This window comes from Coptis chinensis, chromosome 9 (assembly GCF_015680905.1).
Source record: "Coptis chinensis isolate HL-2020 chromosome 9, ASM1568090v1, whole genome shotgun sequence".
Lineage (NCBI taxonomy): Eukaryota > Viridiplantae > Streptophyta > Magnoliopsida > Ranunculales > Ranunculaceae > Coptis > Coptis chinensis.
In genome coordinates this window covers 26,706,067-26,778,155 of record NC_141464.1, presented here as the reverse complement: position 1 = coordinate 26,778,155, position 72,089 = coordinate 26,706,067, and the positions used below count along the sequence as shown (strand labels likewise).

The 72,089-nt window shown below is 37.7% G+C and overlaps 1 long non-coding RNA gene across 1 annotated transcript; it reads left to right on the top strand.

The window, feature by feature from the left end:
- Window positions 1-70,057: 70,057 nt before the first annotated feature.
- LOC147475366 (uncharacterized) lies at window positions 70,058-70,767 on the top strand. Its single transcript, XR_015207376.1, has 3 exons — window positions 70,058-70,116; window positions 70,291-70,382; window positions 70,599-70,767. It is a non-coding gene; the product is annotated as an uncharacterized LOC147475366 (long non-coding RNA).
- The last annotated feature ends 1,322 nt before the right edge of the window (window positions 70,768-72,089 follow it).

Below are 72,089 nucleotides of genomic sequence, written 5' to 3'. Positions count from 1 at the left end.
GCTTAGATTTTATTTTTTAATTAGTGGCTTACTTGTTTTTAATTTAGTTTATTGAATCATTGATAATTCTTCATTAGATTAATAAAAGTAGTTAGTTATTCATAAATTTAGTTTTGGTTTATTAAATTATTTAGATCTAAATTCAGTTATTAGTTGTTAATCATTTCTTAATTGTTAATTCAGTTGTGAATCCTTGATTAGATCAAATTAGTAAATTTATAATTTGTATATCATGTCTTGCTTAAATTCATATAGAAATGATAGTTTAATGATTCAAGGCTAAGACCTCAATTAGAGGGGTTTGAGGAAGCCTTGATGAAAATTTAATTGTGTTAGCTTAGAAATTGTTGTGATAATCTATTCAATTCTATAAAGTAATTAGTTTACCATGAGAATGGGTTTGATTGCTTCACATGCTAGTTATTATTTGGTAGAGATTGCCATGAATAATTAGGGATTAGAAATACCAATTTGTTATCTTGAAAAGCATTGCAATGGGATGGGATTACTTAAATCTTCGCTAGTTAATTAAGTCGAGTTAAGGTGGAATCAAATCCCCCTAATTCCTCCTTATATAGTCAAATTAGCAATTCCGTAGTTTGAATTATCGTATCCTGATTAGTAGTTTCCCATCGTAGTAGAATCCTATCGTTACTCTCATTAACTTTGATAGATTGATAATCATAGTTAACTTAGAATTCTAAAGAACTAGGAGTGGAACGAATTTTCTATTCCAACTATATTGCAATAGCATCAAGAGTAGAAAACTTTGATAATATAAAGCTAGTAAATCAGTTTTAGTTTTACTTACGTTGAGTTTCGTTGCTTATTCCTAGGTAAAACTATTCATTTTGCATTTTATCAGTTTCTAATAAATTATCTAAGCAATCTTGTTTCAATATATTTAGGATGAAAAAGGGAGTAGAAGGGAAGGGGAAGCAGACTCTTGTAGAGGAGGAAGATTCTAGATCAGAAGGTGGACTGGAGATTGACATCACAACGCGTTGTAGTCCGAAAAAGCTGCATGCACAGTTTTTTGAAGCATTCGATGCAGATGAATTAAATGACTTCAAAACTTGTCCATTTGGTTTCTTTCTTCGCACCACAGAGGAAAAAGATCTAGAAGACGACAAGGTGTACTCGTTGGTAACCCACAACAACTTAATTGTTGCGATTTTGATTCGGAGAGTTTGTAGGCCTACTTACAGAATTAGAGATGTTCATTTGAATTTCAAGAAGTCCGATGTTGCGATACTGACTGGACTGTCCACCATAGAACCTCCCGATGAATACTAGAATATGGAGGATACAAAGACCACACCTTTTAGCGTTAAATATTTTCTCCCGAATAAAAATGCCAAAAATAACAAGATGGTTAAAGGAGTGGTTCTTCTAGACCTGATATTGGAAGCCAGGGAGATGGTGAAGAAAAAAGCCGAGTCACATCCAGAAGCACTCTCGGATGTCTATCGACTGAACCGGTTGTATGTCCTTGGTGCCTTCTTGATTCCATCGGGGAGTAAGGGTGTTAATGTAAAACATATTGACCTTGCTAATAGTCTTAATAGCTTTGATTCTTTCCCTTGGGGTTACCTTGTCTATGAAGGAATCAAGGATGGGGTAGAGACGCTCTATGGTCAACTTGTAAGTCACTTCGAAAATGCTCCTCAAGAAAAATTTACAGCCTGCTTTCATGGTTGTGCAATTTTGTTCACTCTTTGGGTTTTCCTCCACGCTCCATCTTTGGGGCCTCGCCGACTAGATCCTAACAGTTTCCCTTGGGTGCTTGGGTGGGTGAAAATTCATGGGAAAAGCACCCATGGAAGTACCTGGGAGGCTAGGTTGGCGAATGCAAATTTCAGAGTGAAGAAACTATTGGAACTTCCAAACTCGGTGAAATTTGAGGATGTCGTAAGGCTTGCGCTAAAGGTTTGCTTGTTTGTTTATTAGTCATTGCACAAGTTAGTGTCCGTACCATGTCAATAGTTGACAATATAGTATTGTCAATGGCGCAGATTAAATATTTTGAAAATTCTTATACAGTGGCCTGCCCAGCCTATATAGAGTCTTCCGGTTGTATAAAAGTTATGTACTCATACATAGTCCAGAGTTCTACAACACAATGAAATTGATCACATTACCCCTCTTATATTGTATTTCCTATAAGTAGTGTGTATAAAAAATTTCATAGTTTTAATTTGTTGTTCTTCTACAGGAGGAAAAGGGCGATCGATCGTGGTTGTACGATGTCATAGATGCGATTGTGGACAACTCCCCAACTTTTGTAAGTGGTTGTTGTAACTCATTATGTTTAAATATTAGAAGCTCTTACTAAGTACATTGACAACAATTTAACTATTTGGTTTTCAAATTCAGATAAAGAGACAAGAGATGAGGGAGTACGCAGAGAATGAAGAAGAGGTGAAGTTGGAGGGAGTTAAGACACGGCAGAAAAAGGTGCCTCCAGTGGGGAAGAGTACGGTGGTGTTAAAAGGAGTTAGTACACGGCAAAAAAAGGTGCCAGCAGTGGGGAAGAGTACTTCAAATAAAGGAGTCGGTGTTACCCAGACTCGTAAGAGGAGGGCAACTGAGGATGGTAGCAGTAAGAGTGTTAAAGAGGGTAACCACACTGAAGTGCCTTTGAAGAAGAAAGCATGTCTTGCGACTGGCGGGAGAGAGGTCATAGAGGGTGACCAAGACCCTTTGAAGAAGAAACCAACATCTGGAAGGAAAAAGTTGCATGTTACCCGTGTTGGCACTCAGTTGAGGAGGAACACTAGATTGATGGGTTCGGATGACGTTGTGCTTCTTCAACCAACTACTGATGAAGATGTTGACATGTCTGTTGGTCAAAATGATGTTGGCCTTGTTGAACCCGGCACATCAAGTGATGAAGGAGATGACACGTCATTTTCAAAACTTCATGGATGGTCAAACTACAAAACTTCATCAGTTTGGACTGACATTAATTAGGCTCTCAATGAAATGGCACCACTGCATGGATGGAACGTCGATAATGGTGATGCTATTAACATTTGGAGGGAGAACTAGCTCCTGCAGAAGCCCATATGCAACTTTTTTCAGGAGGAAAGAAAAGATATTCCTAAATTCCAAGCTAGACTCAGTGAATACATTCACGAGGATAGATGGTTCTTCTCCAACGAAATGACGCAAGTACTTTATCAACTGGGCATATATATCTCTAAGTTACCTCAGCTAGATAGCGCTAAAGAGGACTCAAGAGTTTGGATAGCTTCTACCAATGGGCAATTTACAGTGGCAGCGGCACACGAAGCTATCAGAAAAAAAAGCTCCGAAGCCAGCATGGAGTAAGTTCATTTGGAGCGCTAAAATTCTTCCGAGAACACAGGGCATTCCTTGGAAACTAGCGCATGGTGCTGCTAGAACGGATGATCAGTTGTAGAAAAGGAAGTTTCACCTTGCATCTCGATGTTGTATTTGCCGAAATCAAGAGGAAACTCTGGATCACGTCATGTTCCATTGCGCCTTTGCCAAGAATATTTGGAAGTTTGCACAACAAATCTTTCAAATTCAGCGGTAACTGGAGTCATTCTCTGATGTGAGGCAGTAGAGCAAGCACTACAGTTCACTCATCTTGGACTTGTGGAATGCTTCCTCACTGACGGTCATGGTAAGTCTATGGAAAACCAGGAACAAAGTAATCTATGACAACAAAGCTCCAAGCTACCCACAAGTTTGTTTCTTGGTCAGGAGAGCGATTATAAGAGCGCACCATAAGTCCTCGGGGAATATGGAGAACTCGATGCATGATCTCAAGATTCTTAAACACTTCAACCTACAACACAAAATTTGCAGGTCCCCAAAAATCTTTGAATGCTTCTAGCTACTACCTCCTCCGCGTATACTCAAGATAAACACTCACGGATGTTCGAAAGGAAATCCGAGAAGGTCAGGATCGGGATATGTATTCAGAAATTACAAAGGAGAATTTCTGGGAGCTACTGCTAGCGGAATGGGTATCTCCACAAACTACATGGCAGAAATAATGGCAATTGTACAGGCCATTAAGCAGGCGATTGAATTGGGATGGCGCTATATTTGGGTGGAATGCGATTCTTCTTTAGTTGTTCATGCTTTCCAGAACAACACAACGCATTGGAGAGTTAAAGAAATATGGTAACCTTTGAAGGAAAAAGCGGCATGGATAAATGTCACTCCAACATGGAGAGAGACTAATTTAGGAGCTGACAGTTGTGCCAGATAGGGGGCTGCTTTAACACAGGGAGACAATATATGGTGGATTTCTCGACCCTCTTTCATGATTCATCTGGAGAACCACCATACTACCTATTTTCGATTTGTTAACTAGATAATCATATTCTAGTGCAGCCATGTATTTATATTTCTTTCTCTATTCTGCTCCTTTTGGTACCATGTAACTCTTATTCTTTTATAATGAATCAATTACCTTTAGCAAAAAAAAATAAAAAAGACACGTCATTTTCTGAGGATAAGGTGTTGGGTTTTGAATTTGGCATAGCTACTGAACCAGAGTTGGGTGCCATGTCATATGTTGAGGATAATGTTGTGGAAGTTGAACCTGGTAAAGCTATAGATACTGATGAAGTTGATAGTAAAGTAAGTTGTTGTCTATTAATTGTTAAATATTGTATTGTACTTGTGTACTTGAGTTGCATAATAGGAGACTGTATATATGCTTTAAGTTATCATTTTGGTTTCAGGAAAGTGAGTCTGTCAGTGAAATTGAGTCTGACGTAGAAAAAAGAAAGTTGCTCCACAAGCTAGTGCTCAGACTACCTCTGCCAAGAAAGCATGCTTGCAACTGGCGGGAGAGAGCTCATAGCGACTAGTGGGAAAGAGGTCATAGAGGGTGACCAAGACCCTTTGAAGAAGGAACCTATATCTAGAAGGAAAAAGTTGCAAGTTACCCATGTTGGCACTCAGTTGAGGAGGAGCAGTAGATTGATGGGTTCGGATGATGCTGTGCTTCTTCAACCAGTTACTAATGAGGATGTTGACATGTCTGTTGGTTAGAATGATGTTGGCCTTGTTCAGGATAAAATGGTGGGTTTTGAACCTGGCACAGGTACTGAACCCTCATTGGCTGCCATGTCATATGCTGAGGATATTGCTAATGAAGTTGATAGTGAAGTAAGTTGTTGCCTATTAATTGTTAAATATTATATTGTACTAGTGTACTTGAGTTGCATAATAGGAGACTGTATAGATGCTTTAAGTTATCATTTTAGTTTCAGGAAAGTGAGTCTGTCTATAAAACTGAGTCTGAAGTAGAAAAGAAGAAAGCTGCTTCGCAAGCTAGAGCTTAGACTGCCTTTGCCAAGAAAGAATGTCTTGCGACTGGCGGGAGAGAGGTCATAGTGACTAGCGGGAAAGAGGTCATAGAGGGTGGCGAAGACCCTTTAAAGAAGGAACCTATATCTAGAAGGAAAAAGTTGCATGTTACCCGTGTTGGCACTCAGTTGAGGCGTACTAGATTGATGGGTTCGGATGATGTTGTGCTTCTTCAACCTGTTACTGATGAGGATGTTGACATGTCTGTTGGTCAAAATGATGTTGGCCTTCTTCAGGATAATATGGTGGGTTTTGAACCTGGCACAGGTACTAAACCCTCATTGGCTGCCATGTTATATGCTGAGGATATTGCTGATGAAGTTGATAGTGAAGTAAGTTGTTGTCTATTAATTGTTAAATATTGTATTGTACTAGTGTACTTGAGATGCTTTAAGTTATCATTTTGGTTTTAGGAAAGTGAGTCTGTCAGTAAATGTGAGTCTGACGTAGAAAAGAAGAAAGCTGCTCCGCAAGCTAGTGCTCAGACTGCCTCTGCCAAGGAAGTAAGCTATAAGGATGGTCATGAGGATAGTCCTATTGATTCTTAGGCAGAGAATAAAATAGTTGGTAGTGAAGGTACTCCTGATACTGAACAAAAGAAGGCCGGTATTAGTCATGGTAGTGGTCTAAATGACTTTGTCAGTGATATTAAGTCTGAGCCAGAAAAGAAGACGGCTGCAACTGAAGCTAGTGATGACGAGAGTGATGAAGATATTACGTACGATAGTCCTCCTCCTAGGGTGGGTATCATAGGGGGGCTGATAAGAGCCCAAAACTGTAGTTTAACCCCTAACAATAATACTTTTAGACCAATTATGCGAGTAATAAATAAGAGTTAATGCTGATTATGTGTTTTTATGTATTCCAGGCATTGGAGTCGATTATATGTAGAAATGTGTCACTTTTGTGAGATAAAGGAGCAAAGGTTGATTGCTAAGAAGTTTTGTGATTAAAGGCCAAGATTCAAGGAGAAAAAGCCTTTTTAAAACTCGGTTTAAAGCTGAAAAGTCAAAGTCAACGCGGGCAGAAACATCGCACAAAAGTCAGTAGAACTTCTGAAGGCCATATCTTTGGACTCAGACCTCGGAATTGGGCCTACATTATGTCAAAAGGACCGACTTGGAAAGAGGTTTCCAATGGTTTAAGCCTTGATCCAATTAGAGGAGTAGAAGTGGATGAAATATCTATTGAAGTCAAATCCAACTGGAAAGGCCTATGTGGACTAAAGAAATTGGGCTTTGGGCTCGATTTTCCGGCCCAAAAGATGGCTCCTCAGCTCGTGCATGAAAAAGTGGATCTTGTCTCCTCCATTTCAAGAGACAAGACTTAGCTCTTAAGCATCTAGTTTTTTAGTAGCCATTAGCTAATAATATTTTGATCTAGTAGTTTTACATTCAATTAATTAGTTAAAACAAGTAAATTATTACTTGGAATCAGATTTTAGTTTTACAATAAATAGTAGTTCTTCATTCAATTTAGATTATTGATTCAATTCTTATTTAGATTTAGTTGTCTTAAATTCATAATTAGTTTGTCTCCATTGATAATTAGTATTCATAATCTTAGTGCTAATTTAGTTTTAAATCTTGTTTTAATTCAATTGAAATCGTTATTATTATTGTTCAAATTAGATTTATAAGTTAATCATTTATTCAATAATGGGTTGCTCTATGAGTTCTTGTTTGAGAAATGATAGCATAATGATTCTAGGCTAAAACCTCCATTAGAGGGGGTTGAAGAAGCCTTAATGAAGCTTGATTTCGATTAGCGTATAATAGTTCGTAATATCCATTCTATTCTAGAAAACAATTAGTTCACCATGAGAATGGGTTTGATTGTTTCACATACTAGTTGTTAGTTGGTAAAGATTACCATGAACAACTAGGGATTAGGAAGACCCAATTGTTATGCGAAAGCATTTCAATTCAGATTACAACGATTCTTCGTTAGTAAATTAAGTCGAATTAAGGTGGACTCAATCCTCCCTAGTTCCTTATCATAGTATCAATTTAGTATTCCGTAGTTGAATTATCGTATCTTGTTAGTATAATTATTGTGTTACTCTCATTGACCTTGGATAGACTGATAATCGTAGTCAACGCTAATTCTAAAGAACTAGGAGTGGAACAAATCTTCTACTCCACTTAGTACAATAACATCGAGAGTGTAGAAAACTTTGATAACCAAGCATAAAATAGTTCTAGTTTTATTTACGTTTGAGTTTAATCGCTTGTTCGTAGGTAAAACTATATTTTTACTATTATCAGGGGCACACAAAAGAATAAGCTAGGTGGGTGCCGAAGGTGAAAAGTAGTGTTGAATCCGATAGTGAGGAAGATGAGGACAGTAATGAAGACTAAGATTAGGGTAAACAAGCAAGGGTAGTCACTCTGTCATATTAGATTGTTCTTAACATTTATTTATTTATTTTCGCAACTACTAGACAAGTTTCCCTATAATTTAAGATGGCTGTGTGAGACATTATAAAGGTTAAAGAAGACATTATACTGGACACTACAAGAGGAGTAGCCTGAACCCTTGGTGATAAAAAAGGTAGCCAAGGTATTCTTCAGGTAGCCAGTTACAGGTATTTGTGGTAAATGATATTTTGTCAGAATGGCTAACAGGGTATATAGCCATCCTTGCTGAAAATCCTTTAACAGAAGTACCTGTGACAAGTACTCTTCAAAAGTTACTAGTAAAATGTATTATTCAGAAGTTACTTGTAACAAGTATTCTTCAGAAGTTACCAGTAACAGGTATTTGTGGGAGAGGATATTTCTTTAGGATGGTTAACATGGTATATAGTCATTGTGAATGAAATATCCTTTCCCAGAAATACTATGACAGGTACTCTTCAGAAGTTACCAGTGACATGTATTTTTCAGAAGTTACTAGTAACAGGTATTTGTGGGAGAGGATATTTCCTTAGGGTGGTTAACAGGGTATATAGTCATCCTGAGTGAAGTATCCTTTCCTAGAAATACCTGTGACAGGTACACTTCAGAAGTTACTAGTAAAAGGTACTCCTCAGAAGTTACTAGTAAAAGGTACTCTTCAAAAGTTACCAGTAAGAAGTATTTGTGGGAGGGGATATTTCTTCAGGATGGTTAACAGGGTATATAGTCATTGTGAATGAAATATCCTTTCCCAGAAATAACTGTGACAGGTACTCTTCAGAAGTTACCAGTGACATGTATTATTCAGAAGTTACCAGTAACAGGTATTTGTGGGAGAGGATATTTCCTCAGGATGGTTAACAAGGTATATAGTCATCCTGATTGAAGTATCCTTTCCCAGAAATACCTGTGATAGGTACTCTTCAGAAGTTACTAGTAAAAGGTACTCTTCAGAAGTTACTAGTAACAGGTATCTGTGGGAGAGGATATTTCTTCAGGATGGTTAACAGGGTATATAGTCATTCTGATTGAAGTATCCTTTCCCAGAAATACCTGTGACAGGTACTCTTCAGAAGTTACCACTGACATGTATTCTTCAGAAGTTACCAGTAACAGGTATTTGTGGTAAATGATATTTTCTCAGAGCAATAGAGAGAGTCTTTTCTCAGTATTCTTATATAGTGTCGTTCAAAACTTGTATCGTGCCTCAAACAACTTGTATCGTGTCTGGAACAACTTTGTGGTAAAGGAGTTTTCTCATAATTTATTCTTGAAGATCTAATTTTCTCAGGTGGATCACAAGTATGAATAATTTATTTAGAATGGTTCCAGTTATTTCCAATAATCTGTGTTTTTTCTGAAATCCAATTCGATATTTTGCCGAATTTGACAAGGATATTTGTATTTTGATTATCAAAAATTTTATATCCGATTTTTCCCAAAAATAATCGGCGGCAGTATTGGCACCCCATAAAATAGGACTAGCACCCCTCTGGATGATATAGGTGTAGGAACCGTTATGGTTGCACCGAATGATTTACGAATCGCGACAACCCATGCGCAGCGGAATAAGGGGTTCTCACGATTTTGGTTTGAAATTCATACCTTTAGATCGGCTAAGATAACTCTGAGAATCCAAGATCTACAAAATCAACAACCTTTTGATCTTCTGTTGTATTCCTATCAATGGAATGGACGTTGTGTGGGCAAGGATCTACCACCCTCTTCTTTCTCTCTTGGTCTCTATCACTCTCAAAGTTAGAACCAATTTTGGATCTATCTTTTCTTGAGCAAAACCTGAGTTTTTCATGTGTAAAAAATGGCCAGAGAAAGAGGTTTCTATTTATAGACTATAACAGGGACCATGAGGAGAAATTAGGGTTGGGCCTCTTGACGGGCTTGGGATTCCCATGTTCGCCCAGAACACACAGCCCAAGTCCGTCAACAAATGGCTTATTCCACTAAAGGCCATTGTTGCACTTTCTACCGCTAATCCCAAATTACGGTTACGCGTTTATGGGCTCCATATTATATGCTTGTTGATCTCCCCGTGTTTAAGATATCGAATGCCTGTTGATTAAGTCAAGTTACTGACAACTACATTAATCAACTTCTTATGTCCTTGAGTAGTACCACTCAACCTCATTGTCATATCGGATTAAATCCACCTGTAGGGTTTACATGACAATCCTTGTGAGCTCCTCAAGGGGACATCATCAACCCGACTTCTTGCGGGTCACGGATTCCTTCAATAATCAACAATGCACCTTACATACAATGTCATTACCCAATCAATCGAGTTTGTTGATTCACAAATAAATCTCACTCATTGATGATTTAAAGCAATGTACAATGCACGTAAGTGCCCGTTATTATATCCGGATTAAGAGGACAAACATCCATAATAACAGAGGTGTTTGTTCTCTTATATAGTCAGTATAAAGAGAAACAACCTCACTTGATCCTGTTCAATACACACAAAGTGTACTAGTGTAATCATGTAATCAAGATAAACTAATACCAGATTATACTACAACCGTACCAATGGTTTGTCCAAATCCATCTAGGTTGTGAACGTTTACTTATACTTTATAAGGTACTGATGATATGATCTTCTGTGTGTCACCACACACCGTATCATGTACAACATAAAGAATTAGATGCATGAATATAACTAATAACATATATAATATGCATAACATTTGCCCATATGATTCTCATTCAAAATATAAAGAATTAGAGTTAATACAAAAGTAATGCTTTTAGTATATAACCCTATCAATAGGTCACCAAATAAGTTGTTCAAGACACTAAATTAGCTGCATCAAGACACTATATAACATCTATAAAATAGGACTAGCACCCCTTTTTGATGTTATATAGTGTCTTGATGCATTTTAGTTAGTAGGGGGGTGCTAGTCCCATTTTATGGGTGTCAATACCGCCCCCCAAAATAATTGGATAGGAATTGGATGTGTTTTCAAAATACGATCTAATTATTTTCAGAATTTTAAACATATATTACATGCCAATTTCATTTATAGTCACTAAATCATAGACATAATGAACCTAACCACAAATTATATTCGAATATTTATGATTTTTGCTGATTTTCCAAAATTTCCTAATTCAGAACAAAAATTGTTCCATCCGAAAAAAAAAATAAAAAATAAAAAAAAAGGATCATAATCGGATATTGTGATCCGAAATAAATTTGATATTTTTCCAAAAGCCCTTCTTTCAAGTTTCCCTAAGCGAGACACATAGAAACCGCATAGAAAATGTAGATCACGCTAAATTCAAACTATAAAAATGTTATTCAAATAGTACTATAAAAAAGGTTATTCAAGTAAGATCAGTCCTATAAAGTTGTTTCGAAACATGTCCATTTGTAGTGTTTGATAGGAGCTGTGGCCAATGCAAACTACACACAAATTTTCCACAAACTATTTGTTATCATGTAATCAAACAACAACAAATCTAGATTTGTCACAAACTATTTGCAATTGCCACTTTGATTACCATGATAAATTTTCCATTGGCAAATGGTGACAAAATTTGTCTTCACCATAGCTCCTATCAAACACAGTAAATTCAGTATAGTGGTGGTAGATTGTCTTGGTTAGGGGTGCAAACGGAGAGGTACTGGAATTCGGATATGCCTGTATCTGAATCCGAATTCGAAAATTTATCCCGGTATCCAAATCCGACGGATGCGATTATAAATCCTATCTGAATCGGATATCGGATAAATATACGATCGGAAAATGAATATTAATTAAAATTTTATTTGCTTTGAATAATTCATTTAACAACTATAAAAACTAGTATAAATATATATTTTTGTTATTTATTATTATTATTTTGTTATTATAGTTTTATATTATTAATTTATGATTTTATATAATATGTTATACAATAATAATTGAATAAATTAATTATATATATAATAAATTAATAACTATTAGTTTTTTAAATGGGATGGAATATTATGGGATGCAACTTACCATGTGACGAATGTTTTTTGGGGGAAAAATAAGCCGAACGAAATATCTAAACCACTTTTATATTTGAATATTTAAGCCGATATTTAAATTATATTTTGATCGGTCTATTAATCTATCATACCTATCATATCTCATCTGATTCATCTCTGTTCAAAGCTAATCTCAACCCAATCTCAAAACCAAAACTCGAATTCGAAATAACGACCGACCATTCTCAAATAATTTCCGTTCTATTTAAAGAGGAGGGGTACCATTTATCAAAAAGGTATGTTTTTTATCTGGCCATTTTTATCTCTACTTGCATAGTCTACTTGCATACTCTTTATTTATTTGTTCGACAAAGATGATATAGTCTAAACCATGTATATATATATATATTGTTTACTCTATATTGTTTGTCCTCAAAAATGGTTTAAAGCTTTAGAATTTAAATTGATTTTTTCCTTGAGCAGACATTGTAGTCAACACATATCTGTATTGTTTCCTTGAACAAACAGTAAAGCCTGAAAATGAAACTATATTAGAGTTATTTGTTGAGTTATTTGAGTTATTTGTTGTTTGTTGAGTTATTTGTTGAACACAACTGTTTGTTGGCAAACTCTATATAAGTTATCCGGGACACTAATTTGCTTTTCCAATAAAGTATATTAGGGTCAGAAAACATTTTAAGTTGGGCTTTTTGCTATTTCTGATAAATAATATAAGCAATCTTGTTTCAATATTTTTAGGATGAAGAAGAAGATTACAGAGAGGAAGGGGATTACAGAGAATAAGGTCAAAGCGGTGTCAACAATTGGGAAGGCGAAGGGGGGCCAGAACAGTGACACTGTGTAACGTAAAAGAAATGCGAAGCCAAAGATCAATGTAAAGATAACAACACGCAGTTGTACAAAAAGTCTGCAGTCGCTGTTCTTAGATTTCAGTCAGGAGGAGGTAGAAGATTTTAGGCAGTCGCCATTTGGTTTTCTGCTAGATATAGAAGAAGATATGGTTACGCAAGATAATCTCATTATGTCTGTTTTTTCAAGGAGGGTCGCTAAGTTGACTTACAGGTTAAAAGGAGAATATTTGACATTTAAAAAATCAGATCTCACCCTACTTGCGGGCCTCTCTACAGCTTATCCTCCCGAAGAATATTTTGAAATGGATGAGTTGGATCCATCCAAATTTCGCCAAAAGTATTTCCCCTGCTTGGAGAAAATGCGGAAGATGTTCAAAGGTGTGGTTAAATTGCAGGAGATTTTGGCTGCAAGGAAGGAAGCCAAGGCATACCCTAGCTTACTAGAGGTCGTCTATTGGCTGAATAGGTTGTATGTGCTTGGACCGTTTCTGATCCCGGTTGGACACAAAGGAGTGAGTGTCATACATACTGATCTTGCAAGCAATGTGGTTGTGCTATGGCTTTTACACTTCAGATTTACCTACACTTGCCCAAGTTAGGCCTGCGAAGGGCGGATGATAAGAACTTCCCATGGTTTCTTGGGTGGTCAGAATTCCCTTGGAAAAACACGAGGGGGAATACATGGGAGTCGAAGTTGGTCAACAAGAAACTGTTTCTCAGGAATGTGTTGAAGGTACCAAAAGATGTGAAAGCTCGTCCCGCCCTTAGAGCTACATTGGAGGTCAGTTTTAAAGTGTTCTCAGTAGTACACGATGTCTTGTCACTCTTATATTATGATGCCTACCTCTGATTGTATGTCTAACTCTTCTTTGATGGGTTGTAACTCTTATTTGATTTAGTCTCCCTCCTATTTGTTGTCTTCTCACTCCTATTGAATGTCTCTTCACTCTTATTTGATCATATGTAACTGTATTGCTCTTTTACAGGAAGAAAAGGGAGAAATAAAGTAGAAACTTAACTTTAAAATCATGGATGTCCTCTTTGAAAGCTGCCAAAAGCTTCGGTTCGACCAGATTATGGTGGAGCCTTCTGTGAAAAGAAAATGTTCCATTGGAATAGGGGACATTGGGCAGGATAGTGGTGAGGAAAACTTTGAAATAGGGGATAGTAGTGAGGATGACTTCGGAAAATAGCCGACTTCTAAGAGAGCTAGAGGTGCTCTTAAGAAAGACAAAAAACCAACTATTGCTGAGGCGTCCTTGAAGAAGAACTCAGAAGCAGTGAAAGTAGTACCCCCCTCAAAGAAGAAGGTAGAAGCAGTAAAAGTCGTTCCCCCTCAAAGAAGAAGGCAGAAGCAATAAAAGTCGTCCCCCCCTCTAAGAAGAAAACTGAAGCAGTAAAAGTTGTCCCCCCTACCGAAAAGAAAGCAGTAGCACTAAAAGTTGTGCCCCCTTCGAAGAAGTCAGCCTTGAAGAAGGTAGAAGGAGTAAAAGTCATCCCCTCCCCCTATGAGAAGAAAGCAGAAGCTATCAAAGTTGTGCCCCCTTCAAAGAAGTTGCCCTCGAAGGAGAAGGTAGAAGGAGGAAAAGTCGTCCCCCCCCTCCAAGAAGAAAGCAGAAGCTGTAAAGGTTGTGACCTCTTCAAAGAAGTCGCCCTCGAAGGAGAAGGCAGAAGGAGTAAAAGCTATCTCCCCCTCTGAGAAGAAAGCAGAAGCTATAAAAGTTGTGTCCCCTTCAAAGAAGTTTCCCTCGAAGAAGAAGAAGGCCGTAGGAGTAAAAGTCGTGGGCAAGCGACATAAACTTTTGAGGAAAGTCTTCCCGATGATAGCCCCATTGCTAATGTCACTGAAGAAGAGTCTCTATCGAGTCCTTTATGTCGTTTGTGTGACTTGCCCGAAGATGAAGCTAATATTAGTTGGGGCCAGACATAGATGTTACATGTTGTTCTAGATAACACCATTCCTTATTCAGACCAAGCTGGTGTTGTTGGAGGGACCATCAATGGACGGGTATGATTTATGTTGTTTCATTTACAGGCTTAATTTGATATATAAGTGGTGATACTGTACGTAATAAATGTCACTAAAAATTTGTTTATTTTCAAACCGTAGACGAAAATGATGTTGAAGCCCAGAAAAGTGTTAAGGACACTTTGGAAGACATTAACACTACCATAGTGGAGAAGCTGAGATCTCCATGCAAAGTAGCTGATCTCCAGTCAATGTCCTCGTCATATAGCAATAGTGACATACTGAATGGTAGCCAACCCAACCCCAAAGAAGGTGTTGGACTGCAGTTGTCCGATTCTGAACACCTAGATTGCTTTCTTAATCGAAGTCAGCCTGAACTGGAGAGAAGAGCAGGGGATCACTTAACAAAAGGCATATCTAACACTGACATCCGCAATGATTTTTTGCAAAAAAATCAGTCCGAGCAAGGGAGAGTGGAAATAGGTGAAGGTGTTAAGGACATGAACATTAGTGATTGATAAACGATAAAAAGATAGTCTTACTCACAAATAAAGCGATGAAACTCTAAACGCAAGTAAAACTATAAACTGAACTGTTACTTATCAAAGATATTTGTTTTCTACTCTCGAATCTATTGACGTAGAGTTGGAATAGAAGATTCGTTCAACTCCTAGTCCTTTAACATTCAAGTTTTCTATAATTGATGGTCTATCCAAAGTCAATGAGAGATTTACGAGAGAATTTATACTACGATATAAATTCAAATGACAAGATACGAATAACGAAATGACAGGATGCTAGGGGTTTGAATCTAGATAAAGAATTAAAGGGAATTGAATCCACCTTAACTCGACTTAATCAACTAACAAAGACTTGTCGTGATCCAAATTGCAATGCTTCGCATATCAAAATGGTAATTCTAATCCCTAATTATACAGGGCATCTCTACCAATTAATAACTAGCATGTGAGGTCGTCCACCCATTCTCATGGTGAATCAACGACCTTCTAGAGTGGAATAAACTCTCACGACGATTTCTAAGTTAACAAAGATCAAGTTTTATCAAGGCTTCTTCAACCCTTCTAATGGAGGTTTAGCCTTGATTCATCAAGCTATCATTTCCCATTGAATTAACACTAGACATAATATAAAGATTTGAACTTTACTAATTTTGATTAAACAATACTTCAAATCTAATTAATAACTAAGAATTGAATAACAACAAGAATTGAAATTAGATTTACAAATTTAAATGACAAAATCAAAATGAACAAGAATAAACTATTTTATTTATCTAATCAATGAAGAACAATGATTCTAAGAATTAATCTAAAACAAGGAATGAAACTAATTAATTTAACTAATTGAATTCAAAAACTAGATCTACAAGCTATTTTAATGGCTACTTCCTATTCTAAGCTATCTAACTATATCTTTCTTTAGAGCTAAGTCTTGTTTTGTGTAAAGGAGGAGACCAGATCTACAATTTCGTGCATGGGCTGAGGAGCCATGTTTTGGGCCGGAAAATTGAGCCCAAAGCCCAATTTCTTCAGTCCACAGAGCCTGTTGTAGTAGGCTTTGACTTTAGCAGACTTTTTGTCCACTTTTGCTCCTCTGATTGGGTTAAGGCTTAGACCATTGGAAAGCTCTTTCTGAGCCAGTCGTTTTGACGTAAGGTAGGCCCAAATCCGAGGCCAGAGTCCAAAGATATGGTCTTCAAAAGTTTTGCTGACTTGTGCACTGTTTCTGCCCATGTTGACTTTTCAGCTTTTGACCGGGCTTCATAAAGGCTTGTCTCCTTGAATCTTGGCCTTTATCACAGAACTTCTTAGCAACCAACCCTTTGCTCCTTTATATTGCCAAAGTGTCACATTTCTGCACATAATTGAGTTCCATGCCTGAAATATATAAAAGCACGTAATTAGCATTAACTCTTATTTATTACTCGTATAATTGGTCTAAAAGTAGTATTATTAAGGGATTAAAACTACAGTTTTGGGCTCTTATCAAACTACCCCCAGACAGCATTTTGCTTGTCCTTAAGCAAATATGAGAAATTAGCATAAGTGACCAAAAATGGAGTTCTAACTAATCTCGTTTCGCCGAGTGCGATTACATTGACCATATACAACAAGGCCTTAAACCACTAGGAATTCCCTAGTAGACGAGTTATAGCCTGCGGAGAGTTTTCCAAATGAAGGTACCGACAAACTTCATCTATACTACAACGACTTCGAGAAATAAAACTATTGTTTCCTTATCTATGTCTCAATTATCTATACATCTCACTTAGCAAATGAATACAGAATAATCAAGTTGAAACCTAAGCTAATATATGCATAATAATCTATCATCTACGAATAAACATATTTACAATGAGTAATACTATGAGATGAACTAGCAGGTCCGTTTCTGAAAACTTGGAATAGCGTCCTTAAGTAGGTCCTTACATAATGTCAAGACAAAAACCACTCTAATTTTTTCAATCAAGTTTTGCTACTCCAGTGTGTAGTGGGCACACTTTACCGTACAAACTCAATAGCACACAAGGAAACCGGAGTCGATCAAACACATCTGCCACTTACTATCACACTAACCTATTCCTAATTGAACTAGAGGTCTTTATTAGGTGTTGTGGGGATTAGGAGATGGTTTAAGCAGGAAGGAAATGGATATTCAAAGAGAACAAGTCTGAGATAATAGAGTCTTCATATTATGTAACTAGAGAAAACCTTATTCTTTACCTTTTGCTTCTACACTTTGTTTCCATCCTTAGCCATATTTTTCTTTTCTTTGGCTTTTGACTCCTTCGATTCTATTTTTTTTTTGGAGTTCTAACTCTTTATTTTATTTTATTTATTTATTATTATTATTTAATTTGGATGGAAACTTCTTTTTCTTATATGAAGCGACTAACGAATTCTTGATTTCAAAAGTTCTTCTCTTTTCTATTCTTCATTTCTTAATAAATAGAGTTATCCTTCTGCCACATTTCATGAGCTGTTGGGTTGGACTTTCCAGAAATGCGGTCAAACTTCAATACTAATTCTTGGGGTGTATATAGCCGGTTCGGTTCGGTTTAAATGGTTGACCGAGAGCATAAACCGAAGACCGGACCGAAATGATTCGGTTTACAAAATAAGAACTGTTAACCGAACCGAACTGTGAATAAACCATTAGAACCGGCCGGTTCGGAGCGGTTCGGTTCGGTTTTTCGGTTCGGTTTTTCGGTTTTAGTGAACAGCCCTAATTGAAATGCGTGAAATTCCAGAACATCTGTAAAACAAGGTTATAACATACTAATATAGAAAAGAAAACTGACGCAACTCTATAAGAGTTCCACCCGTAATAGGGTTAATGAGAAACAAATTTGCTTGAGACATAAGCAGACACTAACTGAAACTAACACTGACCTGCACTCCCGTTTAAACATTGTCCTCCTAATTTCCTTTTTCAAAGAGATGAGGTTCCTTCGTATCCTGCCATGCCATGATAACTTGCCAAGCCCGTCGCCATGTGTCGTCAACTTGTGCTAACCTGTATAGTGTTACTATGTCTGATGGGGTATAAGGAGCAACCAAATGAGGTTGCACTTGCCATCTCGGCCAATTCATTACTCGAAATGAGCAAACCACCCAATTGGTGGGTCTCATGACTTCAACCTTTTTCCAATCCGTGAACTGGGTACATAATTTAGGTAGACAATTGAGCATGATGCGGCAAACCAAAATAGGCATAAGAAGATACTTATGTCGCATGCTTTGGGCTATCTTAAGACTAGCCACTAATACTCGGGGAATGTCATATCGGTGACGTCCCTCAGCTAAAGTAAGGAAAACGTCACCAAAGGGTACTATTTGCGTATAAACCGCCACTCCTAGAATATTCATCGGGATGAATAACATGGTAGTGCCTACATTTAGGGACAGGCTACCAAGGGCTATGTTGTAACGCCCTTGGTCCATTATACGAAATACCCCTCCCCCATAATACTCATGGAAATATGTATAGTCATAGAGGTCTGAATTATCGGTCATATATCCCCACATGTGAATAGGATCAGGTATTGGTATTCTCGAAACTAATGCTACCACATACTTATTGAATTCTAAGGGTGTGTCATCAACAGTGACGGAGAATTCTTGTTCTCCATCTTGGTTACAATAGAACTTAACATTATTGTAGAAAAATTCAGTAAGCTTAGGTGAATACGAGTCGTCTTCACTTACCAGAAGATGCCTCCATCCGAACTGCATGATCCTCTCGCGGAACCAATGTCCATAAGACTCGCTCCCCAACAAGTGTTCGAAAGATTGCTTCGGTATTACTATAGGAGAAGTCATCACCAAACTACTCTATAGAATAGCTGCAACTATCCTGGAACAACCCTCGGAAAACTGGAAATTTTTGGTGCCCATTAGGTTAGGCGCAGGCGCCAAGGTATGCTCGATGGGCTGGTGCGCCTGTTGAATTTTGAATTCCAGGCACTTCAAGCAGGTAGCCACTTTTAGCTTTAGCTGGGATGGGCGCCGCGGATGATGAAAACTGGAATTCCAGTGTTTTGGGCGCCTGTTCGAGAGGGCTGGAGGTCGCAGGGTAGAATTTCTCCGACAGTTCTAAAAGTGGCGGGCCTCCATCCAAGAAAAGCGCCGGGGGAGGCTGTTAGGGCTGAAGTCTTGAAGGAAAAATAAGGTAAAGTGGGAATGAAACGTGAGAGATGAATGTGAGATGTAGTTGGGGTTGTGAGTGTAGAATGAATGAAGTTTTTATAGGATTTAAGTTGCTAAAATGAATCGAGAAGTTACCAAAAAGTTTAAAGGCAATTGCCGGAAATAATAAAATTCCCAAAACCGAAAATGGAAACAACCCATATTCTCTATTCCAAAACAAACCTAATATCTTTTAGGTTGAATTTAGGTTAGATACTGCCTAAGTTATCGAGATTTCATCCTAACACAATATCTATTTATAGCGATGCCCATATTGGCAATATTCTCAACCCTTACTCCAAAACAACTTCTTAAAATAGATAATCATATAACGAATTATGCTAGGCAAAATAATACCACCCCCAAACAATTCGGGAAGGTGGGATTAATGATAAAACAACGTATAATTCAAACTTAACAAACTTATATTAAGATTGAATTCAAATAACATACGACAACCAAACTCAATTTTAATTACTAAACTAATATTTTTACATCCATACTAAATAAAAACAAATACAATAAAACAAATCAACTCATTAGATCCCTAAACCACTCGCTGCTAGTAGTGGAATGCGCTCGAGAAGTAGATGGCCCTTGGGCTTCCGATGGGCCAGAGCCATCCGTCTTGTGGCGACGACGCTCGTGCCTCACAGATTGCTCCTCTGAAGAAGAACCCCCTAGGGTGGGAAGCGTGCAAGCATGTCATCTAGAAACTGTCTCTGAGCTTCCATCTCGGCCCTCGTCTGTTCCCACCGCTCATCCTCGCGGCGGGCACGAGTCTCAAAGTTATGATGCATGGTAGCCTGCCGAGTTCGGAGGTCTTCACAAATAGTATTGAGAGAACGCATGCCACGGTGAATCACATCCATGCGTTCTACATCCGACCTACACCTCTCCAAGGCATCGGCATCAAAACATGCCGTGTCATCCTCATCCTCCGAGTCAGTCTGCTCGACTACCCTCTCTTCAGGCAACCTCCATACTCTCTGGATACACTCCATATAAATATGATGATTTTGGTGCTCCTTCAGGCAAATCCTATCAGACCTCGGAGTCGCTCTCAAGGTTATCATGATCTTCGTTATCAAAACAGGGAGAGGTGCAATACTCTTTCCAACTCCCATAATCATGTTACGCAAAAAATCCAAAATACAGAACTCATACTTCTACTCCTGGAGTATCCATAGAACGTGAAAGCAGTTCAGACTGATATCGCTGACTTTCTCCTTCCCTATGACATTCCTACCAATCCACTGAGCTACAACTAGTTGGTTGGTTCGGAGAGACGACTGGCGAACACAATGCGAGCTCACATTGTAGTTCCCTTCCGCAACAGTCGCGTTCATCAAAGGTTCTACAGCAGTAAACTGGGAATCCTGTAATGTGGCATCGAGATGGTGTCTAGGTGGAATGCCTAAAATCTCAGCCAACAACCCAGTAGTAACCTCTCTCATCCTCCCAGCCACCTTAACAAAAATTCAATTCCCATTCAACTCCCTCGTCCTATAAAACTCTCGGACTAAATCTTCGTGGTAAAAATCGTCTGTTGAGTACCACAAACCACTCCAGTCTCTTCTAACCATTTTGTCACCGTAAAACGGCGCGAAGTGGTCGGCAGTAAAAGCGTGCTCCGGCAAGATCCGATGTCTTTGAGCCATTGTTGTTTTTATAAGATGTGTGGGTTTGAATAAGGTAGGGGGACTTGTTTTGAAACACCCTAACTAAAAATAATGGCAGGAGGCGCGGTGGTGGTGGTGGCAGTCGAAATTTTTGAATTTTCGGTGGTTTTTGGTTGTTTAAGTTGGTGGTGGTTGTAGTTAGGAGGAGATTTGGGTGGGTTTTAACTTTGGGCGTGGGCGAAGTATGTGCATGACGTAAGTTATGCGAACGAATAAAATCTAATTTCATAGATAATGACAACCCGAATCGGAATACGATTAAACGGCCTAAACAACACAATTGGACAGTTGAACAATCCAGGATGGAAATCGGACATCCCACCCCCAAACAAATTTTAGACAACTTGTTTTAGAAAATTTGTTTTAAAAAGTGGGTCTTTTAAAGTCAAATTCCCGAGACTTCTTAACTTACTATGTTTGTGATTTTAACAATTTTTTATTTTTTAGTTTTTATTTATTTATTTTTTATGAATAAAATTTAATATAAGAAAAATAAGAAGGCAATAAATGCATAATTCACATCATAGAGGAACATGACTCAAACATCGAGAAAACATGCAAGAGTGGAAAAGGTGAATTATGTTAACCGTGGACTTAGGATCCGGTACTTACAGCCACACACTTCATAGGGAGGGCCCGGTTACCTGAGTGGTGCACTTACCAATATATGGAAATGCAAAGAAGTACACCAATAAAAAGGTCAGTCCTCATAGACAGGGTCCTGTAAAAAGACTTCCTTTACATCAGGGGACAATAGCTCGTGAAAATGTTTCAACTGTTAGCCATTAACTTGAAAGGTACTGTTATCCTTGGGATTTACCAAGGTGATTGCCCCGTAAGGGGTGACTTCAGTAACCAGAAAAGGACCAGACCAACGGGTTTTTAATTTCCCTAGAAAAATATGTAGACGGGAATTATATAGTAAGACCTTTTGACCTACCACAAACTCTTTGCGTAAGATTTGCTTATCATGAACACGTTTCATGTTAGCTTTATAATCCTTTGCGAGATCATAAGAGTCGCTACGGATTTCTTCAAGCTCATTCAATCAACTTCAAGCTTTGACACCCGCCTCATCAAAATTAAAGTTAAGGCTTTTTATAGCCCACATAGCACGGTGCTCCAATTCAACGGGCAAATAACAAGGCTTCCCAAATACAAGTCTAAAGGGAGACACACCTGTAGGAGTTTTGAAAGCAGATACGCCCATAAGGCATCAGATAGACACTTCGACCAGTCTTTCCTATCAGGATTTATAGTTGTTTCTAAGATCTTTTTGATTTCCCTATTAGAAACTTCTACTTGTCCGCTAGTTTGTGGATGATACAGAGTTGCTACCTTATGTGTAACTCCATACTTCTTTACTTGTGATGCAACACTCTGTTGCAAAAATGTGTTCCTCCATCACTAATGATGGCCTTGGGAATGCCAAATCGACAGAAAATATACTCTTTTATGAAAAACACAATTGTCTTATGGTCATTGCTATGGCAAGCCATGGCCTATATCCATTTAGACACGTAGTCCACGGCAACTAGAATATAAATGAAACCGTTGAAAACTGGGACCTATGAAAGCAATGCCCCATATGTCAAACATTTCTACCACCATGATTGGATTCAATGGCATCATATTACGCTTCGTGATTCACCCAAATTGTTGGCAACAAATGCACGCCTTGCAATGCACTTGGGTATCTTTAAAGAGAGTAGGCCAATAAAACCCACATTGTAAAATTTTAGCAGCTATTTTCATATCACTGAAATGGCCACCACACTCTTTTTCATGGCAGAATGAGAGTACCTCATTATATTCCCACTGGGGAATACAACGACGAATAATCTGATCCGCACAATACTTAAAAAGGTAGGGCTCATCCCAGTAGTATAGCTTAACTCTGGCCAAAAACTTCATACGTTCATTTCTTGACTAGTCATAAGGAATAATATCAGACTCTAAATAATTCACGATGTCAGCATACCATGGTGCAGAAAATATAGCATACAGATGCTCATTTGGAAAAGAGTCCGGTATGGAGTCAGAATCATAATCATCGTCGTTTGTAAGTCTAGATAAGTGGTCGGCAACTACGTTTTCGACCCCTCGTTTGTCCTTTATTTCTAATGTGAATTCTTGTAGGAGAAGAATCCATCGGATCAACCTCTGCTTAGCATCCTTCTTTGCGAGAAGGTACCTAAGGGCTGCATGGTCCGTGTAAACTAGAGTCTTAGAACCAACCAAATAAGGACGAAACTTATCTAAAGAATAAATGACAGCTAAAAATTCTTTTTCAGTAGTTGTATAATTCCTTTGAGCATCGTTTAGAGTTTTACTAGCATAATAAATAACGGTGGATTTATTATCTAGTTTCTGTCCCAAGACAACACCAACTGCATAATCACTAGCATCACACATGAGTTCGAAAGGTTTAGACCAATCGGGAGGTTGTATAATGGATGCAGAAGTTAAAGGCGGCTTTCAAAGTTTCAAAAGCCCGCTTACGCTTAAAATTAAAATCAAAGATGGCCTCCTTTAAAAGCAGATTAGTTAAGTGGTCTAGCTATTTTCAAAAATCTTTGATAAAACGCCTATAAAACCCTGCATGGCCTAAAAGGCTCTAATATCACGGACGACAAATTGTGGTATAGGTAGAGTCGCTATCTTATCTAGTTTGGCCTTATCTACTTCGATGCCATCACTAGATACGATGTGACCTAGTACTATGCCTTTTTTCACCATGAAGTGACATTTTTCCCAGTTTAAAACGAGACTCTTCTCTTCACATCACGTTAAAACTTTAGACAGGTTAGACATGCATTCATTGAAAGAGTCTCCATAGATAGAAAAATCGTCCATGAACACTTCCATGAAACGCTCTACCATGTCACTAAATATATGAAGCATACACCGCCTGAAGGTATAAGGAGCATTACAAAGGCCAAAAGGCATTCGTTTATAAGCGTATGTTCCAAAGGGACATGTGAAGATAGTCTTTTCTTGGTCATCAATATCAATAATAATTTGAAAATAGCCAGAGTAACCATCTAAAAAGCAATAAAAAGCATGACCAGCTAGACGTTCTAGCATTTGATCTATAAAGGGTAAAGGAAAATGATCCTTTCGTGTCATGGCATTTAAGCGTCTGTAATCAATACAGATCCTCCATTTCATAGGACCATGTGTGGCAACATATTCGCCCTTGGCATTACGTACCATGGTAATCCCTGATTTCTTTGGAACTACATGAATGGGACTGACCCATTCGCTATCAGAGATTGGGTATATGATACCCGCATCAAGTAAATCGTAAGACTTCTTCCCGCACCACTTCTTTCATGGCGGGGTTTAAACGACCGAGGTTCAAGGGAAGTCTTTATGCTATCCTCTAAATGGTTACGATGAGTGCACACATTAGGGTCAATTCCCTTTATGTCGGCTAGGGACCAACCAATCGTAGAAACGATGTTCCCTAATCACCCTGATCAATCGTGTCTCTTCCTCCTTAGATAACAGAGAAGATATAATTACTGGATGACTACCATCCGGATCAGGTTGAATATACTTTAACTCAGGAGGAAGAGGTTTTAGCACCGGGGTGGGAGGAATATCGATAAATGCTTCTAGAGGGTCCTCATCTTGAGTAATGAATACTTGCTTAGGCAGCAGGTCTTCAAACTATGTATATGGAGCAACCGAAGGGTCTACGATTTGTGTAGACTTGAAGATGGTGTTGACTTCCTCTATGTAGGAGTCATCGATAAAATCTGAACTTCTAAAAGAAAGGAATTTATGCATATGGTTTTCTAGAAATGTGTTATTAAAGTAATCTTGAGCTAAGCTCTCAATCATGCTATCCTCTCCATCTATAGACGAATCTGGTAACTGTTTCATTTGTTTAAAAAGATTTACCTCAACCGAAAGATGGCCAAAAGACAAGGACATCGACCCATCGCGGGAGTTTATAAGCGTATTGGCAGTCGCCAAGAAGGGGTGCCCTAAAATGATCGGAACAGAGTCGTTAGCGACTTCTATATCAAGGATAACAAAATCAGTAGGATAGTAAAAATCCTGGACCTTAACAAGCACATTTTCAACCACACCCTTAGGGTACTTAATTGATCGATCCGCTAATTGCAACGTCATTTTAGTAGGTTGCATATCTTGTAGACCTATTTCTTTGTATAGATAATACGGGAGTAAGTTAACACTCGCCCCTAGGTCTAGTAAATCGGTCGTCGTTGTGGGAATCTCCTAAGGTGCATTATACAGTAGGACGACCAGGGTCTTTGTACTTAATGATTTTATTATGTTCCGTTAAAGTTGGAAATTGTTCAGTTAAAAAGGCGTCTTTAGGAATATTTGTCTTACGCCTAGTAGTGTACAACTTTTTAAGAAACTTAGCATGGTGAGGGAATTTTTTTTATCGCTTTAAGAAAAGGAAGGTTTATCGTTAGATTTTTGAAAACTTCCCTAATCTCATCGAAATTCGTATCCTTAGTTAACATTGCTAATCTCTGGGGATACGGTGGTTTCTCTTTATATTTAGCATAATGATCAACAGGATGTTTAACCTTGGCTTTTTGTTTCTTAGGTAGTGGTTTAACTGGTACCTCTACAGGGGTAGGCTTTTCAGTTTCTATTATGATATCTAGTACAATTTGCGGTGTAGGGACAACTGGTGGGGTAACTATAGGCATAGTTACTTTGTTATCAACCACTCTCCCAGAATGGAGAGTGGAGATGGCATTTAGCTCACCTACGTTTTCATTTCCCGTACTAGTATTACCATTTTCCTCAAAGGCGGTGTTTGTTGTTTTAAGATTAACTATTGCTTGTCCTGGAAACACACCTTTGGGTTGCACTTTTTCTTGAGCTAACTGCTGTAAGGAAAGTTGGATGGCTTGTAAAATCTGTTGTTAAGATTGCATAAAGGTATCAAACCGATCCAGTTGTGGAAGAGTATTAGCTTTAGGTTGTGTGACAGGAACTATGTCACGTTGATTATTAATGGGTAGATTTTGGTAGTTATTATTTACCGGAATGATACCTCTATTAGCATTATAATTATTGTTATAATTATTATAATTACCCTGACCTTGTGCTTGACCTTGTCGTGGTTGCGCTTGGTTGTTATAATTATAATTACCCTGACCTTGTCCTTGTCGTGGTTGAGCTTGGTTATAATTGTTTGCTTGCCTAAGATTTTGATTATTAAACCCTGGAGGTGTTACTTGTTGATTATTTCTCCAACTGAAGTTGGGATGTTGTTTCCAAAGGGCGTTAGGAATAGGAAAACTATTAATCGAGCAAACATTATCTTGTTGTGATCTGGCCGTTGTTCATAGGCTTAAAGGACAATAGAGTCGATGCTCTAGACTCAAACATAAATTACATGGATTGGAGTTGACATTCATGACGGGGATAGGCGTTTGTTGAACATAAATAGCCTATACCTTTATAGTTAGAGATTGGATTAAAATTTTAAGTTCCGGATCGGGTTTCATCTCAAACATACCGGCGACCTTTACTATTGTAGAAGAACTAGCGTTGCGGGAGATATCGTCACTACCCCCCAAGTTATTATTACACTTAGTCTGATCTTCCAAAAATTTATAAGCCTCTGAGGCTCATTTACTTAAGAAACTACCCCCATTCATTATGTCAAGGACTTCTTTATGGTGGTGTAGAAGTCCCTTGAAAAAGGGATGAACTAACGTGTTTTTCGCGAGGTTATGATGTGGACACTCTATAAGTAGATCGGTGAAACGATTCCAAGCCTCTGAAAATGATTCATGAGGATTCTGTCGAAAGAAATGAATCTTGGAAAGCATTTCATCGGTCTTCAGTGGTGGGTAAAAATGTTCCATGAATAGTTGAACAAGTTTAGCCCACGAGTCCACAGAATTAGGCGCTTGGGCAGTTAACCAAGACGCCTCCTTATCGGCTAAAGTGAAGGGAAATACCCTCAATTTAATTTGTTCAGCATCTACCGTAAGATGGTAGAATGTAGTAAGGACTTGGTCAATCCTATGCATGTGCTGATAGGGCTTTTCATGGTTTAACCCATGAAAAACGGGTAACAAATTAAATATATTTGGGGGGATTCGAAAATCCCCCACTGGGTCTGATAGAACGATGCAAGATTTAGGGCTATCGTTCAAGGCTTTGTAAAAGTCAGAGAGAGGAGACTCTCTTTCTTCAGCCATTACTTCAGGTGATGTATGTGGTATGCTAGCTAGAGGTATGTAGTGAGTGGTATACTGGAAAGACTTGTTTGTTGCCGTTGTCGGTTAATTACGTTAGGTGTATTTCTTCGGCCTGACTTTAATCTCATGCTAGGCTAAGACCAATCTTAATGAAGCACAACAACACTCCAAACAATCCTGATATGCTAGTATGAACCTCTAACAGAAGATGCGAGGTGTGGAAGAAAAGAGTACCTGAAAGCCTCCTTGCTTCGCTTATGAATAGCGTCTTGTTTATGCTTGCTCAGTGTATATAATAAGTTAGAACACTGAAAACTTTGAAGAAATGGAAGTTTGAAACAAACCTGTGGAAATCGGGCAGTTTCAGCAGAGGGCGCAGGTGCGCTTAGAATAGGCATAGGCATAGGTAGGGCGCAGGTCACGCTCAGGCAAAAGTTAGGATTCCAGGCATGTGGGCGCGGGTGGCACTCCAAGTTGGCCTTGGTAGGCGCAGTCGCTTTTAGCAAAAGTTGGAATTCCAGCGCAGGAGCGCTGGTGGCGCCCAAGTTGGCCTTGGTGGTAGGGTGGGTGGCCACCCAAAAGATGGAATTCCAGCGGTTGGTTGTGGTGCCCAATTTGGCTTGCCCAGCAGCCGCGCTCGAAAGTAATTTTTTCCGAGGAAAATTTAAGTGCTTTAAACGCACAACCACAAAAGAGAATCAAACAAGGGTGAGTGGGTTATGGGACTTTGAAAAACTATCAATTCTAAAGAAAACAATACTAAAGAGTACTAAGATGGCTGCAGCGCCATTTGATAAACGATAAAAAGATAGTCTTACTCACAAATAAAGCGATGAAACTCTAAACGCAAGTAAAACTATAAACTGAACTGTTACTTATCAAAGATATTTGTTTTCTACTCTCGAATCTATTGACGTAGAGTTGGAATAGAAGATTCGTTCCACTCCTAGTCCTTTAGCATTCAAGTTTTCTACAATTGATGGTCTATCCAAAGTCAATGAGAGATTTACGAGGGAATTTATACTACGATATGAATTCAAATGACAAGATACGAATAACGAAATGACAAGATGCTAAGGCTTTGAATCTAGATAAAGAATTAAAGGGAATTGAATCCATCTTAACTCGACTTAATCAACTAACAAAGACTCGTCGTGATCCAAATTGCAATGCTTCGCATATCAAAATGGTAATTCTAATCCCTAATTATACATGGCATCTCTACCTATTAATAACTAGCATGTGTGGTCGTCCACCCATTCTCATGGCGAATCAACGACCTTCTAGAGTGGAATAAACTCTCACGACGATTTCTAAGTTAACAAAGATCAGGTTTTATCAAGGCTTCTTCAACCCCTCTAATAGAGGTTTAGCCTTGATTCATCAAGCTATCATTTCCCATTGAATTAACACTAGACATAATATAAAGATTTGAACTTTACTAATTTTCATTAAACAATACTTCAAATCTAATTAATAACTAAGAATTGAATAACAACAAGAATTGAAATTAGATCTACAAATTTAAATGACAAAATCGAAATGAACAAGAATAAACTATTTTATTTATCTAATCAATGAAGAACAATGATTCTAAGAATTAATCTAAAACAAGAAATGAAACTAATTAATTTAACTAATTGAATTCAAAAACTAGATTTACAAGCTATTTTAATGGCTACTTCCTATTCTAAGCTATCTAACTATATCTTTCTTTAGAGCTAAGTCTTGTTTTATGTAAAGGAGGAGACCAGATCCACAATTTCGTGCATGGGTTGAGGAGCCATTATTGGACCTGAAAATCGAGCCCAAAGTCCAATTTCTTCAGTCCACAGAGCCCTTTTCAGTTAGCATTGACTTCAACAAACTTTTCGTCCACTTCTGCTCCTCTGATTGGATCAAAGCTTGGACCATTAGAAAGCTCTTTACGAGCCGGTCGTTTTGACGTAAGGTAGGCCCAAATCCGAGGCCTGAGTTCAAAGATATAGTCTTCGGAAGTTCTACTGACTTGTGCACTATTTCTGCCCGTGTTGACTTTTTAGCTTTGGACCGGGCTTCATAAAGGCTTGTCTCCTTGAATCTTGGCCTTTATCACAGAACTTCTTAACAACCAACCCTTTGCTCCTTTATATCGCCAAAGTGGCACATTTTTGCACATAAATGAGATCCATGTCTGTAATACATAAAAGCACGTAATTAGCATACGCATTAACTCTTATTTATTACTCGCATAATTGTTCCAAAAGTAGTATTATTAAGGGTTTTATACTACAGTTTAGGTCTTTTATCAGTGATCACAATGCTCTGAACACTCTAAACAATGGTGATGTAGACATTGTTGTTGGGGATGGTGCGGACATTGAGAAATCTGTTCCTGCGGACATTGAGGTATCTGTTCCTGCTGTTGAAGTGGTTAACGCGGCAAAGACAGATGATGGGAATCTAAAAGAAACTTCTACTGAATCAAAGGTTAAAATTTAAATAGAATTTCCTTGTGCTGTTAAATCGGCCCCTGTTAAATATCATTTTTTATATTTTATTTGCAATTTGGACGAGTTCTATGACTGAACATTTTTACACTGGTATTGGTGAGTGGTGAACAGGACAAGAATGTGGATGATGGTGAGCAGTCCAGTAATGATGAGGATGACGGACGAAACTCTGTGTCTCCTTCTACAGCGTAGGCCAACATGGTGAGAAGGCGACATCGCAAATTTTACACAGTGAACTGTCTAGAACTTGAAAAGGAAGTTGCCCATTTCTACTAACCCTTGATTCGGAGCATTTTCAACAAAGGCCCATTACTGGATAGGCCACCGGGGATTGCATTACGGAGAAGGCTCCCCAATGACTATTCAAAGTTGACTACTACTACTCAACGGGTAACGTATTACTAGAAATTACACGATCTTCCTGGTACAAACCCAACACAGGTTATTAGATGGTACGGCTATCGAGATGAGATAGATTTGTCTGTCTTCTACACCTTGTATAAGAATGATTGGCTCAATGATATCGTATGTCTCTCTCACTGATCTTCTACTTACGCGGTTGTTTGGAAATATATTGCCTAAATAATTGTACTAATTTTGTGTAGGCTGTCGATATGTACATGGAATTGTTGCGGCGTTGGTACATGGACATGGTACATGAACAAAAGTACCACATTATATCTGCGTTATTCTTTTCGGTAATCTTCACAACTTATAGTATTGTGTTTACAGAAATGTTATATAGGGTATTAAGAATCATATCTACTGTCTTCCATTAGGTGTATGGTGTCATATAAAAGATTTCCAAAGCAAGTTAACAAGTTAAAATTGTTAAGGACATATAAAAGCTGACTGATAACCCGTAAAAACTCAATTAGATTACTCTAACCTTATTCTTACAGTATCAATATTTTATTTCCTACTCTCACATATAGATTCATGCAATATATATAGAGTCAGGATTCGTTCCACTCTTAACTCTCAAGACTTAAACAAATTCAATTGAACAAACACAAAGAACAATGGTGAGAGTAATGTGTTACGTGAAATTTCTATTCTATGATTATACTACGGATTCAATTTATACTAACAAGATACGATAATTCAACTACAGAAATACTACGTTGATTCTATGATAAGGAATTAGGGGGATTTGATTCCACCATAACTCAACTTAACTTGCTAACGACCATTTAATCGTCAGAATCCTAATTGAACTGCTTTTAAGAACAATTGGTTCTTCCTAATCCCTAATTACACATGGCATTTCTACCAATTATAACTAGCATGTGAACGATTAAACCCATTCTCATGGTAACTAATCATTTCTAGAGTGGAAAGGAATTACTTAACTATTCTACGCTAACACAAATCAAGCTTTCATCAAGGCTTCAAAACCCCTCTAATGGAGGTTTAGCCAAGAATCATTCCAATCATTTCCATATGAATCTAAACTAAACATAATATCAAGATTCCAACTTTACTAATTTAACAAACAATAATTGAAATCTAATTAATAATTAAGAAATGATATCAACAAGAATTTAAACTAGATCTATAAATATAATGACAAAAAACGAATTGAATAATAATAAACTATTTTATTAATCTAATCAAATGAATAACAATAATGTAATACTGAAATTGAACAAGAATTAACTAATGAATTAATGTAAAACTAAATCTAGATCTAAATTATTCTAATCTAACCCTAGCTACCATTACAAGGAACTAGTTTTCTAAATAAAACTAGATAACTTAAGAGCTAAGCTTTTCTTTGTTTTTATATGTTTCAGATCCAAAATCGTGCATGGGCTTGGAGCCATGTTTTGGGCCAGAGAATCAGGCCCAAAACCCAATTCTTTCAGTCCAAAAAGGCCTCTTCAGTTAGAGTTAGCTTTGACAAACTTTTTGTCCACTTCGACTCCTCTGATTGGTTCAAGGCTTAGACCATTGGAAAGCTCTTTCTGAGCCGGTCGTTTTGACGTAAGGTAGGCCTAATTCCTAGGTTTGAGTCCAAAGATATGGTCTTCGGAAGTTCTGCTAACTTTGTGCATTGTTTCTGCCCGCGTGGACTTTGACTTTTCATCTTTTGACTGGGCTTTACAGAGGCTTTGTCTTCTTGAAAATTGGCCTTTAATCACAGAACTCCTTAGCAACCGACCTTTGCTCCTTTATCTCGCTAAAGTGGCACATTTCTGCACATAATGGACTTTGAAGCCTGAAATGCATAAAAACACGTAATCAGTATTAACTCTTACTTATTATTCACATAATTGGTCTAAAAGTACGATTGTTAAGGGGTTAAAACTACAGTTTTGGGCTCTTATCACTGACCCACCATGAAGTCCGTTTATGAGAAAGCCTGCATGATGCCCTTAACTAATAAATTTTCCTTTCCATGACTACATCGCTGTATGTACTTTTCCCATAATAGTTTGGCAGCGACCCTTGACGATGACAAAATTGATTTGGAAACCAAGATTGAAGAAGTCAAAAATTCTATATTGGGAGGCTCTTTACACATAGGCAACATGACAAGGGTTTTCCTTTCATTTGTTAACGATATAGCGAACAAGCCGTGTTTGATGATGATGGTTAATATTGGCAACATCCATTTGATTCTCATTGTAGTGAACTTCAGAGACTGGTCTGTTCAGATCTTTGATTCTTTGGAAACAGGGGATAGTGGTGAGGAGTGGGAGCTTGACCCCAGGCCAACTTTGGAGAAGGTACTCTCCGTATTGCCTTACGGGATGTTGGCTTTCAAGAATGACTCTATTGATCACTCCAAATTGGGTACCAAGTGGAAGTTTGTGTTCACTGATTGCTACAAACAAAATGATGATAACAATTGTGGGGCCTATGCATTGACCTTTGCTGACTGTCTTCTAAGGAATAGGTCACCAAATTTTGACCCTAAACGCAAAGTATACATCAGACAGACAATTACAAAGGATTTATTAGAGTGTGGAATTACTACTGCAGAGTATGTTAAGATGGCTGCTGGTTGTCGTCAAGTGGACTTCAATGACGACAAAGAAGGTACTGTAAAGGATGGTGGTGACGGTACTGAAAAGGAAGTGGATGAAACCCAGACTAATGATAAGGTGTAAACCAAGAGTATGACACATATTCAAAACGGCATATCAAAGATAATTTTATTTTCTTTTTCACTTAAACACTTAGCTTAAACATGATTGTGGGAGCAGCTTATATAATCTCTTCCAACACCTTATCTAGTTTTGTTAACAACTTTTTAATGTACAGTTACTAACGTTTTAATTTAGGCTTATATATAACACTATATAAGTTGTACAATACCATATATAACTTCAAACGCATACCGAAGTATATAAAGCCTCCCCGAACAAGTTCTTAAGAGGAAATTTAAAAGTTATTGAAGAAATATAACTGCTCAAAGAGACTATATAACCCGCACGCTTCACCCACGCCCGATAAAATCGCCTTATATAGTGTCTAGTCACAACTAATTTAGTGTCATATGTAAGCTTACCAGGAACAAGTTGATAAGTAGAATTTCAAAGTTATGGAAGCCACTATATAAGTTATTGAAGACACTATATAATCTGTTCAAGATTCTATATACGTTCCCTTGTGAACGTGTCTCTTCACGGAAATGTCCGATGAAGAGAAAGCTTTAAGTTGTGAATTGTCTTCAGTATGTATACAACTTTATTGTGAAGTCCATTGCATTGTACTAACGGCCTATTCCACTAATCTGGATTTGTCAGAATGTATTTGAGGGTACTGTCCTCAAACAATATTGTCGACGACCAGTTCACAAAACGAATGCACATAAGGAGTCCCAATGGAACAAAGTTAGTGTACTAGAAGAAGTGGAAAAACTATGCCAAAAAAAGATTCATCATACTTTTCAGAAGAATGCGCTAATTGCCAGAAACTCTACTGTATGCACTCGAGGTGAACTTACGGATGATCCAGTGAAAAGGACCACTACCACCTATGTCACAGCACAGTACTGGTGGCAGCATGATCAACCAAACATGGAAGTTGTTGCACCACTTATTAAAGTCAGATGTTTTGGCCGAGGCTTACACATTAATCTAAGGAGCTTCTACTTGCTTTATGACAAACAATGGCTGAATGATGAGGTTTGAAAACAAATTATTACCCTATAGTAATCCATCAACGCCAGTATGTACACACAATGGCAAACTTCTTTTGCTTTATTTATTTATTATTGTTATATTTTTTTTCCCGCATGTTCTTTCTGTTTACATGGAACTTTTGAATAGGTGGAATAATGAAACGGTGGATCCAGATTTCCAGACACATTATGCCAGATACACTATCATCCCTGACACGCTTATCCCAGTAATTTATTAGACATTCCCATCCATCGTCCTTCTTCATTTTTTCTGATACAGTGACACAAACTACTTCTGTGTCTATTAACTTAGGTTTCGATGGAGACGTTATATAGAACCCTGCAAGGCACCCTCAGTGATGGGAGTCTAACCACAACAGAAAAGCTTACATAAACTGGTTCGATAATATCGTGGAGCCTAAGCATGACCTTCAAAGACTTGGTTCAAGAAAATAGTCACATCCCTCACGCGGCAAAATCGAAGGGATTGATGATGGCTTTGAACGTGGGAAACAACCAACACTAGATCCTTGTTGTCTTCAACTTTCAAAATTAGACGTGTTTTGTGTACGATTCATTGGTTTCCAATGTGATCGACTCATCGCCAACTATAGATAAGCTCTGTGCTTTGCTCCCGTATGGACTCCTATTGCACGACCCAAATTGTATACACCCTACATTCTTGTAGCGGAAATGGCAAATAGAACATGTTGATTGTATAAAACAAACTGATGGGTGGAATTGAAGAGTGTTTGTACTTGCATATGCAGACCAATTAATCAGAGGTGATCACCTCCAATTCAGAAGACCTGCAGATTGCATCCGCAATACCGTAGCAAAAGACCTAGTTGACTGTGGTATTACTAAACATGAGTTCCTCAACATCGACAAAAATATGAAATACTCTGTATAACTTTTATTCGTGGGGACTTCCTTCTTTTTCATAGATGATAGTAAATGAATAGTTTACCTACGAAATGAACGATGAATTCAAAACGTAAGTAAACTAAAACTGATCTTTTAATCTCAATTATCAAAGCTTCTACTCTCGATGCGAATTGCACTAAGTGGAGTAGGAAGTTCGTTCCACTCCTAGTTCCCTAGCATGGATTGTTTTCTAAGTCTAAGAAATCAAACTTAGGTCTAATGAGAGCTTTACGAAATGTTATGCTAACAAGACGCGTTAATTTAAATAACAAGATATAATAAATAACAAGATAAAATATAAACTAAAGTTAATCTACGAAAGCTACGGAAATACGATTGTTTGAATCTAGATAAAGAAATAGAGGGGAATTAAATCCACCTCGAATCCAACTTAATAACCTAGTATAGATCGTCGTATCTCGATTCTTACGTTTTTTCGGCAAGAATTTCGAGTCTAATCCCTAGTGTTCATGGCATTTCTACCAAGTAATCGACTAGCATATGAAGTCGCCCACCCATTCTCATGGCTAAACACCTAACCTTCTAGAGTGGAATAGATTCTACAACGATTCTATACTAAACAACTAAGTTTTCATCAAGGCTTCATTAACCCCTCTAATGGAGGTTTTAGCCTTGAGTCATCAAAACATCATTTCCCATATTATTATAACTAAACATAATATCAAGATTCGAAATTTACTTAATCTAAACTAAACAATGATTAAATTCTAACTAACAACTAAGAAATGGTAACCAACAATAATTAAAACTAGATCTATAAATTGAAATACCACAATTCGAAATTGCTAAAATAACTATTTTTATTTATCTAATCAATCAAGAATAATGATTCAAAGACTTAATCTAAAACAAGAATTGAAAATGGAACTAAAACTTAATTTAATTAATGAAAACAGATCTAGATTTATCTATATTATTTTAGGTCTAACTAGCTACCCTTAACAAAGAGTGAAGCTTTGGTTTTTATACATTCAGATCCAAAAATTGTGCATGGGCTTGGAGCCATGTTTTGGGCCAGAGAATCAGGCCCAAAACCCAATTCTTTCAGTCCAAAAAGGCCTCTTCAGCTGCAGTTCGCTTCAACAGACTTTTCGTCCACTTCTGCTCCTCTGATTGGGTCAAGGCTTGGACCATTGGAAAGCTCTTTCCGAGCCGGTCGTTTTGACATAAGGTAGGCCCAATTCCGAGGTCTAAGTCTAAAGATATGGTCTTCGGAAGTTCTGTTGACTTTGTGCACCTTTGTTTACCATGCGTGGACTTTGACTTTTCATCTTTTGACCAGGCTTTACAAAGGCTTTGTCTTCTTGAATCTTGGCCTTTAATCACCGAACTCCTTAGTAACCAACCATTGCTCCTTTATCTCATCAAAGTGGCACATTCCTCACATTAAATTGACTTTGAAGCCCTGAATACATAAAAACACGTAATCAGTATTAACTCTTACTTATTACTCACATAATTGGTCTAAAAGTATGACTGCTAAGGGGTTAAAACTACAGTTTTGGGCTCTTATCAATAGACTTGTTTGTTATAATGTAATTTTGGTCAATTGTCTACTAATCAGCCTACTGTTATGTGCCCTATAATGTTAATCTTAATATTTGTTAGTGATAAAACATAGAAACATTGTATGATATAAATATATCATCGTCTTAATATTTACCTGAATCATTATACCTACCTACCAACATAATCTCAAATATCTCAAAAATGTAATAATATTCGAAGCATTACAAATATACTATAAAAACATATTTCCTCGAGTATGTATATACTGTCGTCGAAAGCTTATATAGTGTCCTATCTGAACAAGTTAATAAACAATATAAAAGTTGTTAAGGACACTATATAAGCTGTCCGTGACACAATATACGATTTACACGAACATGCTTCATGGACATGCCTTATCTTAGGAAGCTTATCAGGAACTTGTCCAGTGCTATAAGTAAAAATATAGTTTTACCTACGAATAAGTTACGGAACTCAAACGCAAGTAAAACTAAAACTACTTCCGATTGTGTTATCAAAGTTTTCTACTTTCGATGCTATTGCAATAGAGTTGGAGTAGAAGATTTGTTCTACTCCTAGTTCTTTAGTATTCAATGTTTTCTAAGATTATCGGTTTATCCAAAGTTAATGAGAGTATGATGGAAATTATACTACGATGTGATTTATACTAACAAGATACGAATAATGAAATGATGGAATTCAAATACTAACTTGACAATAGAGAATAAATTAGGGGAATTCGATTCCACCATGATTCGACTTAATCAACTAACAAAGAAATGCCATAATCTAAATGTCAATGCTTTCGCATAACAAATGGTATTCTAATTCCTAATTATTCATGGCAATTTCTACTAAATAATAACTAGCATGTGAAGTAATCAAACTCATTCTCATGGTGAACTAATTACTTTCTAGAATTGAATAGATTATCACGACGATTTTTAAGCTAGCAAAAATCAAGTTTTCATCAAGACTTCCTCAAACCCCTCTGATGGAGGTTTAGCCTAGAGTTATTAAACTATCATTTCTATATGAATTTAAGTAAGACATGATATAAAGATTGTAAATTTACTAATTTGAACTATAATCATGATTTAACTAATTATCAAATGAAGACAAACTAATTCTAAATAAGAATTAAATCAATAACTAAATGGAAATGAAAACTAATACTTTATTATAAAACTAAATATTGATTCTCAAATAATAATCTACTTGTTCTAACTAATCTATTCCAAAGTAAAAACTAGATCTAAAACAAGCTATTGAAAACTAATTAATGGAATATAAAAACTAGATCTAGAAGTATATGCTGATGGCTACCTAAAAACTACTTGCTTAAGAGTTTTTTTCTTGTGTGTTGAAATGGAGGAGACAAGATCCACATTTTCGTGCATGGGCTGAGGAGCCATGTTTTGGGTCGGAAAATCGAGCCCAAAACCCAATTTCTTTAGTCCACAGAGGCCTTTTCAGCTAGATTTTTCTTCAATAGACTTTTCATCCACCTCTTCTCCTCTGATTGGATAAAGGTTTAGACCATTAGAAAGCTCTTTCCGATCCGGTCGTTTTGACATAAGGTAGGCTCTATTCTGAGGTTTAAGTCCAAAGATATAGCCTTTGGAAGTTCTGTAGACTTTTGTGCGTTGTTTCTGCCCGCATTGACTTTGACTTTTCAGCTTTGGCCGGGCTTTAAAAAGGCTTTTTCTCCTTGAATCCTGGCCTTTAATCACAGAACTTCTTAGTAACCAACCCTTGCTCCTTTATCTCGCAAAAGTGATACATTTCTGCACATAACTAACTCCAATTCCTGAAATACATAAAAACACGTAATCAGCATTAACTCTTATTTATTACTCGCATAATTGGTCTAAAAGTATTATTGTTAAAGAGTTAAAACTACAGTGTTGGGCTCTTATCAAACCACCCCCAAACAGTATTTTGCTTGTCCTCAAGCAAATATGAGAAATTAGAATAAGTGACAAAAAATGGAGTTATAACTAATCTCGTTTTGCCTAGTGCGATTGCATTAACCATGTGCAACAAGGCCTTAAACCACTAGGAATTCCCTAGTGGACGAGTTATAGCCTCACGAGAGTTTTCCAGGGAAGGTACTCACAAACTTCATCTATACTACAACGACTAAGAAATAAACTATTGTTTCCTTATTTATATCTCAATTATCTATACATCTCACTAGCAATTTATACAGAATAATCAAGTCGAAACCTAAGTTAATATACGCATAATAATCAATCATCTACGAATAAACATATATACAATGAGTAATACTAAGAAATGCACTAGCAGGTCCATTTCTGAAAACTTGGAATAGCGTCCTTAAGTAGGTCCTCACATAAATGTCAAGACAAAACCACTCGATTTTTTTGCTCAAGTTTATTTACTCCAAAGGTCTTGTGGGCACACTTTACCTTACAATCTCAATGACACACAAGGAAGCCGGAGTCGATCAAATACATCTTCCACTTCCTATCACACTAACCTATTCCTAATTGAGCTAGAGGTCTTTATTAGGTGTTGCGGGGATTAGGAGATGGTTTAAGAAGGACGAAAATGGATATTCAAAGAGGACAAGTCTGAGATAATAGGGTTTTCATATTACGTACATAGAGAAACCCTTGTTCTTTTGCTTCTACACTTTGTTTCCATCCTTAGCCTTTTTATTTTGGCTTTTTGACTCATTTTATTTTTTTGGAGTTCTAACTCTTTATTTTTCTTTTCTTTTATTTATTTTTATATTTGGATAGAAACTTTCTTTTCTTATTCTTTTCTGAAGCAACTAACTAATTTTTATTTACAAAGGTTTATCTCTTCCCTTTTCTTCACTCATCCTATTCTCAGACTCATTCTATGAATGGGTAGGCTGATTTTTTTATTTTTATTTTGTTTTGTAAAAGGTTAAAGGATTTGTGGTTTATGAAAGGCTAAAGAAAAGCTCAGAGGGGTGATTAGCGAAAAATAATTTCATAAGGTTTGAATTTCTGGCTATATCAATCCAAAGAGGGCCTAAATTCTCGCTTAGGATATGGTATAGTGATCAAGCAAGTGGACGTGTGATTTCTCTATCCGGATTTTACTTCTCCCTTGTGTCATTTCTCAAATGTTTCACTCATATAAAGCTTTAGGCTATATTCTCACAGGATTTGTAGAATAAGTAGTCTAGCCTAGATTTTAGAAACTTACTGCCAAACAATCATAGATACTCATGTAATATATTTATAGATAGATGCAAAGATTATTACCTACATATTAACCTAAGTCTCTAAAAACTATTCTAATGCGAAAGCTACGTGAGACTTCTAAATTATTAAGAGCATAGAGAAAGAAAACAATACCAATATTCCTAAGTGTATAGCATAACTTTTTATTTATATTTTTAAATTTTTGTAATTTTTACTAGAAAACAAGTGCATATTATATATATCTATATCCTAACAGATGCCTTAATTACAAGTGTTTCTATGGCCCCCAACAAGAAGCATGCTTTGTCCTCAAAGTATTTAAATAAAAAAGGTAGAAAAATACCATGAAAACCCGTGAAATTCTGGAATATATGCAAAACAAGGTTAAAACATACTAATATAGAAAAAGAAAAATAGACGTAACTCTATATGAGTTCCACCCGTTATGGGATTAACAAGAATCAAATTGCTTGGGACATAAGCAGACACTAACTGAAACTAAAACTTACCTTATCTCCCGTTTAATCATCCTCCTCATCTTCCTCTTCAAAGAGATGAGGTTCCTTCGCATCCTGCCGTCGGGCGTCATCAACTCGTGCTAACCTGTCGAGTGTTACTATGTCTGATGGGATGTAAGGGGCAACCAAATGAAGCTGCACTTGCCATCCCGGCCAAGTTATAACTTGAAATGAACGTACCACCCAATTGGTGGGTCTCATGACTTCAACCCTTTTCCAATCCATGAACTGGGCATATAATACAGGTAAACAACCACACATGATGCGGCAAACCAAAATAGGCATAAGAAGATACTTATGCCTCATGCTTTGGGCTCTCTTAGGACTAGCAACTAATACTCGGGGAATGTCATATTGGTGATGTCCCTCAGCTAAAGCAAGGAAAACATCACAACCTGTACTATTTGCAGAAGTAAACTGCCACTCCCCCAAAATATTCATCATGATGAATAACATGGTGCTTCCTACATTCAGGGACAGGCTACCAAGGGCTATATTATAACGCCCTTGGTCCATTATACGAAACACCCCTCCCCCATAATATTCTTGGAAATATGTATAGTCATAAAGGTATGCATTATCTATCATATATCCCCACGTGTGCATTGGATCAGGCAATGGCAATCCCAAAACTAACGCTACCAAAGACTTACTGAATTCCATTATTGTGTCTTCAATTGCAAGGGAAATTTTTTGTTCTCCATCTTGGTTATAATAGAAAGTAATATTATTGTAGAAAAATGTAGTAAGCTGAGGTGAATACGAGTCGTCATTACTTACCAGTAGACGCCGCCATCCTAAGTGCAAGATCCTGTTGTGGAACCAACCTCCATAAGTCTCGCTGCCCAACAAGTCTTCGAAAGACTGCTCCGGTATGACTGTAGGAGATGTCATCACGAAATTATTCTCTAGAACAGCTGCAAACAATCCTGGAACAACCCACAAAAAATCAGAATTTTTCATGCCTATGGATGTCAGGCGCGGGGTGCGCTCTGACTATGCCTTGTTTGGGCGCGGGGTGCGCTTTGACTATGAACGAGTTCTAGGCACTTAGCGCGGGCCCTCACTTTTTGCCTGGGAAGGGCGTAGGGTGCTCTCAAGTGAATTTCGAGTTACAGTGTTTTGGGCGTGGGGCCCGCTCAGATTTGGTCTGGGTAGGGAGCAGGTCGCGCTCAGGTGAATTTTGAGTTACAAGTGGTTCAAGCGCAAGTGGCACCAACTGAGGCGCAGGCGCGCTCCGTGCAGCTTAAATGCTGAAGTGAAAAAGAAAAGCGGGAAACTTGGGAGTGAAAGGTGAGAGATGAAAGTGAGCTGTAGTATGGGTTGTGAGTGTAGAATGAAGAAAGTTTATATAGGTTGCGAGTTTCCAAAATAAATCGGCAAGTTGCCAAAAAGTTTTAAGGCAATTGCCAGAAACAAAATATTTTTCCAAAATTGAAAACGGAAACAACCCATATTCTCTATTCCAAAACAAACCCAATATCTTTTAGGTTGAATTTAGGATAGTAACTGCCTAACTCATTGAGATTTCATCCTACCACAATATCTACTCATAGCCATGCTAATATCGGCAACATTCCCAACAATCATCGCAAAATTACATAATAAATTTTGGATCATATAAAAAACCATGCTAAAAGAATTAATACCACCCCCAAACAATTCGGGAAGGTGGGATTAACACTAAAATCAACGCATAATTTGAAAAGAACCAAATTATATTAAAATTCATATTCAAATACAATTAACTATTGAATTCAAATTTAACTACTGAATTCAAAATTAACATCCGAACTAATAAAAACAATAAAAACACATCAATCAATCAACTCCCTAAACCACTCGCTAATGGTTGAAGATGGAGCATGAGATGAGGATGGGCCCTGAGCTCTTGATGGGCCTGATCCATCCGTCCTTCGGCGACGACACTCGTGCCTCACAGATGCCTCCTCCTCAGAAGAACCCCCGTGGGGTAGGAAGCATTCAAGCATATCTTCTCGGAACTTGCGCTATGCATCCATCTCTGTCTTCATCTGTTCCCAACGCTCATCCTCGCGTTGGGCACGAGTCTCATAGTTATGATGTATGACAGTCTGGCGAGTCCGAAGGTCTTCACAAATTGTATTACGAGAACGCATGCCACAATGAAGCACCGCCATGCGTTCTGCATCAGACATACACCTATCCAAGGCATCGACATCAAAACATGCCATATCCTCCTCATCATCATCCGAATCAGTCTCTTCCACTACCCTCTCTCCAGGCAACCTCCAAACCTTCTTAACACAGTCCGTATACGCTATGACATTCGTATGCAACTTAATCATAGTGAGTTCAGTTTTTGGAGTTGCTCTCAGACTCATCATGATCTTTGTTATCAAAACAGGGAGAGGTGCCATACTCTTCCTAACTCCCCTAATCATATTAATCAGAAACTCAAGAATACAAAATTCATACTTCTGCTCCTAGAGTATCTATAGAACGTGAAGACAGTTCAGACTATTGTCACTGACCTTCTCTTTTCCAGTGACATTCCTACCAATCCACTGAGCTACAGCCAGCTGGTTGGTTCGCAGAGACGACTGGCGAACACAATGCGAGCTCGCATTGTAGTTTTCTTCCAAAACCATCGCGTTCATCAAAGGCTTGATCCCACCAAATTGGGATTCCTGCTATGTGGCATCGAGATGGCGTCTAGGCGGAATGCCTAAAATCTCAGCCAGCACCCCCCTAGATACTTCTCTCCTTGTCCTAGCCACCTTAACAAAAATTCTATTCCCACCCAACTCCGTCTTCTTATAGAATTGTTCCACCAAATCAGAGTGGTAGAAATCATCTGTCGAATACCACAACCTATTCCAATCCCTCCTAATCATCTCGTCACTATAAAATGGCGCGAAGCGGTTAGCCATAAAAGCTTGTTCCGGCAAAATTCACCGTCTTTGCGCCATTGAAGTTTTGAAACGATTTGAGGATTTAAATGCAATGTGGGGATGGAGTTTAAATCAAACTCACTTAAAGTTTGGGCGGTGGCGTGGTGGTTTGAGTTTTTTCGAAATTTTTACTGTTTTGGTGGTTGAAATTGATGGAGATGGTCGTGGGGAAGGTTTTGGAGTGGGGGTTAAACTTTGGCGCGGTGGTATTTAGGTTTTCTTTTTTTTTTAATATATTTTCTAGGGTTTGAAATTTGGTAATGGAGGAATAGGGAGTGAGGAAGAAGAAGAACGCGATGCGTTCTTGGTTCGTACTGTTGACTTGGGCCCAAGCCCAATCAAATTCGGAAATGCCCATTTTGTCTTCACGCGCAAAAATTAAAATTGGAATTCTCGACTCGTTACCGGTCCGATTTTTGCGAATGAGATATGAAAACGATCAGGGGAGAATTTCCAATCCAATGATCCATACCACATTCTATTCTTACTGCGGATAACATATAGAAAGGTGGTAAATGCCTCGAAATGTGTGAATGATGTAAGTTATGCGTACGAATGAAATCTAAATTCATAGATAATGTCAATCCGAATCAAAATACGACTATATGGCATAAGCAACACAAATGGAAAGTTGAACAATTAATGACGGAAAACACAACACCCCACCCCCAAATAAATTTTTGGCAACGAAGATTAGGAAATTTGTTTTAAACGTGGGTCTTTTAAATTTAGATTCCCGAGACTTCCTAGGTTACTATTTTTATGATATTAAATTTTTTATTTTTTATGATTAAAGTTTAATATAAGAAAAAGGAAAAGTCATAAAGACATATTTCACACCATAGAGGAACATGACTAAAAAATCGAGAAAACATGCAAGAGTGGAATACGTGAATTATGTTAACTGTGGACTTAGGATCCGGTACTTACAGCCACACACTACATAGGGAGGGCCCGGTTACCTGAATGGTGCACTAACCAATATATGGAATTGTAAGAAAGTACACCAAACAACAAAATGAGTCGTTTATAGTTAGATACTCGAGACTTTAACAAATAACTGGATATATATATATATATATATATATATATAAATATATATATATATATATATATATATATATATATATATATACCCTACAGTTTTCCATATATCAACAACCTAAAGAGTTGTGGATCTTTCCATAAATAAATAATATGGAATGCACCCCCAAATAGAATCAAGCACCAAGATTTTCTACGATGCAACTTAATGAAATAAAAGTGAGGTCTGATAGATCTAGAACATATAACTGCTCATGCACCTTCTTTTTCATCTTTAAACGAGAGGGTGTCCAAGTGAATGATCATGAGAAAATGGATGTTTGTGGAAGATGTGGTGGATATGGATGAATTTTAGACGTAAGGAATGGAAGAAATGAGAATGTGGGTTTAGCACAAAACTCATTCATGGTGTAGGTGGGAACTGTCTCAATTATGAAAATGAAGGTGTCAAGTGTCTTTCCCTTGGGAATTATTTCCGTATTAGGAGGATTTAGAAAATCATTAAGCACAGAAAAAGCAAGAGAGTCAAGTGCAAACTCCAGGTTCCTTTTGAAAAGGTGGAGGGTGGGGAAAATTGGTGATGGAAGATGAATGAGTGTCAGCTAGAGCTCTCAAGTCTAGATCATCAAAAGCCTTGAGATATGCAAGACATTCCTCAATAGGTGGGTCAAAAGAATCACTGGAATAGAGGGTGAAAAATTCATCTTCCATCATAGTATCAAGGGATGAAGGGTGGGACTCGCGAGGTGGCAAGGAAGAGTTGCAAAAGAGACGAAGGAAATCTTCCTCGACTTCCAGGGAGTTCTTGTCGAAGTTGGAACTTCCAAAGGAAAGGAATTTGTGCATCTGATCATCTGGAAACGTGGTTTCGAAATAATCATGAGCTAAGCTCTCGATCATGCTAACCTCTCCATCGATATTCGTATCAGGAAACTATTTCATCATTTTAAAAACATTGACCTCAATAGAAAGATGGCCAAAGGACAAGGACATAGAACCATCGCGGCAGTTTATAAGCGCGTTGGCAATTGCCAAGAAAGGACGCCCTAAAATGATCGGAATAGAGTTGTTGGCGACTTTTGTATCGAGGATAACAAAATCTGCAGGATAGTAGAAATCCTTAACCTTAACAAGCACATTTTCCACTACACCCTTAGGATACTTGATAGACCTATCAGCTAATTGTAATGTCATTTTTGTAGGTTGCATATCCTGTAGACCTATTTGTTTATATAAATAATAAGGGAGTAAGTTAATACTCGTCCCCAGGTCTAATAAAGCAGTAGTCATGTGAGTATCCCTTAGGGTGCATTGTACAGTAGGACGACCAGGGTCCTTGCACTTAACGATTCCATTATGTTCTGTTAAAGTTGGAAACTGTTCAGTTAAAAAGGCGTCTTTAGAAATCTTTGTCTTACGCCTAGTAGTGCACAACTCTTTGAGAAACTTAGCATGGTGAGGTAACTTTTTAATTGCTTCTAGAAAATGTAAGTTTATCGTTAGATTTTTAAAAACTTCCCTAATCTCGTCAAAATTTGTATCCTTATTTAACATAGCTAATCTCTGAGGAAATGGTGGTTTCTCTCTATATTTAGCATATGGATCAACAGGATGTTTAACCCTGGCTTTCTGTTTCTTAGGTTGTGGTTTAACTAGTACCTCTACAGGGGTAGGCTTTTCAGTTATCATTTCGGTATCTAGTTCGATATCCGGTGTAGGGACTACTGGTGGGGTAACTATAGGCATAGTTACGGTGTTATCAACCACTCTACCAGAATGGAGAGTGGTGATGGCATTTAGCTCCCTTACGTTTGCATTGTCCGTACTAGTATTACCGTTTACCTTAAAGGATGTGTTTGTTGATTTAGGATTATGTATTGCTTGACCTGGAAATACACCTTTTGTTTGTACCTTCTCTTGTGCTATCTGCTGTAAGGAAAGTTGGATAGCTTGTAAGATCTGTTGTTGTGTTTGCATAAAGGCGTCGAAACGATCTGGTTGTGGAGGAGTGTTAGCTATAGGTTGTGTGACAGGAACTATGTCACGTTAATTATTAATGGGTGGATTTTGATAGTTATTATTTATAAAAATGATACCTCTATTAGCATTATAATTATTATTGTTATAATTATTATAATTACCCTGACCTTGTCCTTGCCTCGGTAGAGCTTGGTTGTAATTGTTTGTTGGCCTAACATTTTGGTTATTAAACCTTGGAGGTTGTTGATTATTTCGCCAACCGAAGTTGGGGTTTTGTTGCCAAGGTGCGTTAGGTTCGCTATTAATGGAACAAACATTATCTTGTTGTGATTGTTGTTGTTCATAGGCGAGAGGACAATAGGAGTTGGGATGCTCTGGACTCAAACAGAAATTACATGGATTAGAGTTGACATTCATGACAGGGATATGCTTTTGTTGAACAGAGATAGCCTCTACCTTTTTAGTAAGAGATTCGATTAAAGTTTTTAATTCAGGATCAGGTTTCATCTCAAACATACCGGCGATCTTAACTGTTGTAGAAGAACTAGCGGAACGAGAGATATCGTCACTAGCCCTCCAATTATTATTACGCTTTGTTTGATCTTCTAAAAATTTATAAGCCTTTGAGGCTCCTTTACTGAGGAAATTACCCCCATTCATTATGTCAAGCACCTTTTTGTGGTGGTGTAACAGTCCCTTGAAAAAGGCACGAACTAACGTGTCTTTCACGAGGTTATGGTGTGGACACTCTATAAGAAGATCGGTGAAATGATTCCAAGCCTTTGAAAATGATTCATGAGGATTCTGTCGAAAGAAATGAATCTTGGAAAGCATTTCATCTGTCTTCAGTGGTGGGTAAAAATGTTCCATAAATAGTTGAACAAGTTTGGCCCACGAGTCCACAAAATTAGGCGCTTGGGCAGTTAACCAAGACCCGCCTTATCGGCTAAGGTGAAAGGAAACACCCTCAGTTTAATTTGTTCAACACCAACCGTAGGATGGTGGAATGTAATAAGGACTTGTTCAATCCTACGCATGTGCTGATAAAGTTTTTCATGGTCTAACCCATGAAAAACGGGTAACAAATTAAATATATTTGGGGGGATTCGGAAATCCCCCACTGGGTCTGCAAGAACGATGCAAGATTTTGGGCTATCGTTCAAGGATTTATAAAGGTTAGAGAGAGGTGACTCTCTTTCTTCAGCCATTGTATCAGGTGTAGTGTGTGGTATGCTAGCTAGAGGTGTAGTGAGTGGTATACTAGAAAGGCGTGTTTGTTGACATTGCTGGTTTATTACGTTATGCGTTTTTCTTCTGCCTGACCTTGATCTCATGCAAGGCTAAGACCAATCTTAACTAAACACGACAATACTCAAAACAATCCTGATATGCTAGTATAAACCTCTAACAGGAGATGTGAGGTGTGGAAGAAAGAAGTACCTGAATGCCTCTTTGCTTCGCTTATGAATATCGTCTTGTATACGCGTGCTCAGTGTGTATAACGAGTTAGAAGCACTAAATAACTTGAAGTAATGGAAGTTTGTACTAACTGGTGATAATCGGCCGGTTGAAGAAGAGGGGCAGTCGCTTCCAGTCCAACTGAGCTACTGAGCACTTCGGTAGGGGCTCGAACTTTGCCTTGGTAGGGTTCGGCCGGTGAAACTCAACTTCCAGCCTTTGTGCTCGAAGTTTTTCCTTGGTAAAGCGTGGTCGCCTTGAAACTTCCAGCAATTAAAGCCAGCTCTAATTTAGCCTTGTATGGGCACGGGGCGTGCTCAGGCTTCTTCTTTGAAATTTTTTTAGTTTATGAACCAAACAATCACTGTTAGAAACAAACAAGGGTGGGTGGGTTTAATAGGACTTTGGGAAGACAAACAATACTAAAGAAAACAATACTAAAGGGAACTAAAATTGCAGCGGCGCCATTTGCTATAAGTAAAAGTATAGTTTTACTTACGAATAAGTTATGAAACTCAAACGCAAGTAAAACTAAAACTACTTCAAATCAAATTTTTTTCAAATGGATTTGGGGAGTGATTAGAGATGAAACAAGTGAAACATTCACGAGCAGTTCTACTAAGAAGTCGAAACAAACCATTGAAATTGGTATGAAGGTGGGTTTTGGAGCTACAAGAGTAACTTTGGGACTCACGAGACAAACAATACTAAAGAGGAACCCCTTGGTACAATATACTAAAGGGAAAGATCTAAAATGTTTATAGGGAGACCAATTTGCTTTTTTTGGCAAAGCTATAATGTTTTACATGACTCATTGCTGTTTTTCTAACCTTTGGATGGTGATCTAGCTAAACTTGTAAAGGACTAAAAATGTATATGAGATTATGATTAATACAGGTTGGGGTAAAAAAGTTTTCTACTCTAGATGCTATCGCAATAGAGTTGGAGTAGAAGATTCGTTCCACTCCTAGTTCTTTAGTATTCAATGTTTCCTGAGATTATCGGTCTATTCAAAGTTAATGAGAGTATGATGGAAATTATACTATGATCTGATTTATACTAACAAGATACGAATAACGAAATAATGGAATTCAAATACTAACTTGACAATAGAGAATGAATTAGGGGAATTCGATTCCACCTTGATTCAACTTAATCAACTAACAAAGAAATGTCGTAATCTAAATGTCAATGCTTTCGCATAACAAATGGTATTCTAATCCCTAATTATTCATGGCAATCTCTACCAAATAATAACTAGAATGTGAAGTAATCAAACCCATTCTCATGGTGAACTAATTACTTTCTAGAATTGGATAGATTATCACGACGATTTCTAAGCTAGCAAAAATCAAGTTTTCATCAAGGCTTCCTCAAACCCCTCTAATGATGGTTTAGCCTAGCGTCATTAAACTATCATTTCTATATGAATTTAAGCAAGACATGATATAAAGATTGTAAATTTACTAATTTGAACTATAATTATGATTTAACTAATTATCAAATGAAGACAAACTAATTCTAAATAAGAATTAAATCAATAACTAAATGGAAATGAAAACTAATACTTTATTATAAAACTAAATATTGATTCTCAAATAATAATCTACTTGTTCTAACTAATCTATTGCAAAGTAAAAATCAGATCTAAAACAAGCTATTGAAAACTAATTAATGGAATGTAAAAAGTAGATCTAGAAGTATATGCTAATGGCTACCTAAAAACTACTTGCTTAAGAGTTTTTTCTTGTGTGTTGAAATGGAAGAGACAAGATCCATATTTTCGTGCATAGGCAGAGGAGCCATGTTTTGGGCTGGAAAATCGAGCCTAAAACCCAATTTCTTCAGTCCACAGAGGTCTTTCCAATTGAATTTTTCTTCAATAGACTTTTCATATACTTCTGCTCCTCTGATTGGGTCAAGGTTTGGACCATTGGAAAGATATTTCCGAGCCGGTCATTTTGACATAAGGTAGGCCCAATTCTGAGGTCTTAGTCCAAAGATATGGCCTTTGGAAATTCTACTGACTTTTGTGCGCTGTTTCTACCCGCGTTGACTTTGACTTTTCAGTTTTGACCGGGCTTTAAAAAGGCTTTTTCTCCTTGAATCTTGGCCTTTAATCACATAACTTCTTAGCAGCCAACCCTTGCTCCTTTATCTCGCAAAAGTGACACATTTCTGCACATAATTGACTCCAATGCCTGAAATACATAAAAGCACGTAATCAGTATTAACTCTTATTTATTACTCGCATAATTGGTCTAAAAGTATTATTATTAAAGGGTTAAAACTACAGTTTTGGGCTCTTATCATCCAGCAACCAACTATAAGAATGCAGATTTGATACCGGGATAGAACAATCTCTTACTGCATCTTCAGAATGGCTTCATAAATTCTTGTCCAGAAACTTCTTCCATCCACCCCAACTCGACTCCCAACCAGACCTTGACATACTCATAAGGCGTTCATTTGGCACAAAATCTGACATTAGTTTATGAACGTGGTTCCTGCCAATCTTTGGGATTTCTTTGATTATCAAATCCTCGGTTTTTGTTAAATTATACCACACCATTTGCCTTCTACAGTTAAAAACTGCAACACCATTATCTACTAGGTCCACAAAATGAGGTCGACAGATGCCTTCAACATACAAATTGTCCAATTTAAACCTCCGACCTTCATCCCAACAGTTGTCAATTACAAGTCGAAGCTCCAATTCATGTGTACGATACCCAACCCCCATAAAGGAGAACATAACTGCAATTGTTCCCTGAAATTGGAAAAGCTTGAAACTCTTCCAGCGGCAGCCTGTCAACGGTAGTGCAATCTTACTCCATCTCTCGGTGACAATATTGAATCGCAAAATCCCCCCCTCACGAATAGGCCAATGAAAACATCCTTTGGCCACAATACCTGGATTCATTTCAATGTGCTCACTATTAAAGGACAACTTCAAATCTTTCAGCCTTCTCCATTTGTGTATGTGGGAGTTGAACTTTTCAACCACATGGCAAATGACTACCCTGCAGTTGTTGACTTCGGACTGTCTTATAGTGTTTCTGTAGTCTTCTGACAAACGCAGTATCATAAATTCCAACGGTTCCACATACAAACCCATACACTGTGTCTGAAATCTAGTTTTAGGACTGGGCAACATAAGCATTTGCTGCGTCGTGGGTTTGCAAAGGTAGTACACATTCTTCATTTCAACTTCCTTGTGACCTAAAAGGATACCTTGCATTGAAGAAACCAAGATTTTGAAACCGTATCCACAGAAGTCTATAGTAGGAGTAGGAAGTGGTGGAATGTGATCAACATTTGAAGCGAAAGATGTATACGTTTCCCAACCGTGTGCAGTCTAAATTATGTAACCTAGAAGAGTTCTCGTCTTCAAAGCATAATCGTTAAGGAATGAGGGGTCAATCTTACTCTTTTCCCACTCACGACAAACAAGCTTTGATTTGTTGAACAATGGGAATGGAGCACAGAGAAGAATCTGTCGGCACATTTCCCAAGGAAGAACGCAACCCTCATCTTTCCCCTTTCTTTTAGAAGATTGGGCCATCGTTATGAAAAGTCACCAATAGTTCATGCACCAACACCCATGCTTATATAGCGTATGTTTACTATTTACTGGAAGGTGGAAAGTCACCAACAACCTAAGGACGTTTCACTTCCAAAGGACACTTACGTTGGACACATCACTTCCAAAGGACACTTCCAAATGACGCATTACTTCAGGGAATCTACTTATTTTATGAAAGGTTATTATTTTGTATGCATCACTTCAAACAATTCAGTTATTTTGCAAATGGGATAAAGAAGTAGAAAGAACAAACTAGAAAAAGTTAGAGAAAAGTAAGAGTCATTTCGTCAAACACATACAATTCATACATAAAGGGATAAAATGGGATAAAAAGAGAACAACATAATACAAGCCATGAATATGAATATTAAACAGATGAACAGTCTCCCTCATGAATCAAATTAGACTCCCTCCAGAACTGTTCTCTAAATCTAACCAAACAGATTGGATGACTTCCATCTTACGCTCACATCTTTTCACTTTCTTTTGCAACGACACAATTTTCTTCTTCAATTTTCTTTCCTTCATTTTCATCAGAATATCACTATCAGTAATAAAATTATCCATCTTCCTAAAGAGAATATCAACCTCCTTCAATGCCAACATATTCACTTGCTTCTTTATCCTATTGATCGTAGTTAGTATGCCTTCGAGTAAATTCACCAACCCAATTGGGGAACGAGACGACACTGACAAAGTTGACATCGAGAAAGAGAACGATTATTATCGAGCCGATTATTATAGTTAAGAATATCGGTATTGGGGAAGTAGGGCACAAACCATATCTAATAAGAAAGCTATTTCACAAAGCTATCTTATGCCGTCCAACCTCAGGATCTTAATCTCAACCATTGATCAAGTAATAGAGCAATAGCTATTAAAACCTTCCTTGGACGACATTCAATTAACAGACACTCTCTGGGAAGGTTCTAAATGATGGTAATCCTATACCCAACTAAACCCAACAATTATGTATTGGATTATTGCCTTATTTATGGTCCGCTTATTTAGAATGCACAAGTTAGATTCTAGCACTACACCATAACAGGCTATTTGCAACACGCACCTTTTTTGCTTTGCAACACTTTTTTAGCATTGGTAAGTTGCCTACGCTATATAAGTGTTGCGAATGTTGATAAGTGTTGCTTTAATTCGGAGGAATTCCAAGAATTAAATTCTAACGCTTTCAAATTAGAGCAAACCGTAGGTTAAGCGTTAGAAACTTGAAATTTTGGCGAAAGAGAGAAACGAAATAAAATCGCGCTCATTATTTCATCGAAACATAAAACATAACCTCGATCTCTTTCTCTCCTCTCCACTCCCTCCTCTTCTCTCTGATAAGAGCCCAAAACTGTAGTTTTAACCCTGTAACAGTCATACTTTTAGACCAATTATGTGAGTAATAATTAAGAGTTAACACTGATTACGTGTTTTTATGCATTTCAGGTTTCAAAGTCCATTATGTGCAGAAATGTGCCACTTTAGCGAGATAAAGGAGCAAAGGTCGGTTACTAAGTAGTTCCATGATTAAAGGCAAAGATTCAAGAAGACAAAGCCTTCCTAAAGCCCGGTCAAAAGCTGAAAAGTCGATACGGGCTGAAACAGCACACAAGTCAGCAGAACTTCCGAAGGCCGTATCTTTGGACTCAGACCTCGGAATGGGGCTTACCTTATGTCAAAACGACCGGCTCGGAAAGAGATTTCCAATGGTCCAAGCCTTGACCCAATCGGAGTAGCAGAAGTGGACGAAAAGTCTGTGGAAGCCAACTGCAGCTGAAGAGGCCTTTTTGGACTGAAAGAATTGGGTTTTGGGCACGATTCTGCGGCCCAAAACATGGCTCCAAGCCCATGCACGATTTTTGGATCTGAAAGTATAAAAACCAAAGTTTAGCTCTTTGTTAATGGTAGCTAGTTAGACCTAAAATAATATAGATAATTCTAGATCTGTTTTCATTAATTAAATTAAGCTTTAGTTCCATTTTCAATTCTTGTTTTAGATTAAGTCTTTGAATCATTGTTCTTGATTGATTAGATAAATAAAATAGTAGTTTTCTCAATTTCGAATTGTGTTATTTCAATTTATAGATCTGATTTTAATTCTTGTTGATTATCATTCCGTAGTTTAAATAGATTGAACCATTGTTAGTTAATTTAGTTAAGTTAGAATTTTAATATGATGTGTAGTTATAATGAAATGGGAAATGATGGTTTGATGACTCAAGGCTAAAACCTCAATTAGAGGGGTTGATGAAGCCTTGATGAAAACTTAGTGGTATAGTGTAGAAACATTGTAGAATCTATTCCAATCTAGAAGGTCGTGATTCGCCATGAGAATGGGTGGACGACCTCACATGCTAGTTAGTACTCGGTAGAAATGCCATGAACACTAGGGATTAGAACTCGAATTTCTTGCCGTAAGAACGTAAGAATCGAGATACAAGAATCTATGTTAGTAATCAAATTCAGTAAGTATCGTAGTATATCACCTTCGTAAAGCTCTCATTGACTTAAGACTGAGTAATTAGATTAGAAAACATTACATGCTAGAGCACTAGGAGTGGAACGAATTTGTTACTCCACTCTATTTCGATAGAATTGAGAGTAGGAAACTTTGATAAATATAAACACGTAAACAGTTTAGTTTACTTACGTTTTGATTTCATCGTTCATTTCGTAGGTAAGCTATTCATTTTATGTTTATCAAATGGCGCCGCTGCCATCTTAGTTGCACTTTAGCATTGTTTTCATAGTAGAATTAGTCATTTTTAAGTCCCATTAAACCCACCCACCCTTGTTTGATTCATACTTGTGGTTATTCGTTTCAGCCGCTGAAAAATTCGGGACGAAATTACACCGCGATTAGCTTATAAGAAGCGCGCTGCCCCTATAGTCTGTGACTTTAATTCGCATACCATACCAAAGCGACCACCAGCCACTAAGTGGACAAGGAGCGACCGCTCCCATGCAAAATTTTTGGATTTCTACAGTTTGTTTCAACTTCGATTTTTAAGTTTTTTTCAGTGTTCTAAGTTGTTATTTACATCAACACGCGTAAACAAGACGCTATTCATAAGCGAAGCAAGGACGCTATCAGGTATTCCTTTCTTCCATACCTCGCATCTCCAGTTAGAGGTTCATACTAATATATCAAGATTGTTTGGATTGTTTTCGTGTTTAGACTTAGACTTGCATGAGATTAAGGTCTGGTCGGAGAAAAACACCGAACGTAATTAACCGTCAACAAACAAACATATCGAGTATACCAATCACTACACCTCTAACTACTATCCCACCAACCATACCTGACATAATGGTTGAAGAAAGAGAGACTCCTCTCTCCGACTTGTACAAAGCTTTGAGCGATAGCCCTAAATCTTGCATCGTTCTAGCAGACCCAGTGGGGGATTTTCGAATTCTCCCAAACATATTTAATTTGTTACCCGTTTTCCATGGTTTAGGCCATGAAAAACCTTACCAACACACACATTAGGATTGAACAAGTCCTTACAACATTCCATCATCCTACGGTTGGTTGCGGAACAAATTAAACCGAGGGTATTTCCCTTCACCTTAGCCCGATAAAGGCGTCTTCTTGGTTAACGCCCAAAGCCTAAGTCGGGACTCGTGGGCTAAACTTGTTCAGCTATTTATGATATATTTTTACCCACCCCTAAAGACAGATGAAATGCTTTCCAAGATTCATTTCTTCCGACAAAACCCTCATGAATCATTTTCTGAGGCTCGGAATCATTTCACCGATCTGCTTATAGAGTGTCCACACCATAACCTAGCAAAAGACACGTTAGTTCGTGCCTTTTTCAAAGGACTTCAACATCACCATAAAGAAGTCCTTGACATAATGAATGGGGGTAGTTTCCTAAGTAAAGGAGCCTCGGAGGCTTACAAATTTTTAGAAGAACAAACTAAACGCAATAAACAATTGGAGGTGATGATATCCCCGCCTAGCTAGTTCTTCTTCAACAGCTTAAGGCCGCCCGGTATGTTTGAGATGAAACCCGACCCAGAACTTAAAAATTTAATCGAATCTCTAACTAAAAAAGTAGAGGCTATTTCTATTCAACAAAAGCCTATTCCCGTCATGAATGTCAACTCCAACCCATGTAATTTCTGTTTGAGTCCTGAGCACCCTGACTCCTATTGTCCTCTCGCCTATGAACAACAACAATTAGAGCAAGATAATGTTTGCTCCATTAATAACTATCCTATTCCTAATGCCCCATGGAGACAACATCCCAACTTTAGTTGGCGAAACAATCAACAAGTTACAACTCCAGGCTTTAATAACCAAAATGCTAGGCAAACAAACAACTATAATCAAGCTCCACCTAGGCAAGGACAGGCACAAGGTCAAGGAAATTATAATAATTATAACAACCAAGCGCAACCACGACAAGGTGTAGCACAAGGTCAGAATAATTATAATAGTTATAATACCAATAGAGGTATCGTTCCGGTTAACAATAGTAACTATCAAAACCCACCCATAAATAATCAACGTGAGATAGTTCCAGTCGCACCACCTGTGACTACTACACCTACACAACCGGGCCGTATCGACGCCTTTATACAGGTTACCCAACAACTTTTCCAATCAATGACTCAATCAAACCAACAGATATTACAATCCATAAATCAGGGCATACAACAGTTAGCCCAAGAGAAAACCCAACCAAAAGGCGTTTTCGGGACAAAGCGATACCAAACCCTAAAACAACAAACACAGCCTTTGAGGTAAACGGTAATACTAGTACGGAAACGACAATAGTAGGTGACCTAAATGCCATCACCACTCTCCGCTCTGGAAAAGTGGTTGATAACAAAGTAACTATGCCTATAGTTACCCCATCAGTACTCCCTACACCGGATATCGAACTAGATACCGAAATAGAAACTGAAGGACCTACCACTGTAGAGGTACCAGTTAAACCACAACCTAAGAAATAGAAAGCCAAGGTTACACATCAAGTCGAGCCATACGCTAAATATAGAGCGAAACCACCGTTCCCTCAAAAATTAGCCATGCTAACCAGGGATACCAACTTCGAGGAGATTAGGAACGCGTTTTCAAAATCTAACGATAAACCTTCCTTTTCTCGAAGCTATTAAAAGCTACCTAATCACGCTAAGTTTCTAAAAGAGTTGTGCACTACTAGGGCGAAGACCAACATACCTAAAGACGCTTTTTAACCGAACAATTCCCAACTTTATCCAAAAATAATGGAATTGTTAAGTACAAGGACCACTCGGTCGTCCCTCTATAAAATGCACCTTAGGAGATTCCCACACGGCGACCGCTTTATTAGACACGGGGCGTTAACTTTAACTTACTCTCGTATTACTTGTATAAACAAATAGGTCTACAGAAATGCAACCTACAAAAATAACGCGTTGCAATTAGCGGACGTGTCTATTAAGTATCCTAAGGGTGTAGTGGAAAACGCGTGCTTGTTAAGGTTCAGGATTTCTACTATCCCGCTGGATTTTGTTATCCTCGATACGTAAGTCGCTAATGACTATGTACCGATCATCTTAGGGCCTTTTTTTTAGCAACCGCCAACGCACTTATTAATTGCCGCGATGGTAAGATGTCCTTATCTTTTGGCCATCTCACGGTTGAGGTAAATGTTTTAAAATGATGAAACAGTTACCGATTCGCCTATAGATGGGGAGGTTAGCATGATCGAGAGCTTAGCTCAAGATTATTTTAACAACACATTTCCTGAAAACAATATGTACAAATTCCTTTCTTTTGGAAAGTCAGATTTTGTAAATGACTCCTACTTAGAGGAAGTCAACACCATCCTTGAGTCCACACCAATTGTAGACACTTCGGTTGCTCCACATATTGAGTATGAAGACTTGCTACCTAAGCAAGTATTCATTATGCAAAATGAGGACCTCGACGAAACATCTATTGATTTTCCTTTTACCCCAGTGCTTAAACCCCTTCCCCCAGAGTTAAAATATATTCAACTCGATCCGGATGGTAGTCATCCGTTAATTATATCTTCTCTGTTATCTAAGGATGAAGAGACACGTTTAATCCGAGTGATTAGGGAACACCGGTCTGCGATTGGTTGGTCCCTAGCTGACATTAAAGGAATTGACCCTAGTGTTTGCACTCATCGTATCCATTTGGAGGATAACGCGAAGACTTCTCGCGAACCTCAGCGTCGCTTGAACCCTGCCATGAAAGAGGTGGTTAGGGAAGAAGTCTTACAATTACTCGATGCGGGTATCATATACCCAATCTCTGATAGCGAATGGGTCAGCCCCATTCATGTAGTTCCTAAGAAATCAGGAGTTACCATGGTTCGTAGAACGAAAGGGTGACTATGTTGTCACACAAGGTCCTATGAAATGGAGGATCTGTATTGATTCTGAGACGTTTAAATGCTATGACACGAAAAGGATCACTTTCCTTTACCTTTTATAGATCAAATGCTCGACGCCTAGCTGGCCATGCTTTTTTGTTGTTTTCGATGGCTACTCGGGCTATTTTCAGATTATTATTGATATTGATGACCAAGAAAAGACTACCTTCACATGTCCCTTTGGAACGTATGCCTATAAACGAATGCCTTTTGGCCTTTGTAATGCTCCCGAACCTTCTAGCGGTGTATGCTTCATATATTTAGTGACATGGTAGAGCGCTTTATGGAAGTTTTCATGGATGATTTTTCTATCTATGGAGACTCCTTCATAGACTGTTTGTCTAACCTGTCTAAGGTTTTGACAAGGTGTGAAGAAAAGAGCCTCGTTTTAAACTGGGAAAAGTGTCATTTCATGGTGAAAAAGGGCATAGTACTAGGTCACATTGTATCTAGTGATGGCATCGAAGTAGATAAGGCCAAACTAGATAAGATAGCGACTCTGCCTAAACCACGGACTGTCCGTGATATTAGAGCCTTTCTAGGCCATGTAGGTTTTTATAGGCGATTTATTAAAGACTTCTCAAAAATAGCTAGGCCTTTAACTAATCTGCTATTGAAAGATGCAATCTTTGATTTTAATTTTAATTGTAAGCAGGCTTTTGAAACTTTAAAAGCCGCCCTAACCTCTGCACCAATTATACAGCCTCCCAATTGGTCTAAACCTTTCGAACTCATGTGTGATGCTAGTGACTATGCAGTTGGTGCAGTCTTGGGACAAAAACTAGATAATAAGTCCACTGTCATTTATTATGCTAGTAAAACATTAAACGATGCTCAACGAAATTATTCAACTACAGAAAAAGAATTCTTAGCCGTCATTTACGCTTTAGATAAGTTTCGTCCTTATTTGGTTGGTTCTAAAACTTTAGTTTACACGGACCATGCAGCCCTTAAGTACCTTCTTGCAAAGAAGGATGCTAAGCAGAGATTAATCCGATGGATCCTTCTCCTGCAAGAGTTCACATTAGAAATAAAGGACAAAAGAGGGGTCGAAAACGTAGTTGCCGACCACTTATCTAGACTCACAAACGACGATCAGACTGATTCTGAGTCCATATCGGACTCTTCTCCTGATGAGCATCTGTATGCCATTTTTTTCAAAGACCATGGTATCGCGACATTGTAAATTATCTAGCGGCTGATGTTATGCCTTATAATTGGTCAAGGAATGAACGTAAAAGTTTTTGGCGAAAGTTAAGTTATACTACTGGGATGAGCCCTACCTTTTAAGTATTGTCGCGGATCAGTTATTATTCGTCGTTGTATTCCCCAGTGGGAATATAATGAAATTCTATCGTTCTGCCATGACAAAGAGTGTGGTGGACATTTTAGTGGGATGAAAACAGGCGCTAAAGTTCTACAATGTGGATTTTATTGGCCTACCCTTTTTAAGGATGCCCAAGTGCATTGCAAGACGTGTATACGTTGCCAACAACTTGGGCGAATTACGAAACGTAATATGATGCCATTAAATCCAATCTTGATCGTAGAAATTTTCGATGTTTGGGGCATTGATTTCATGGGTCCTTTCCCGGTTTCCCACGGTTTCATTTATATTCTAGTTGCCGTGGACTACGTGTCTAAATGGATAGAGGCCCTAGCTTGCCGTAGCAATGACCATAAGACCGTTGAATTTTTTATTAAAGAATATATTTTCTGTCGGTTTGGCATTCCTAAAGCCATCATTAGTGATGGTGGAACACATTTTTGCAACAAAGTTGTTGCATCCCTAGTGAAAAAGTATGGAGTTACACACAAACTAGCGGACAAGTAGAAGTTTCTAATAGGAAAATCAAAAAGATTTTAGAAACAACTGTAAACCCTAATAGGAAAGACTGGTCAAAGCGTCTATCGGATGCCTTATGGGCGTATAGAACTGCTTTCAAAACTCCTATAGGTATGTCTCCCTTTAGACTTGTTTTTGGGAAACCATGTCATTTGCCCGTTGAATTAGAGCACCGTTCTCTGTGGGCTATAAAAAGCCTTAACTTCAATATTGATGAGGCAGGTGTCAAACGCAAGTTGCAGTTGAATGAGCTTGAAGAAATCCGTAGCGATTCGTACGATCTCGCGAAGGATTATAAAGCTAACATGAAACATGTTCATGATAAGCATATCTTGCGCAAAGAGTTTGTGGTAGGTCAAAAGGTTTTGCTTTACAACTCCCGTCTGCATGTTTTCCCAGGCAAACTAAAAACCCGTTGGTCTGGCCCTTTTCTAGTTACTGAAGTCACCCCTTACGGGGCAATCACCTTGGTAAATCCAAATGACAACAGTACCTTTCAAGTTAATGGTTAACGGTTAAAACATTTTCACGAACTTCTGTCCCCTGATGTAGAGGAAGTCCTTTTACAGGACCCTGTCTATGAGGAGTGACCCTTGTCATTTGGTGTACTTACTTTCATTTCCATATACTGATAAGTACACCATTCAGGTAACCGGGCCCTCCCTATGGAGTGTGTGGCTGTAAGTACCGGATCCTAAGTCCACAGTTCACATAATTCACGTTTTCCACTTTTGCATGTTTTCTCGGCTTTTGAGTCATGTTCCTCTATGGAGTGAATTATGTATTTATTGTTTTTCGTGTTTCTTATAATAAACAAATAAAAATAAAATTAAAATTCTTAAAATCCTAGAAATAGCAATCCAACAAGTCTTGGGAATCTGACTTTAAACGACCCACGTTGTAAATCAAATTTTGTGTTTACAAATTTGTTTGGGGGTGGGCAGTCGATCTTTCCATCGGGATTGTTCGAACTTTCCATTGGTTTTGTTTAGGCCCATTAGTTCAATTGGGTTGACGTAATCTAAACATAGATTTCCTTCGTTCGCATAACTTACGTCACACACGCACTTCGAGGCGTTCTTCCACCCTCTTATACGTCACCCATGGTTGGAATTGAGTGTTTTATGGATCATTGGATCGGAAATTCTCTACTGATCATTTCCATAACTCATTCGCCAAAATCGGGCCAGTAACGAAGCGGCAAATTGAGTTTGAATTTGCGCGAAAAATCGGAAATTTTCGGAATTCAAACTGGGCTTGGGCCCAACCCGCACGCACGTTGCGCGTCTCCTTCCTTCCCAACCCGCACGCACAGTGTTTCCACTTCAATCCCAAACCGCCGGTTACAAGTTAAATTAAATTTTGGAAACCAAAATAAAAAATAAATATAGAGAGAGGGAAGAAAACCTAACTACACCTACACCAAAGGAAATCAAATCCACCTAAATCTTCTAAACAATCATCACCACCAACCCAACTTCAAAAACAACCAACAATTATAGTTTCCACCACCACCACCACCGCCACCAACGCCGCTTTTAGTAGTTTTCTTCAAAACTCGCCCCCCCGATCTACAAACCATTAGTAGTCTAAGAAATTACAATGGCTACTTACGACGAAATTTTGCCGAACACGCGTTTTGCTTCCGGCTTTCAGTTTTTGCGCCATTTTATGACTTCGGAGATGTTCAAGAGACATTGGAACGGACTGTGGTACTCAACCGAGGAGTTCTATCACTATGATTTGGTAGAACAGTTTTATAAAAAGCGAATTGGAAGGGATAGGATTTTCATAAAGTTAGGAGGAACGCGGAGAGAAGTAACGCTACGGCTTGTTAGTCAATCATTAGGAATTACGCTTTGAAAGCAACCTAGTAGTAACGACAATTCAGGAATCCCACTATACTTGGAGTTCCTACTTTGATGAAGGATACCGTCGCGGAGGGTGAATACAATCCGACATCCCATTCGTCCGCCACCACCACGAGAACCAATCAACCGGGTCAGAGTTCGGTGGATTGGTAGGAACGTCCTCGGGAAAGACAAAGTCAGTGATATCGGCCTGCAATGTCTGCACGTTCTCTGGATTTTGCAAACAAAGAAGTATAATTTCTGCATCCTTGATTTAATGTTTAATGTGATTCGAGGAGTGGGGAAGAGTTTAGCGCCTCTTCCCGTATTGATCACTAAGATCATGCTCTTCTTTAGAGCTGTCGCAAGATCTGCTCCTATTAAGATCAAATTGCATTCTAATGCAAGTATCTATACAGATTGCATCCAAGAGACTTGGCCGTTGTCTGAAGAAAAAATGGATGAGTCGGAGGATGAAAGGGAAGATATGACATGGTTGGATGAAGATGCATTAGAGAAGTGTAATTCTAATGTAGAACGATGCAAGTGTTGCAAAAACGCCTTTATGGTGCATTTATGGTATTTGTGGAGATATCCCAAATAGACGATAGTAGTTCAAAAGAAGCAAGGGAACCTTCGAGAGGAGATTTGAAATGCTCGAAGGGGTTCTCGACGATATCTTGTCTAACATGGAGACTATCCACCAAAGAACAACAAACCCAAAGATGCGCGATTTCGGTATCGAGATGGAAACCCAACGCTTGTTCGAATAGATGCTACGACGCGATGCCACCCGTGGAGGACTCTGTTTCAACCGAGTCCGACAGGCATGAGCGTCGTCGCCGAAGGACAGATGGTTCAAATCATTCTCCATCCCAGAGCCAATCTCCATCTCAGGGTCCATCATCATCACAAAACTAGGTGTTCACCTCAGTTGGAGTTCGCTGTTATTTCATAATTTCATTTTATTAGAAGGATTTTAATTCAGTAGTTAAATTTAAATAGTAATGTGTTTATTTAATGTTCTTTGGATTTTTATTTTATTTTATTTTTAATATAATTGGTTATTTTCGAGTACTGCTTGTTTTATCATTTATCCCACCTTCCCGACTTGTTTGTGGGTGGAAATATTTAGACCGAGCATAAGTCGTTATATGATCATATATATGTTAAGTTGTCTTGGAGGAAAGCTTGATAATTTGGCCGATATCGGCATATCTATGACTTGTGTGGTGGTAGCATGAAATCTACGAGAGTTTAGAAGTTCCTATTCTAAATCCAGTATGAAAGATACCAGAATTTTTAGGAAATCATGAAAATGGCTTGTTTCCGTTTACGGTTTTGGGAATTTTCCTATTTCCGGAAATTGCCTTCAAACAAATAGGGAACTTCCCGATTCATTTTGGAAGCTCCTAACCTATTTAAACTCCATCCTTTCTACACTAACAAACCACAATACATCCCACCATCATCCCGCACCTTCCACTCCAAGTTTTCTTTCTTTTTGCTCTAAACTCCGGTTTCAAATTCTTCGAGGCAGCTTCCTCGCCCTTTACATTTTCAAAAATTTTGTCGAGCGCCCACCGCCCCCTCCTGAGCGACCGCTTCAAAACACTATAAAATCATTAACACACGAGCGAGCGACCGCTTCTACCCGAAGATTCCATACCGCCTTCCGGAACGCGAAAAATTCAAATTTCAGACGATCATTCTAGGATTTTTGTGGAGCTATTCAAAGAGTTATTGTGATGACATCTCCTATAGTCATACTTGAACAGTCCTTCAAAGATGTGTTGGGCACCGAGACCTATGGACATTGGTTCCGGCTAAAGAATCCCGCAAGAAGTAGGATGGCGTCATCTACTGGTAAGTGATGACGATTCATATTCACCACAGCTTACTGCTTATTTCTACGACCATGTTAAATTCTATTGTAATCAGGATGGAGAACAAGAATTCTCTGTCGTAGTCGAGGACACGACACATCAATTCGATAAAAATGTGGTCGCTTTAGTTAATGGATTACCAATACCTGATCCTGTTCACACATGGGCATATATGACCGATAATGCATACCTGTATGATTATATATATTTCCATGAGTATTATGGGGGAGGGGTATTTCGAGTAATGGACCAGGGGCGATATAGCATTGCCCTTGGTAGCCTTTCCCTAAACGTAGGCACCACCATGTTATTCATCCTGATGAATATTTTGGGGGAATGGCAGTTCATTTCTACAAACAGTACTGCTGGTGACATTTTCCTCGCTTTAGGCGAGGGGCGCCGATATGACATCCCCGAAGTTTTAGTCGCTAGTCTTAAGAGAGCCCAAAGCATGAGGCATAAGTATCTTCTTATGCCTATTTTGGTCACCGCATCATAATGTAGTTGTTTACCCTGAATTATGTGCACAATTCACCGATTGGAAAAGGGTTGAAGTCATGAGACCCACCAATTGGGTGGTTCGCTCATTCGCGAATAATGACTTGGCGGGATGGCGGGTGCAGCCTCATTTGGTTGCCCCCGGCACATCCCATCGCATTATGATAACACTTAACAAAGTTAGCATTAGTCGATGATAAATGGCGTCAAGCTTGGCAAATTATAATGGACTGGCAGGATGCGAAGGAACCTCGTCTCGTTAACGAGGAGGAGGATGCATAAGCGGGAGATATGGTAAGTTTTTAGTTTCAGTTAGTGTCTACTTATGTCCCAAGCAATTTAATTCTGTTAACCCCATAATGGGTGGAACTCTTATAGAGTTGCGTCAGTTTTTTATTTTCTATATTAGTATGTTCTAACCTTGTTTTGCAGATGTTCCAGAATTTCACGCGTTTCCATGGTATTTTTCCTACCCTCTTTATTTACAATACTTTGAGGACAAAGCATGATTCTTGTTTGGGGGCATAGAAACACGTGTAATTAAGGCATCTGTTAGGATATAGATATGTATAATATGCATTTGTTTTCTAGTTAAAATTTTTAAAATTCAAAAATATAAATAAATAAGTTATGCTATACACTTAGGAATATTGGTATTGTTTTCTTTCTCTATGCTCTTAACAATCTAGAAGTGTCACGTAGCTTTTGCATCGAAATAATTGTTAGAAACTTAGATTAATATGTAGGTAATAATCTCGTGATCTATCTATAAATATATTACATGAGTATCTATGATTGTTAGCGAGAAAGTTTCAAATCTAGGCTAGAGTACTTATTCTACAAATCCTGTGAGAATATAGCCGAAAGTCGTATATGAGCCAAACATTTGAGAAATGACACAAGGGAGAAGTAAAATCGGATAGAGATATCACACGCCCACTTGTTTGATCACTATGCCATATCCTAAGCGAGAATTTAGGCCCTCTTTGGATCGATATAGCCAGAAATTCAAACCTATGAATTATTTTCCGCTAGTTAAGCCCTCGAGCCTTTCTTTAGCCTTCCATAAACCACAAATCCTTTACCCCTGTTACAAAAACAAAAACAAAATAAAAAAAATAAATCAACCTACCCAATTTAGAATAAGTCCGAGAATAGAATGAGTGAAGAAAGAAGAAAAAACCCGTGTAAACAAAAATTAGTTAGTTGCTTCAGAAAAAGAAAAGAAGTTTCCATCCAAGGAAAAGAAAAAAAAAAATAGAAATAAATAAAAACTCCAAAAATAGAATAAAAGGGAGTCAAAAGCCAAAGAAAAGAAAAAAAAAAATATGGCTAAGGATGGAAACAAAGTATAGAAGCAAAAGAAAATAACAAGGTTTTCTCTAAGTTACATAATATGAAGACTCTATTATCTCAGACTTGTCCTTTTGAATATCCATTTCCTTCCTTCTTAAACCATCTCCTAATCCCATGAACACCTAATAAAGACTTCTAGCTCAATTAGGAATAGGTTAGTGTGATAGTAAGTGGCAGATGTGTTTGATCGACTCGCTTCCTTTGTTGTCATTGAGATTGTAAGGTAAAGTGTGCCCACCGCATTAATGAGTAGCTTAAACTTGAGTGGAAAAATCAGAGTGGTTTTTGTCTTGACATTTATGTGAGGACCTACTTAAGGACGCTATTCCGAGTTTTCAGAAACGAACCTGCTAGGCATTTCATAGTATTACTCATAGTATATATATTTGTATCATAGATGATTGATTATTATGCATATATTAGTTTAGGTTTTTGACTTAGTTATTCTTATTCAATTGCTAGTGAGATGTATAGATAGTTGGGACATGAATGAGGAAAACAATAGTTTTATTTCTTAGTCGTTGTAGTATAGTTGAAGTTTGTGAGTACCTTCACTGGAAAACTCTCACGAGGCTATAACTTCGTCCCACTAGGGAATTCCTAGTGGTTTAAGGCCTTGTTGCATATATGGTCAATGCAATCGCAGTAAATAAACGAGAGTAGATAAAACTCTATTTTTGGTCACTTATTCTAATTTCTCATCTTTGCTTGAGGACAAGCAAAATGCTGTTTGGGGGTGGTTTGATAAGAGCCCAAAACTGTAGTTTTAACCCTGTAACAGTCATACTTTTAGACAAATTATGTGAGTAATAATTAAGAGTTAACACTGATTACGTGTTTTTATGCATTTCAGATTTCAAAGTCCATTATGTGCAGAAATGTACCACTTTAGCGAGATAAAGGAGCAAAAGTTGGTTACTAAGTAGTTCCGTGATTAAAGCCCAAGATTCAAGAAGACAAAGCCTTCCTAAAGCCCGGTCAAAAGCTGAAAAGTCGATCTGGGGCCGAAACAAAGACACAAGTCGCTGAAACTTCAAGGGCCAGTATCTTTAGACTCAGACCTCGGAATGGGGCCTACCTTATGTCAAAACGACCGGCTCGGAAAGAGATTTCCAATGGTCCAAGCCTTGACCCAATCAGAGGAGCAGAAGTGGACGAAAAGTCTGTGGAAGCCAACTACACCAAGAGGCCTTTTTGAATTTGAAAGAATTGGGTTTTGGGCTGATTCTTCTCGGCCCAAAACATGGCTCCAAGCCCATGCACGATTTTTGGATCTGAAAGTATAAAACCAAAGTTTAGCTCTTTGTTAATGGTAGCTAGTTAGACCTAAAATAATATAGATAATTCTAGATCTGTTTTCATTAATTAAATTAAGCTTTAGTTCCATTTTCAATTCTTGTTTTAGATTAAGTCTTTGAATCATTGTTCTTGATTGATTAGATAAATAAAATAGTTGTTTTCTCAATTTCGAATTGTGTTATTTCAATTTATAGATCTGATTTTAAGTCTTGTTGATTATCATTCCGTAGTTTAAATAGATTGAACCATTGTTAGTTAATTTAGTTAAGTTAGAATTTTAATATGATGTGTAGTTATAATGAAATGGGAAATGATGGTTTGATGACTCAAGGCTAAAACCTCCATTAGAGGGTTTGATGAAGCCTTGATGAAAACTTAGTGGTATAGTGTAGAAACATTGTAGAATCTATTCCAATCTAGAAGGTCGTGATTCGCCATGAGAATGGGTGAACGACCTCACATGCTAGTTAGTACTGGATAGAAATGCCATGAACACTAGGGATTAGAACTCGAATTTCTTGCCGTAAGAACGTAAGAATCAAGATACAAGAATCTATGTTAGGCTATTAAGTTGGATTCGAGGTGGATTCAATTCCCCTCTAATCCTTTATCTAGATTCAAGCACAATCATATTTCCATAGCATTCGTAGTTAAATTCAAGTAATCAAATTCAGTAAGTATCGTAGTATATCACCTTCATAAAGCTCTCATTGACTTAAGAGTGAGTAATTAGATTAGAAAACATTACATGCTAGAGCACTAGGAGTGGAACGAATTCGTTACTCCACTCTATTTCGATAGAATTGAGAGTAGGAAACTTTGATAAATATAAACACGTAAACAGTTTAGTTTACTTACGTTTTGATTTCATCGTTCATTTCGTAGGTAAGCTATTCATTTTATGTTTATCACTCTCACTACTACCGCTCACTGCCGCTACCCTCTCTCTTCCACTCCCTTCTCTTCTCTCGCTACTACCGCTCAATAAAACTAGGGGTAAGTCGTACTTCACTCCTCTCCCAATTAATTGTTTTTTTATTTCTCTGAATTAATTAATTATTTTTCATCTCTCTCAATTAATTGTTTTTCGTTTTCACTGCTTAGTTGGGTTGATACTACTTCGATTTGGATCAACACCTAACTAACTCATCACTTCTCCTCAATCTCTGTCATCTTTATCAGGTAACCCATCTTTTTTACTCCCTATTGTTAGATTAAAGTTAGTATTTTTAAGTTGATTGGGTTTTTGTTTATTTTATTGATTTATATGTAGATGTTGGGTTTTAAGCTGATAATTGAAGATGCTAGTCTTAGTTATTTTTTATGAAAATAAGGTTTTTAAGTGTTTGATTCATGGACTAATTTTCTACAAATTGAGCTCGTAAAAGTTGATGTGTAGTTTTGTGATTGCATTTTGGGAATTTTCTTTCATAGAAATCTAAGTTGCAAAACAATTTGCTTAACAAATTATTTTTTGTTAAGTTTGCCGGCTTTGGAGTCCAGTTAGTGTTGAGTTGTCATTTTAATGAGAGTAGCATGGTCCTAATTGCTCAATCCTTCTTTTGTGTTTTTGTTGATTGATTTTTTTAGGGACCAGGTACTGACGATATTATTATTTGTTCTAAACTTCTCCATTTGAAATATGTACATGATGCACTCTTCTATATATAATATTTACTTGTGGTCATTCCTCTTTAATTTCAGCTGTTTTCAAGTCTTTGATTAAATTCCAGAAATATGATTAAAACTTATCTTAGGCATGTGTTGTTGTTTGAAGTGAAATTAATTGTGACATCAGTGATTTAATCATCAACCAGTATATTTTGTTTCTCCTTCATAGCCAGCATTACCAGTGTTTCCAAAATAGTTGACTTGCCATGGCTGTGTGTGTCTTACGTCTCTGTTTTGCATGTTTTCATTCGAGGTCCATCATTGGGTCTCATCTGTAGATCATGTTTTCAAATGATACTAAGGTGAAAACCATTTGTAGATTTTAGATTTTAGTGATTGTAGATTTTGGTGGATGATACTAAGGCGAACCCCTGTAGTGGGGGTGGTGGTAATGGTATTAGTGGTAGTGGCATGAAAGAGGAGGATGGACAGGAGGCCGAGCTGGTTTGACATTTGAAATACAACTTTTGAAGTTGTGTTGTTGACTGTGTTTTTCGTGGCTGAATTTGTGTTTTTATTCCTTTTTGTGCTAAAGATTTTTAAAGAAGAAGTATTCGATTTGCTTGAAGTCTCTGCAACAAAGGCAAATTTTACTGTCGAAAAAATCAATACAAATAAGAGAAATAGAAGTTAGAACAAAGGAGGAGATGGCTGCATATCTATCTAGGGGCTCTTTATCTCGTGCTACTGGAAGTACTAGCATGAACATCCAATCAAGGTATTAGTCTTATGTTCCCCCTCCCACAGTATCCTCCTATTTTTATTTTTAATAAATAGGTCCATATTCCCCACACACCCAGATTTGTTCTATCCATATTTTACTAAATAGTGGTGAAAATGGATGGTTAATTAGATTTTTCGATTCAACATTTTTTTGTGAATGGATTGATGTTAGTTATTTATATAAATATGAACCCTGGTGCCATCTGAGTTGAGTGTGTGCTCTCCCTCATTCCTTATTGTTAATATTATTATCAGTCTTCTCTTAGATTATCTTAATTAATTATACTCTATTGTTCCAGAGAATCTAAAGCTGATTGCTGAGTATTTTCAGAGAAGTGAGACTCTTGGTGGTCCTACAAGGGACTGGATGGGCATATATGAAGAATGTGCTACGTAAGTATCTAGTAACTAACATCCTCCAAGTATCTTTACTTCTCCTTTTTCATGGAGAATAGTTCTTCGTGGAACTTTTACAAAGTACGGGAGATCCCTGCAAGTTCATTTGGTAAAAAACCAAATTTACAAGAAGAATCAGGGATAACAAACTATGCATCTGAAAAAACAAGGACACTCACATGGCACATCACCAAGACCTCAAAATTTTGCAAAAGGAAAAGAGTGTGAAAGCTCAATTAAGGCTAGGAACACTAGTGTGTAGCTACACAATATCACATACTTGAGCAGGAATGGGATTTGTTGTCTAAAATGATCTCCAAGATCACTTCTATGTTTGGCGTGCTGCATTGGAATAAAGTTTTATTATTGAGAGCTGATGTCACTTTGTTTTAAGGATTTTTAGTTAGTGAATCATGTCTTTTTTTATGTGTCTTTCCAAGGGCGTTCCCCGTTTCACTTGTAATCTATCATTCCATTTGTTAGTCCTGGTTGAGTATTGGATCTTCTTACATTTTGGTAAAATATATGGAACCATTCTCTCCATCAGGTAATTGCCTTGGAGTCTGGTTCCATTTCCAGGTGCTACCAGCCATGTGGCTGAAAGCTTTGAAGGTGATTATAAAGTAATTTTTCTCAATAAAGGACCACTCTATGTGTGGACCAAAGGTTTAAGGAGTTATATGGACAACATCTGTCCTTCGTGCCTAGATGGGATTCTATAATATACCAAGAATTACATTGGTTGGCTTAGGAGTTAGGATGCTCAGTTATTTATTTTGTGCATGCAATAATACCTTGATCTCTTTGTACATGTAGATTACCTCAACCTACCTTTGCTTGCTTTAAGTAAAGTCTAAATTTACCATGAAATGAAAATAAATAAATAAAAAAAAAAAAACTAAACCAAACTTTTTAGGTAATTGATAATTTTTTTAATTGACAACTTTCATTATACTTTTTTTTTTTTTTTTCGTGGATTTTGTATCGAGATTGATTATGTAAATGAAGGGAAAAATGCCGTGATTCCATTCGGGGGATTTTTGCAATATAAAGTGGGTCTGTGTACCGGTATGTAAGTAGTCAATTTATTGGATCTAATAACTCAATAGTGGAAAATTTGTTAAAGGGAATATCACAAAAGGCATCCTTTTTCTGGTGTTTCTCTTGTAGGGGGTCTTTTGGGATTATACTGCCATAAAGGTTTTAACCTTGGAGTATGTTCCAGGTTTCTTTCTCAAAACTATATACCTGTTTGTTAGTGTTGTTGTTGTGTGCTTGTTGCAACACATGTACAACATGATTATAAAAATTAAGTTTCAATGGTTTTTCCATTGTTTGTGTTGATTTTGAACTTTTTGCTGGCGCTAACAATATTCCTTATTGGCAAATCTTCTAACAGGCATCAAGATTAACAATTTGGAAATTATTGATGCAAGGGGATACAACCGTTCTCTCATTTCTTCACGCGTTATTGAAGCTTACTTGATTCAGGTAAAATGGACTTCCTTATTTCAGTAAAATTGAGCTGTTTGTTAGCATATGGTATAATAACAACCTTGAACAGATAAACTGACTACAGTTTAGAATATTAATAGTCTAAAGAAGTCATCCATAAGCTTTAATGCTTAACTACTTTTTCTCATGATTACCTTGTTTACCAGGCATGCAATTTTTGTTTATTGACATTTCACATGTGTACTATTTTAGATATTGCGAACTGGATTCTTTCATGCTGATCCACATCCTGGAAATCTTGATATCGACCTTGATGGGGAACTAATTTACTATGACTTTGGTATGATGGGAGAGATCAAATCATTCACTAAGAAGAGGTTGCTTGACATATTCTATGCCTTGTATGATAAAGATGCAAAAAAGGTTGGTAGCTCCCCCACCCACACACACACACGCACACTCGCATTTTTGCGTGTCTTATTCATTTTTCATGGGCAACGTTCAATGTGTCTAGTACAACTTCTGAACATGGGTAATACCCACCTATATCTGACAGAATCAAGGTACATAACTCAGGATTAAGTTTTACTCATGTGAACCTTCCCTTATTTTTCATGAGTCTCAACAGCTGTCCGCCACTTCCTTTTGTGTTAATGGAAAAAGTTTGGTAGCTTTTCCAAGTACAACATGAAATCGGTTTTGTACTAGAGAAGGAAGTTTAACAATTTTCTGAAGATTCCATGAAGATTTGGTTTATCCGACACGTACACGTCATGGATATCCGACTTTTCTATGTTATATAGATCTATATGTAACTATTGAGGGTCAAGATATTATACATAATGTGAATATTCCAAAGAAAAGTTTTATTTTAGTTAAAATGATCAATATGTAGAATCGGAAACAAGTGATTGCTGAGATTCGCTACCGAAGCATCCACCTTGAATTTTAAGGAGAAGGTTCGAAAACATATTTATTCCGACTCGAGGGAGAAATGCACTGAGTACCGCCGTGTACCATGCACCGAATATATATATGGTAATGTTCATCTCTTACCAAAAACAAGTCATTTGTGGATATTATCGGGAGTTCCGTGAGCCGATATATAGTCCCTTTTACGCTCCACAAGGATCAAGATCAAATAAATATTTATTCACTTTCTACTTGAACGAAAATATATTTATAATCTTTCGGTGACTAATGATCAAATGAGACACAAATTATTTCGGGTCGGATCCTTCGGTAAAAAGGGGTGCTCTTGATTATTCAGACCTGATCGAAGCATATGTAATGATCATTGTAATTTCATATATCCCGCCATTCTCGATGATAATTCTTATTTATTGGCAAAGAGGCTAAGAAATAGATTCATCATTCCATTACAATCTAATCAAGAACAAGAAAAAGAAGCAATACCCGCTTCGGGCATCTCGATTGAAATACCCATAAATGGTCTTTTTCGTATAAATAGTATTCTTGCTTATTTCGACGATCCCCAATACGTAAGAAAGAGTTCGAATTACTAAATATGGGACTTTAGAGGTGCATTCAATCGTCAAAAAAGAGGATTTTATTGAGTATCGAAGAACAAAAGAATTTAGGCTAAAATCCCAAATGAAAATAGATCAACTTTTTTTCATTCCCGAGGAAGTGCATATCTTACCCGGATCTTCTTCCATAATTTTACGGAACAATAGTATCATTGGAGTAGATACACGGATTACTTTCAATACAAGAAGTCGA